General features: G+C 36.3%; 2 protein-coding genes across 2 annotated transcripts; both read left to right on the top strand.

Annotated features, from left to right (window-relative positions):
• Positions 1 to 18,470: 18,470 nt before the first annotated feature.
• LOC149576612 (putative mitochondrial-processing peptidase subunit beta, mitochondrial) lies at positions 18,471 to 66,827 on the top strand. The gene is made up of 9 exons (XM_089818489.1): positions 18,471 to 19,402; positions 50,805 to 50,969; positions 51,555 to 51,692; positions 51,819 to 51,970; positions 52,112 to 52,220; positions 65,110 to 65,208; positions 65,719 to 65,784; positions 65,974 to 66,081; positions 66,407 to 66,827. Exons 1-9 carry the CDS (start codon positions 18,713 to 18,715, stop codon positions 66,494 to 66,496), a joined length of 1,617 nt encoding a protein of 538 aa, XP_089674615.1. The 5' UTR covers positions 18,471 to 18,712; the 3' UTR covers positions 66,497 to 66,827.
• Positions 46,932 to 47,872, top strand: LOC149576613 (uncharacterized). Its single transcript, XM_089817330.1, has 2 exons — positions 46,932 to 47,519; positions 47,657 to 47,872. Exons 1-2 carry the CDS (start codon positions 47,164 to 47,166, stop codon positions 47,826 to 47,828), a joined length of 528 nt encoding a protein of 175 aa, XP_089673456.1. The 5' UTR covers positions 46,932 to 47,163; the 3' UTR covers positions 47,829 to 47,872.
• Positions 66,828 to 72,089: the final 5,262 nt, after the last annotated feature.

Genomic DNA, 72,089 nt, shown 5'->3' with positions numbered 1-72,089 from the left:
ATTGGGTTGTGAACATTAATTAGAATGAATTGGAGTTGAAACCATACTCCCTGTCCAATTATTTTTTGATATTATATTTTTAATATTTATTGTCCTGGTATTCCAAATGATTCCCATTCCACCTAATGCTCCATCTGATTCCTTCATCTCTGCGTTCCATCTACCTAGCCTTTTTCTTAGTTTTTCCCCTTCTTTGTTAAGCTTAGTTTCTTGTATCATAATTATATCTTATTCAAAGAGTGTTAGGTTATGTTTTAACACTCTTTGTTTACTAGGAGCATTTAGGCCCCTAGTGTTCCATGTTACAATACTCATTGCTCTTCGGGAAGACACTTCCCCTTCCTAGAGTTAAGAACCTTTAATATCTTTTTTTGTTCCTTGGCTTGACCATTTACTTCTCTTAATTCCTTAAGTGATTTTCTTCCTCTTTTTAGGTTTGATTTACCACATTTTGGAGTTCTAAATCCTTCCTAGTTGATTGAAATACCCAAATTATCTATACTTATATGGTTATTATTTTCTCTTGTAGTTCCTTTTTTATCTTCTTCCCCATTCTTTAAATCTTCTAATATCTGCTCTATTATTTCATTTTCTTCTATATCAATATCTATATCCTTTTCTAAATTTTCCCTTTCCGATGGTTTTGGGGTCTCGTATAGTACCCCAAATTCCTTCTAGTTCTATGATATTTCAATAAGTTTAATCTCGATGATAGGATCTTCCCGATTTTACATTTTAGACACCTTTAAGAAAGCTTCAACTTCTGGAGGGATACTATATTCCTCTATTTTATCCTTCACCTTTGCAGATTTAATTCCAAAGATATCTTTCCCATCTATTGGTGTTTGCCAAAATTTATAACTTTACTTTTTTAACCTTTTCCTAATTGTTATATGACTCCATTGTTCTAAATTTGATGCTAGAATTATACATTCTTCTTCCTAATCTTTTGTATACTCTATTGGCTTTAAACTTTCTTCTTTTGTGGTTTCCTTTTCCAAGTTTGTTCATTGGTTCATATCCTTATTAATCATCATATCTTCACCATCCCAATGTATTTGACTAGTGTCATCCTCAAAATAGTTTATATGTGATTTTTTTACCATCTTATTGTCCATATTGATTCCAATTTCTGTTTTAATATTATAATTCTCCTTCTCTTTTCTTTGGTCTGTAAGTTGTTGTCTTACCTCATGTTCCTGATGAAATTGTTCTCCTAGCATAGTCCGATCTTCAATGTCCACCTGTAATAGTTTAATCTCATGTATCATTTTATACCATTCTTTAATGCTTCTTTTTGTTTCTTTCAAATTGTCATTCTCCTTGCTATTGTTGTCATTTCCTTTTGTATACCTTCAATTTTCTATTTTGGTACTTATGAACATTCCAATTGACTTTGTTCTTTACTCTTTTTTACTATAGGTGTATTTTCTATTTGTGTGCTTTGCTCAATATTTTTCCTTTCATCTAATTTTTCTATCTTTTTATATTTGTCCTTATTATTTGTCTTAATCTTCTATTCCCTCTTCTTTATTCTAATATTTCTGAAGGATTCCTCTATGGTTGAAATATTACGATCAATTTATGGATTTATTTTAATAATGCCTTTAATTTCTCCTTCATATTTCTATTAATCTTAGATTGGTTTTGACAAGTGAGTGGCACTACACTTAAGCCATTTACTTAGTTTATGTTGAACTAGTAATACATGTTGAGCACAACATGTAAATAATAGACCATGCCAATTTGCAATGAGTGTCGAGTCACTCATGTGCCAAGTAGATAGACCATGCCAAGAAATTCAGAAGGCAAGTAAACAATGGATGTTGTTAATGCAAGTGTCGAGTCACAATATACAGAACAGTGCATGTTGAGCATTAAAGACTTCATATGCTGAGTGACACAGTTTTGACATATTTGTTTGCAATGGCACAAACAACTATGTAAACCATTTTTGAGCTGACTTAAGATTATATTTCAATATTTTGAAGATAAGGACGAATCTCTATTTGGATTCCCTATGCAATTACATGTGGCCAATCAAAAAATGTGAAGGATTAAGCAACAGAATTGATAAATCTTAGCCATAGATTCATACCTAACCCTAAGCCACCTAAGTCTTCTTAAGGAGGATAGAAACCCTAAACTATTAATGGATGAAGGAGAGTTGAAGGAGCGAACAAGAAAGTTTTCATGCAGAGCATTCAAGGTGACTTAGAAGTTATGAAGAAAGAGTGAATTGCAGAATTAGTTAGAGAATAACAAAGGATAAAGAGAAGGATACAACATTGAGACATTTGATCATAAAGGATCAATAAGACATTGTTTAGAGGTGATATGTTATCAGGCAAGCAATTACCAACTGTAGGATCTATGCTGAGACATTTTAATAGGTGATTTTAGTTAAATCTCTTAATAAAGTAGTCCTAATAGGCTATATGAAATTATTTAATAGGGTGCTTACTTAGTTGCAAGTTGAAGTCCTCTAACAAGGCACACTTCTAACAGGGTGTTGAAATCCTCTAACAAGGTGAGACCTAACAGTCTTTGTAAGTCTTTAACAGGGCATACCTCTCACAAGGTAGATCATGTTTCATGGTCCAAACATTGTAACCTTCATTGAATACATTTATTACTATAGTAGTGAAGATTTGTGGGTGTCATCTCCACCCCAGTTTTACCTTCTCACTTGGAGGGTTTCTGGGTAATCATATCTAGTGTTATGTGTGTGAATGCTTATGTGGTTATATGACTTAGATGTACATGTTTTTCAATTTACTTATTGAATGGATGTGATAAATATATGGTGAAAGTTTTATAAATCCAAGTTTAAACTACTAATTCACCCCCCCCCCCCCCCCCCCCCCCCCCGCCAACCAATTGGTATCAGAGCCTTGTTCTCTAAAAGAGAAGCTTTGAAGCATTGAGGAAAGATCTTGAAATGGAAGTCTACAAGTTGGGAAACACTATTGAAAACCAGGAGATTGAAATACATCTCATACTACATCAACTTAATGAGATAAGAGAGGAACTAAAGAAATCCTTGAAGAGAAGGAAAGAAATTGCTATTGCGAAGAATGACACACTATACAGAGAGATACTAAGCTATTTGTAGATGGAGACTCCAATGAATTTGATGCAGTAGTTGTAGATCTAATGGAAAAGAATAGAGTCCAAGCTGAGGAAATCAAAAGTCTCAAGTTAGAACAAGAATCACAAGCTATACTGCTATGTGAGATGACCGAACAAAAGAAGAAAGCTATAGAAGGCAAAGCCATGATTGAAGAAGATAAAATAATTCTGGCCGACAGATTGGAAGAGAAGTTAATAGAGCTAACCAAAATTTTTGACACGCAATTGGATACTCTAAGTCAAATGATGAATGCCAACTATGAATTGAATGTCAAGGACATTGAGATAACTACATTGAAGTTGCAAACTAAACTAAAGAGAGAAAAGGAATTTGCTAAAAGTTTCAACAAACCAAATTAAGCCATCAAATACTCTAAGCAACTATTTAGACCCCTAGATCCAAGAATGATACATCAGGACTGGGCTGCACAAGCACTGAAGAAGGAGAATCATCTAAAGTTGTAGAAGAAAGGAACACCAAAGGTAAGAACTCCAAACCTACTTGTCATAATCGTGGTAAGAAAGGACATACTGCTAATGTATGCAGGAGCAAGATTACAAATTAGAATGTCAAGCCTAAGAACATGATGCATTGTCATAAGTGCAACAAGCAAGGTCATCAGGCACATGATTACAGAACCAGGACTATGCATACACAAAGATTTGAAGTATATTGCTGCAATTTTCAAAAGTATGGACATAGAGCTTTTGAATGTAGATCCAAATCCATATGGTCATCAAACAATCCAACAAAGGTAAGAAACAATGAGAACTCTTACAATTGGGATTATAATACAAGATATAGCTATCATTGTTGTCAAGAATATGGAAATGTTTCTGAGAATTGTATAAGGACACACTTCAGTGGAAATTACAAAATACAGTTAAGGCAAACTACATGTTTCAGCTGTTTGAAGACTGGTCACATCAGCAAATATTGTCCAACTAAGTCAAAGGCACCTAGTCATGAATTTGATAAAGGTAAAGGCAAGGCAAGTGTTGAACACATTAGAGATGAGATGAAGAAGACGCGGAAAAAGAAAGATGTTTGCAGCACATCAAATGGAGAAGGGATCACTTCACCCAATGGGTTAGGTGATCACACCTCATCAAATTAGGCAAACAAGAGGTATGTGGGACTGATACTTAAAGCTTATATCATGCATCATTTCCAAAAGGAGATAGCACTGAAAAGACTACATTAGCATGAATAAAGATACATGATGTTATTAATAATTCAAGACAAATCTTTAAGTTTTTCATGTTGTTGTCGAATATGAAAAGTTTCCTATATATGTCGAGTGGAATGTTAGTTGATGTCGAGCTGTCAGACTAGTTAGTTGATGTCGAGCTATCAAACTAGTTAGTTGATGTTAAGCTGTCAGACTAGTTAGTTGATGTCGAGCTCGTAGTAGCTGCCAAGTGATGGAAATGTCAATAGATGCCCAGTGAACCCAAAATTGGCTATTGCCAAGCTTACAGGTGTGTAAGTACTTAGCATTAAATGCAAGGTTTTCAAAGGGTATATGATTGATTTGAGCTCATTTTTCATCATTTTGAAATCAAGAAAGAGCAAGAAGAGCTAGAAGTGACCAAAAATTCATTAGAGGCAATTGCAGAAGATTTGTGTAGTGATTCATTGCTAGTTTGTCAGATTTTATATGGTATTTAGCAAGAGCTGAGCTATGCAGTTTAAATTTTCATAAACCCTAGCTTGTCACAATGGCATCAAGTTCAAAAAATGCTAAAGGAAAGGAAGTTTTAAATGTTCAACTAATTAGTAATGAAGTTAAGTAGCTTGTATTTAAAGCCATTCCTAACATCGCTTCCAAACAAGACCCTTCTGGCACATTATCTATGATCCTACCAAATGTGATAATGGTGCAAGATGTGAGGAAATGCTACAATTGCAAGATATGAAGCATTGGTGACATGGAAATAGGAGGTGCATACAACAAGTTGTGTGAAAATGGTGTTTTGAAAGAGGAATTCAAAATTGTTGATAAAAAGGGTTTAACATGAGCTCTAAATTTTCCTAATGTATTTAAAATAGAATGGATACAAATTGTGCTAAGTCGAATTCATGATGGTTCCTTGTGGCTAGAGGGAGGACCAATCAAAATAACTAAGAGAATAATTATAAGGTTACTGGCTACCCAACCTTAGATCAGCCCAAGACACTCAGAAGTGATTCCAAGGAAATGATTGAGAAGAATACTGGAGTAGTTTGAAATAAGAGAGGTACGACTATAGATACAATCACAAATACCCTTATCAATTTTGTATAAATTCTATCATTCTAGTAGATTGAATAGTGTACCCTGCATAGCTGTGGATATTGGTTATATGATTGTTAAGAAAGATCATACATATGATCTAGCAGAACTTCAATTGCAACAATTAATGGAGAACCTTGGAGCAATAAGGAAAACCAAGAGTGCACAATGCAAGTTTGGTTCTATACTAGTTTGCATATTCTTTTATGCACATAGCACATTTCCCTCATTTGGAATAGTAGGATGGAAGACTAACATATCAGTTGCAACACAAATTGGGGAGTACATTGAGCAACTAGGAGAAAAATTTGAATCTATAACGACTAGTTACTTTGAAGACTTCAAAAATTCAATGAAGCAGAGACTTAGAATACCTATTTCCTTAGTTGAGAAACATTATAATGATGTATGTTTTTTGTTGATGTTGACTACACATTTGTGCAAGCTGCTACACCAAGGGTAAGATGGTTAAGACCCTTAGGTTATGAGGTTAATGTAGATGAAGCCTCAACATCCATAACAACTCTACTTGTAGAAGAAGTAGATAAGACTGCAAAAGTTTTTGGAAATTATGAGATGGTGAAATCAAAGATTGCCATGGAATTAAAAACTGCCTCTACAATCAAGAAGAAGGACAAGATGGTAAAGAAATTGAAAGCAAAATTTGGAGAGGGTGTCGAGGATGAAGAGGAAGAAGAAGAAGAGGATGAAGAGGAAGAACAAACACAAGCTCAAGAACCTCTAGCTTTAACTCAAGTTATGGGAGAAGACAAAGAAGAGGAGGAGACTAAAGATGTCGAGGGAGAAGAAGTTGAGGAAGCACCTACTCCTGCCAAGTCAAAGAAGAAGAAGGAAATGGCATAGCCAGTAGAAAGGGAAAAGAAAATTGTAAAACCAAGTCAGCTAAAGCCTGCTACACCTACTGCAAGGGCCACCACATGTGCAACTACCCAAAAGGCCAAGGAAAAATCAAAGCAAATAGAGCAAGGAGGATAGGAAGAGGAAAGACAAAGAAGGAAGTATGTGGCTTAACCAGATTCTAATGAAGAGAAGACAAAATTAGATAACAACAACCAATTCAAGGTGGTGAGTCACAATCCTCTCTCAGATCTTGAGAACTTATGCGAAAATATTAAAAACAATGCTGATTTATCAGGTTTTAGTCATATTGATTTTGATAAATTGGGGAAAGAAGAGAAAAACAAGTGGAAGAGGCATTATATGCCATGATGTCAAAGTTCAAGAACACACCACTAGAATTTTCCAATTCAGTATCTAAAAGCCTATATGATCTTGTTGAGCAAAAATGGCATTATTGTCTAAATTTGGAAAGACAAATCAGGGAGACAACACTAGCCCAAGTAATGCCAGAGTTGACAAAGGGGAAAATTGCTGAGGCAATAAAGAAATATGCAGTTAGGTTCACACCTAAATATAGAACCTTTAGGATTCTCCAAAATAATATTGAAGATGTTGTTAAGAAATCAACACAAATATGGAAATTCATTAATGGGTTAACCATTGTCAATAAAGGAGAAGTTAACCCTTCAGAGGGTAAAGATGATGATAAAGATGATGATGAGGAAGATGATAACAACGATAACATAGTTGGAGGAGAAAAATAAAAGCAAGATAATGACAAGGCAATAGCTGAGGAGCACCAAGAAGAACAAAGTGTGCATGACACACAATTTTTGAGTGTCAGTCCCCCTGATGACACAACCAAAACCACTCAAACTATTACTATTGAGGATGTCCTGATCCATCAATTCATAACATCAATCCTCTTACTATAGAAGATTTAAAGAAGATCTTAGATCAATCTACCTTGCAAGTCAATCTATGCAGCAATCTTGTTTTGGTTAGTGTAGAAGAACTACAAGAGGCAGTAATTGATGTCACAAGGGAAAAGGCGAATCACAAGAACCACTTTCCATCATCCGTTTAGTTTCTAATTTACAACCTTTGATCCAAATGATAGTAGATCCATCTACCAAGGTTGATATAATTGAGAAGAAAGTAGAAGAGAAAGACATCACTGTAGGACAACAGGATAGATAGATTCATCTGTACCTACAACATAAGAACAAGGTGCAAGCCAAGTCATAATAATAGACCAAGGCAAGCCTAAAGAGACAGAACCAAAAGTGAAGGAAAAAATGGTCATCCAAGCACTGGTAGCTTTACCAGCAACTGGTACTCCTACACAAACTCTTCGAAAGCTAAGCACAAATGCTACTCCATTGTAGATCTCAGTGCCAAGCCCAAGCTCATGAAAGGTTGAAAAGGTAATACATTATGGAGACATAAGACTTGATGAAGAAATTGTAATTCCAAAGTATGGTTATGATACTATGACATTGGAACAAATAAGCATTTTAAAACAAGCCGTAGAAATGAAAAAGCATCAAGAATTGCTTAGGAGAGAACATAGGCAGAAGTAAGCTCTTCAAGACATCAAGGACATCTTTCTAGATGGATTTAGTCTACCAACTCTTGAAGAGACCAAGCCACTAATAGAACAAGTGACATATATAGTGGAAAAGGTTAGTAAAGAAGACCTTGATACAAATGCAAAACTATTAGAATGGTCTGAAAATAAGTTTCAAAGCAAGGTAAATGAGAAAATATCTAGTGAGATAGCACTACAACAAGTTGCATTGGCAACCAAGGTCGATGATGTGAAGAAGGTACTTGAGAATATATTCTCATTATACACAAAACTATGCAATACTACACTCTTCACCCAAGAGACCAGAAGTCACATTTTGAGCTTGGGAAGCCAAATATCTACATCTGGTGCAAGACTACCTACAAATTCAGCTTAAAGAGAAGCATTTTAGGACATTGCTTCAAACACAAAGTCAGTTAGCTATCTTAACAACATATGAGGCTAATATTAGAGCCAAACTAATAAGCATTCAAGCCTCCCTCACCCTACATATGGAGATAATGCACAAGGAGCTAGGCTATGCTAAAACTCTATTGAAGAAAGACCTCAATCTTTGTACTTTAGATGGTCCAATACACCTTGCTGCCAAGCTTGCAGTCCAAATTAAGTCATTGGATGTTGCATGTGATAACTAGGATGCAACTCTAAGGATAATAATGAATGTCCACAAATCTTTTTTGGACAAACACACCATAGGTGTATAGCCCATTTGACATAAGTGTCAAAAAGGGGGAGAAATATAATATGTGGGAGTATGAACAAAAGGGAGAGAAATAAGAAAAGGGAGCATAGCAATAGGGAGAATACAACAAAATAGAGATATATCATTGTGGTGATATACATTTTTGGAGAAAAAGCAAAAAAAATGGACATATATCAGCTAAGGGAGAGCATAGTAGATGAAAGAGTATCAGTAACATAGTGCATTGAAGTCAAAGTGTATCAATAGAGACAAATTTACTCAAAAAGGAGCATAGATTTTGGATACAATCATAGACATATTAACTCAAGGGGAGTTATCAAATTTTGAGGTATACAAGTTATTGCAAAATTTTGAAATTTTGTATATAAGTCAAGTCATGGATATGTTATGCTCGAGAGATTAAGGATAATATTGTATATTTGAGCATTTTTTAAACTCATTTCAAAGGGGGAGATTTTATTATTATCTTAGATTGGTTTTGACAAGTGAGTGTCAACACACTTAAGCCATTTACTTAGTTCATGCTGAACTAGTAATACATGCTGAGCACAACATGTAAATAATAGACCATGCCAAGTTGCAATGAGTGTCGAGTCACTCATGTGCTGAGTCACTCATGTGTCGAGCAGATAGACCATGTTGAGTGATTCAAGAGCCGAGTAAACAATGTATGCTGAGTAATGTAGGTGCCGAGTCACAGGATACATAACAGTGCATGCCGAGCATCAGAGACTTCATATGCCGAGTGACATAGTTTTGACATATTTGTTTGCAATGGCACAAACAACTATGTAAACCATTTTTGATCTGACTCAAGATTATATTTCGATATTTTGAAGATAAGGATGAATCTCTATTTGGATTCCCTATGCAGTTACATGCAACCAATCAGAAAATGGAAAGGATTAAGTGACATAATGGATGAATCTTGGTCGTAGCTTCATACCTAACCCTAAGCCACCTAAGTCTTCTTAAGGAGGATGAAAACCCCAAACTATCAATGGATGAAGGAGAGTTGAAGGAGCAAACAAGATAGTTTGCATGCAGAGCATTCAATGTGACTTAGAAGTTATGAAGAAAGAGAAAATTGCAGAATTAGTTAGAGAAGAACAAAGGATAAAGAGAAGAATACAACATTGAGACATTTGATCATGAAGGATCAATAAGACATTGTTTAGAGGTGATCTACTATCAGGCAAGCAAGTGCCAACTATAGGATCTATGCTGAGACATTTTAACAGGTGATTTTAGTTAAATCTCTTAATAGAGTAGTCCTAATAGGATGTATGGAATTCTTTAATAGGGTGCTTACTTAGTTGTAAGTTGAAGTCCTCTAAAAAGGCACGCTTATAAAAGGGTTTTGAAATCCTCCAACAAGGTGAGACCTAACAGTTTTTGTAAGTCTTTAATAGGGCAGACCTCTCACAGGGTAGATCATATTTCATGGTCAAAACATTATAACCTTCATTGGATACACTTTATTACTGTAGTAGTGAAGATTTGTGGGTGTCATCCCACCCCAGTTTTACCTTCTCACTTGGAGGGTTTCTCGGTAATCATATCTGGTGTTATGTCTGTGAATGCTTACATGGTTATACATGTTATTTCAGTTTACTTATTGGATGCATGTGATGAATGTACGGTGAAAGTTTTTATGGGTCCAAGTTTAAACTATTGATTCACCCCCCCATCCCCAGAAGTTTACCTTTCCTCTTGTAATTCCAACAATTTCTTAAATTCTATCTCATAAAATGGATCTATTTGTTATAAAAAAAATTCTCCTAATCATTTTTTGATTTGGTTCCTCGTTTATTAGAAATTTAACATTATTGGTTTTGTCATATTCTTAGTCTATACCTATAAGTTTACCAATTGATTTACTTATTCTAAATAATGCATATAAATGTTTAATTTCTATTGGAAGATTACTGCATTCATACCAAGTTGGTAACATATGCTCTTTTTCATCATTCCAATTAGGTATCCAAATTTGAAATCTAACTACATGCCCTTTATAATAGCATTTTGATATAGAAATTATTTTATTTCTAATCTCTTTATTTTTGCAATGAAGATAAATTGATGATTTTGAGGAAGTACTAATACTTACCTATTGTTTGCAAATCTTCTCTAATTTCTTTGTCAATTTTGACAAATGCTTGTCTAGTCCACTCTAGCATACATATACTCCTAGCTCTGAACATTCCTTCCACTTTTCTTCCATATGCCTGTCACTAATGATTAATATATCAAAGCAATTATAGCAATTATTTTCATTTACCTTATATAGTGGCAGAGTTGTCATACTGCCTTTTTGTGTTGGCAACTTTGCATTTTTTGAAATACCCTTCTCCCTTTTATGTGGTGGTATATAGATTTTTTGATTTTTCTCAGAAACCCTAAGTATTTTTTTCGAGTCTACTTGTTGTTGTTTTTGCCCTAGCGAAATATAGTTAGCTTCAGAAATTTTGGCAGGTTTATCTATTTCTAGCTTACTATTTTTGTTCATTTTTGCTAGGAAAGTAATTGATTTTTCCATTTGCTTTTCTTCCTCTACTAGTTTGATAATTTGGGTAGATTGTTTCTGAGGATATTTATTTTCTTCCATCATTGGCCTCTTTTTTTGTGATGTGTTTCTTCTTCGATTCCTATTTGAAATTATAACTTGCCACCTATTGATATTTTCACATCAGTTTTTATTTAGTTTTATCATCTTCCTATCCTTGGCTTCATGCTATTTAACCAAGACACAAAATGTGTTCGACATTGTATGATCATTGTTTAAAGCTTCAAATCTATTGCTGATCGGAATATAGGGGATTGCCTATTTTCCTTTTAGCCTATCTCCTTGTTGCTTATATGTTGACTGGGAAAAATCCAAACACTTATTAGGGAAAAATTTATTTGCCATTGATTGTTGATATTGGTGTTGTCTAGAAAAGGAATGATTTACACATCTAGGAAATATTGATTTATTCACTTGGTTCACTACTTCTATAATTCTCACCATTTTTAAGAGTTTGAGGATATTTTTAAAAAAAATTGGACTTCGTGAATTCTCTTTTATATTAAGATTGCCTTGTTGATATTGATTAGGGTTTTATCACCATGGGACAACAGACCTTTGAGTTGCATGAATAGTGATTGAATTTGCCCCATAATTTGGAAGGAAACTATGTTTTAACATTTGTCATGCACTTTTTTGTTAATGTGAGGTAATTCTCTTGAGAGTAGCTAAAATTTATTCTGTGATGCTGCTCTTCAAATACAAATGACAATCCGCTTAATGTATTCACATTTGCCTTTGAGAGCGTATAGTTTTGTTCAGAGTTTCCTAAACTCAATTATCCTCAGATTTATTCGTACTATGCCCATTATCGGTAGGGTTGCTGGATGTGATAGAATGCAGAAGAAATCTTTGGTCTGCTAAAATGGGAGAATCACAAGTTTAATTTATTCATGTCTGCAACTTATGCCTACATATCCGGCTTGAGCTCATTACATACCATATTTTCCTTAACTTTTTATTGTGTTCAATGTCCTGAGCACTTTCATCTTTGTAGATTTGAGTCTGCTTGTGAATTCGGGTTGCTGAACTTGGAGTTGTCTATCAAATTTAGAAGATTGATGCCCTTGGGGCAGAAATTCTCATTGAAATACTACTTGAACTGAGCGAAGGTGAAAAGCCTGTAATATCATGTGTTGTTGTCGTCCACAAAATCTTATGGAGCTCAAATTTCTTTATCATAAGGGAAGTGAACAAACCAAGAAATAGATAGTCGATCCATCCACTTTAAATTTGTGATTCATCCATACTTTTTTTCATCTTATATATGACGACTAAATTAATTAAAGAAGTCCTTTTATAATATTATTTAAATAATGGGACCACCTAATTATTAATTAATTTACTCTCCATTAATCTTGGGACATTAAAGTCTGCATAGCTTAGAGATTGTTTTTCATCAAGCAACCTTTCATTAGGTCATTTTTCATTTATGAAGCTTCAAAATCCAAAACCAAGTTATGCTAGTAGCCAGATTTGATAAAATATTGATGCTACACCATGATTATGAGCACCACCTCTAAATCCCCAACAAGTTTTCAGGGCTCCACTATGATATAAATATTGCCTTGATTAGAGATGAGGAACAATTCACCAAAATCCAACCTACTTTCTCTGTATAAGTGCCACTTACAAGGAGACATGGCAATCATGCATGACTTATCCCTAAGCAAAGGAAAAACTTCACATTCAACCAACTAAAGAGCTTTCTCTTTTATAGGGTCATTGGTAGAGATCCCATCTTCATGAAATTGATTGGATAATATTGGCTTCGCAAACTTAGTACAAGCATCCTCCTCGCCTTTTTGGATGTCTTGAAGATTTGGGGGATCTCTAATTGCAGGGACAATTGTTGATTCTTTCTTGTCCATATGCTCCTATTAAGTGGATTTACTAGCATGCCTTTTTTTTCTTTAGGATGTAAGGTATCATGTAGCCCATTGTCAATCTCTAGCTTCATATTATTATTATAGATTACAATACACTTAAAGGATACGTACTTCATTCATAAGTCTATGTAGTCCTTGAGAGATATGCTCATCCATCCACCATAAACCCGATATTCCTTCTTAAATTGCTTCAATTACACAATCAAAAGGGGTGTTTGCAATTATTGTTTCTGAATCTTGGAAAGAAAGGTTAGTATTGGTGTAAATAATTATTCACTATTTACAATTACTTAAGTTTACTTAGGTTAATGCATAATTTTATTATTTATTTATTAGCCACCTAGGAGTATGTATACTCTTATGAGTTGTCATGTTGACAACATAGGAGTTCGCACCTCTTTTATGCACATGGTGTCTACAACACAAGAGTTAGCACACTAATTAAGCACATGGTGTCTACAACCTTGTCATTCTTATCCACTCATCTAGAATGATGGATAAGGCATGTGCTTAGTTCTCATGATGCTTATCTTATCTCCTGGTTCTTTCTATAGACATTCTAGGTGCTTCCTAAGAGGCCTTTATATATAGGCACTCCTAGTGTGTTTGCATATCATATACTGAATAGAGCAATGTATTAGGACATATTTTGATTAATTAATCATATCCATTTTTTGGTCTATAGTTGTGCTTGTGTTTGAGTTCTTAGTTCTTGGGTGAATCTTGCCCTTAGGAAAATTCTTACACCGCCCATTACGACATACATCTAGTATATACAAGAGAAAAATGGAGAAGGACAAAACCCCCTAAGAGGAAAAAGTCCCCCCCAAAAAGGAGAAGAAAAAGATGAGGTAGTTCTCCCCCCCCCCCAAAGTAGTGTGCCGATCAATGAGAAACACTCCAATGTAGAAGCTGATCCATGACCTTTGAATGATGTTCCTCCCCTTTGGAAGAAACAAATGCAAGGGTACTTGTGAGATGCGTCCCCTGTATGGAAAAGGAATCTCGATGATGAACAGTGTCTCGAAAACCTGTTCAAGTGTCCTTGTGTCAATGCTAATGATGGCTTCCTCCAAAACTACTGAGAAGAAGTGCAGATCGAACAAGGAGTGATGTAGAACTTGTTTCAAAAAACCAACAGTCTTCTCAAATGACAAATAGACCTCCTACAGATGCTATACATAAGTATCCACAATCACAGCAACCCGAAAAGACTGATCATGTAGAGAATGGACATAAGGGTTAGAGTGGACCCTCACAACAACTGTAGAAGGATTGTCCTTCACAAAGAGAAGCAATAGATCATCAAAGAAGTCCTCTAAATCCACTGTGTGTGATTCTATGAACAAACTTGAAATGTTAGTCAAGAAGTCATCACCTAGAACTAGAAGACCATGTATACCCTGCTGTGTTGAAGTACATGCATTTGTCACTGTAGCAATGAATGAATTATTCACCTCAAAGAGAAGATGAATATCATCAAGAGTGTCTCCCACATCTTCAATTTGAGACTCCATGAATAGGCTTGCAAGGGCATAAAGGAAGTTGTCGCATGAAGGTAGAGTAGGAAGACATAAAGGGTCCTGCTGCACTGAATCTAAAGAATCTATGGCTGGAACAAGATCAATAGGAGCAACAGGAGTTGGAGGTGTGATCTCATTTGAAGAGGAGTCAACTGCAACTGGAGGTAGAAGATCTTCTGGGAATGGAAGAATGGTTGGATCTCCATAGTGCTCCCAAAGATACATCCAAGTAACATATGGATCAGATGACTTAATGTTAGACATTGTATCGAGAATGTCATCTACCATAAAGAGAAAGAGAGTACGCCAAATGATGTGACTCTGGTCAGGATTATACTCAAGATTTGGCGCATAGGGTAATGCATTATGCTGACTGAGAAATTTGATAACAAGTTGACTCCATTACTGATAGTTTTCTGGGGTCAAAGAAATCAAATCTGCCTCTTCCATGATGGACTAAGCAATGAACCTCCAAATAAACAAAGAACCAAAGAACCCCCCCCTATTGTATGATTTAGGCACTTGATAACCACTTGCCAATTTAGGGCCTATTTCTAAAAGTACTATTTCTATCTACAGAACCTATAACATGATTATAGATCTAGAAAGTAGATTAAAAAAATGCACTTTCAAAAAAAAAATGGAACCTAATTTGGAGTCCAGATGAGCCCGTACTAAGCATTTTAAGTGGGAAAAATTGGAATTTGTGAGTTGTAGAAAAATTCAGGAATAGAGATCTCAAACCACCTACACCAATGTGTAGATCACAAAATTCTACCCCAAAACAAAAAAAATTGCTCACAAAAAGGAGTCTGTATGAGGGAGATATCGCTAATTGAAAATCACTATTGCTGTTATTTTTTCTGAATTGCCGCCGCGCCTCCAAAAAAAAAAAGGCTCTAGATTTTGCCTCGAATATCTGATTTGGATGGAACAAAATTTGATTTGGGTGTTTTTGGACCTTCTAAATGTGATGCAAATATCTGATTTGCACTCGCAAGCTCCAATCTTCACTTGCAAAAAATCTCTCCTATGGCTTTATGGCAAAAAAAAATCCAAAAAATAATGTAGTCCGATTTTTTTTTGTAGAGATGCAGATGAAAAAAAATGTAGATCTAAAAATTAAATGTACAGATCTGAAATGATCATACCAATGCTGCAAATCGGGCCTTCGAGTGTCAGTTTACAAAAAAAATTGCCTCACGATCGACTTGGCCTAGGGTAGGCAACTTTATAGTTGATTTTCACTGGATCAACATTCTAGATGCAATGACAAGGTCAGATCTGGTACTATACACTCCCAATAACTGCGATACTCCAGATTTGGGCTAAGGTGCTGAAGCAATAATGGTCTTGAATGGCTATGCGATGAGAAAATCTCCAAGCTTTGATATCATGTAAAAATTTGGTATAGCTTTGATACCATGTCAAAATTTACCTTAGGGCAAAATTCAACCAGGAACTAAGAACTCAAACACAAGCACAACTATAGACCAAAAAATGGATATGATCAATTAATCAAAGTATGTCCTAATACATTGCTCTATTCAGTATATGATATGCAAACACACTAGGATTGCCTGTATATAAAGGCCTCTCAGGAAGCACCTAGAATGTCTCTAGAAAGAACCAGAAGATAAGATAAGCATCATGACAACTAAGCACATGCCTTATCCATCATTCTAGATGAGTGGATAAGAATGACAAGGTTGTAGACACCATGTGCTTAATTAGTGTGCTAACTCCTGTGTTGTAGACATCGTGTGCATAAAAGAGGTGCGAACTTCTGTGTTGTCAACATGACAACTCACAAGAGTACGCATAATCCTAGGTGGCTAATAAATAAATAATAAAATTATGCATTAACCTAAGTAAACTTAAGTAAGTGTAAATAGTGAATAATTATTTACACCAATAGTTGGCATCGTCAGCCTTGTATTAAAGCATTGCGAATCTCCCTTTGCCCTTTCTTTTGTTAGGTGATTGAGTGTCTCCTCGATCTGTTGGTATTGTTGTTGACTTCTTTTCAAATAATGGTCATTCTATCAAGATGTACATTTCCCATTCCATTGACAGGTGCCATGATTCTCCCAATAGGCTAACATGGTTACCAACTTTCATACCACAATAATATACTACATGATATACTTCAACTATACATAACACTTTAATTATACCAAAAAGCATACTTCTATCGTACTAGATAACACACTTCCATTATACCAATAAACACACTCCCACCATTCCAATATGCACATTTCTACCGTATAGTCAACACACTTCCACTGCCCTTAGTTAAGACACTTCCACCATATGAGTCAATACACTTTCACCACCTCAGTCAAGACACTTCCACCATATTAGTTCGTACACTTCCATTATATCAGATGCTAATGTACCCAATACCAATCACCTTTCACCACCTTCAACTCTCAACCAACAACACTCTTAGTATACTTTCAAAATCTAACCTTTAACACTCTTTAACACCCTTTAACTCCCTATGATACCCACCAATTAATATTATACTCTTTCTATTTAGAAATATGAATGATTATTATGGTAATCCAAGGCTACATAGTAGATCATAGATAAAACCACATGTGGACGACATAAATGAATCACCATCAATTGTAAACTTGTATTCTCTAATGACATCTATAAGCACAAATTTTTCTTCTAGATAAGACTTCACAAATCTAGAGAATAAAGAACAAAGTGAAAAATCCAAGGTGATGTTTCCAACGACAGGCTAGGGTGGCTGCTAACCATTGAAACTATAATTACAGACTAGGAAGGGTCTTGCACCTCTAAAACTACAAGCAAGAACTCAATTCTAATTGGAATCACAAATACACAAGAAAATATAATTCCACTCATTACCTACAATGCCAACCAATGCTTCATAAGGGCTTCCAAGAATGGAAAGTTATAATGGGCCAACATAACTTTATTTGTTATTTTATTATTTTGACCCCTGTTTATTTTATGACTAAATGAATTAATTACAAAGATATTTTATAATATTATTTAAATTTTGGGACCACCTAATTAATTAATTAAATAATTCGCTCTCCATTAATCTAGGGGCATGAAAAAAGTCAAGAGAGCTAAGAGGGAATGGTCCTTGGAAGCTTTCATTCTAGTACAGTGGTTGGGGGGAATGATGTTCCTACCTGGTTATGTTTGCTTGAAGACTTTGAAAGCCTTTTCAAAAAACCCACTTTCTATGTAGCCTGTGATGAGATTCTCGCATTTTCATGCAGACTGCATTTGTGTGAGAGTTTCTAAAGCCTTTGCATTTTTTTTCTTCAAATCTTGCAATCATTAAATAAGATGTCGTAACATCTCTTTGAGGCATCCTATCAAACAATACAATGTCAGTGTCTTTAATTCCACATATTGCATGTCTACTACATCATTTCTATCAATAATATTGACAAAAGTCCTATATTAAAGCACTCCCATTTTGGCATAGGCTGACTATAAAATATGAGTTTCTTGAATTGCAATAAATGATCTTATATAAAAACTATTGATCAAGAAAGATTAAGATTTAACTTGATTTTCTAGAGACGATTTAATTTGATTTGATTTGATTTGCAAATATAAAAACATTAGTTGCCAATTAAAATAGAATTTGATCTTCATTTGATTTGATTCTAAAATCAAATTTTATTTGTTATCTTTAATTTACATTTACTATCTTCCAAAATTGTTTAAAACCAGATGGATGGGAGATAGATTTAGCTGAAAACCCTATGTATAGTAGTCTATCAACTAATAAATTATTTAGTTTACCAACTAAATATAATTTTTCCCATGCTAAATTTTAGAAAGCTATCATATAATTCAATTGTCCGAATAATTTGTTGATATTTCTGAAATCCTCGTATGACGATAAAAACATTTTTAAAACCCAAAAAGTAGCTGTAACTTATGCACCATACACTAAAAATCTCAAATAAGAGTTAACAGTAAAACCCAAGCTGGGAAGGTATCTTCACGAGAAGAAACCCCAGTGGAGAATCTTCTATCCAGGAGACTGAATATGCACATTTGACCATAAATATTGATTTGGAATGCAACGGTACTCCGGATAGACCCTGTCTCACGTCTTTATAACTTCACTGCGAGACTTCCTTGCTGGGATTTAGGGTTTTAGCTGAAAATGGCCAGCAGGATGATAACAAAAATTACTGCAAGAGCTTTAATGCGGAGAAACAATATCAGTTCATGGAAGCAAATTCAACCATGGGAAAGAATCAATAGAAATGTAAATCCTCTATGGAAATTTCAGGCCTGGCGCGAACTAAACAGCCCCGCCGCTCCAGCAGTTGCAGAAGAAACCCAAACCGTTGAAGAAACTCAAGCTCAAATCTTAGAAAAAGTTCAAACCCTAGATGCACGCTTTCTTCGCTACAATTCACCGGAACCCAGAGTTGTTGACCACACAGAAGTTCTCTCGTTTCCTGAGACGCGCATAACGACACTGCCAAACGGACTGCGGGTTGCCACGGAGTCGAACTTGAGCGCCAGCACGGCCACCGTTGGGGTCTGGATCGACGCTGGCAGCCGATTCGAAACTGCCGAGACCAATGGCACTGCGCACTTTCTTGAGCACATGATCTTCAAAGGCACTCTAAAGAGGCCTGTTTTGGCTCTCGAACAAGAAATTGAGGACATGGGCGGCCATCTCAATGCCTACACTTCGAGGGAGCAGACTACTTATTTTGCCAAGGTTATGAAGGAGGATGTCAATAATGCGCTGGATATTTTAGCTGACATTTTGCAGAACTCGTGCTTCCATGAGAAGGCTATTCGCCGCGAGCGTGAAGTTATTCTCAGAGAAATGGAAGAGGTTTCCTTTTGTTCCCTCTTAATTGTATTTTTGCTGCATAGTTAAAACACTTGGTTTGTTATTCGCTTTTAAAAATACTTTGTTAATCAGTAATGGTAGAGTTGAACGGTTTCATTTTTTTTATGTGCAAAGCATCCAACAAAGCTGTGTATTTAGTATCTGCATTAACGTTTCCTATGACGCACTTATTCTTCAGCTTTTCCCAGCTTGGTGATGAGCGATGAAGTGCTTATGCAAAAACTAAACACACACTTCTTTTAGAAGCTTTTTACGTAATGATTGTTGTTCATCGTCCGTCACAGTCCGTCACAGAATGTTAATGCAAAAACTAAACACACATTTATTTTGAGAAACGTTATACATAATGATTTCTGAATTGTTTTTAAGATACTTTTGTACTGAATTTGCAATCTTTATCTTGTTGCACTTTGAGAGTATGAAAAAAATCAAGGTTGCACGGGACAGGGATACTTAGGGTACGGGTACCCCTATTTTTAAAAATAGGGGATGGGGTACTAGGGTATGTCAAACTTTTTTTTAATTAATTTAATTTAATATTTACAAAAAATCTGCAAGTATGAGTCATCACATGGTTTTTAGAAATATGAATAGTGATAAAGTTTGCAAATGTAATGTATTGTTTCCAGTTTCAGATTTACAATATGTTTGTAATAATAATGTATGATAAATGTTTAGACACATAACAGAGAAGACAGACTTTTAATATGAACAAGAAAATCATAAATCATATAACAATGATATATTGCAAATGATAAACTTCTGACTTAAACACTGATAAAGTTTACTGTTAATCGGTATTATATCAAAGCTTCAAACTGATTACATATTGAATTAAACTTGATAAACAAGCAGCTGATACGCAAACAAAAACCAAAAGAAAAATCAGAAATCTTAATCCAGGTCCTTAGCTATGATGCTCTTCACTGAGTATCCTGTGCTTGGGGTACATATATCTGGTACTTGGGTACATGTCCCAGGGTTGTGGGTGTGCATACCCATGCAACCTAGGAAAAATTAACACACATTTATTTCCTGAAGCTTTTTACATAATGATATCTTGATTGTTTTGAGATGAGTTTTTGCTGCATTTGAAACCTTTAGCCGGTTGCGCTTTTAGAGTAGGCCTGGTGACTCTTGGGAAGTTGGTGTCTCCCAAATTGAAAGTTCTGAGCTTTCATGTCTTGGTTGACTGTATGTTCAACATGTTGACACCCAATCTTGCATTTGCCATTTTTTCTAGCTTTTTTGGTGCACATTATGACTCTCTAGAAATGATTGATTAGAGAGATTCAATGGGCTCCATTGGATGCCTTTGTTGAGTCTTTATTCTACCCCCACATTTGTGTTCTTGGCCATATGCGTTGTTACATGCTCCTGTGCCTTAGCTAAGCTCCTATGTGTTACGCTCTTAGAGTGGGCCTTGTGACTCTTGGGAAGTTGGTGTCTCCCAAATTGAAAATTCTGAGCTTTCATGTCTTGGTTGACTTTATGTTCAACTTGTTGACAGCCAATCTTGCATTTGGCATTTTTTTATAGCTTTTTAGGTTCACTTTATGACTCTCTGGAAATGATTGATTAGAGAGATTTAATGGGCCCCATTGAACTCCTTTATTGAGCCTTCATTGTGCCTTTGCATTTGACTTCCTGGCCATATGCGTTGTTACATGCTCCCGTGCCTTAGCTAAGCTCCTATGTTACAGTCGTGGCAGCCCACTGAGTATGCCTTATTCCTTTCCTATCTCATGTTTTGTTTCTCTTTCATTCTTAACTTGCTTGGCTAGATATTCATTTATCCATCATTTACGTGAAATCTTTGTGTGTTGACTTAGGTTGCATGTTAGTTCTCTGGTGAGTTGGTCCAGCCAGCTATCTTTCCTTCTTGCAGCTTGCAAATGGTACATGTCATCAGTGTGTCATTTGTCTAAATGAATGCCAAGGTCGTGGAATGCTTCCTACACTAATCTACGAGGAGAGAAATGTGCAGAATAGAATGAATATAGTTACTGGACAAACATTAATACAAAATATTCAACTAATGACATGATATACACGAGGAAAATCTTTTTAGGAGAAAAACCCCACATTTTAAATCTTGAATTAGTTGTTTTATCAACATTAAAGGTTACACTATGATTTGTAGGTATATGCCTGTATAGAAGAATTGGCAATTCTAAGTTCTAGAGTAATTCTGGAAGTATAATATCAATATGCAAATACAGTGTACATACTCCATCCCTGTCACCCAATAAATAGGAAACCATTAAATGTTTTTGGAAAACCATGTAGCAACTTGCAAGAGGTATGGTGAACAGAAGGTCATGACACAAATCCCAATGTCATAGTCCAAGATGTGTTATGCAAATATGTTAAGGAGATTCTCTTACAACTCGTCATAGTTATTATAACTTGTTAGTGTTGACTACCCAACTTAGGTGCCCTGTTTTCATCTGCATTATTCATTCAAGGACACTCTTTGACATGTGTCACAAACTATCCTAATGCTGGTCAAGATTTCAAAAAGACACGGTTAAGTGTTTAATTGTTTTTGAAATGAGTTTGTTGGATTTGGATCTTTGGCTGGCTGTGGGTTTCCAAAGTTTAAGCTTATGTTTTGTTTGCATGTTTAACGTATTTAAGGCAGATTCATTCATATACAAGGGTTCTTTACCTCTTATCAAGTGGTTTCTGTGGGACGCGCTTTCTGCATTACCCATTTAGATGTAATTTTTAAACTGTAAAATTTGTAGACACTTGATTGTTGAGAAAAACTCAGTGACCTGCCAAATGTTTTTACACTTGCACAGTTTTTATAGTAATGTTTCAAGTTTTAACAGTTGAGCAGTCATTCAAAGAATATTATCTGGATCAAATTTGATAAAGATAATAAAAAATGATTGCACACAGACTGGCAGTTGTTAACAAAGTACCTTGAGCAAGGGTTGCAGAGGTTCAGCCCACCACCATGACGTGTTGCTGAACTCCATTATAAGAAGTTTTCTACGTTGAGGATCATAGATCAGATGTGGTGGTATGATAGAGAGGGCTGCTACTCATGATAGTATATGTTTTCCAACTGCAGCCTCCCCTTATATTTATAAGAGAGTGAGAGAATAGGCATGTCCCTTCATGGGACATGTCTGTTCATTATCATATTTAAACTCTTACACACACACACACACACACATATCTTGATGTAGTTTATCCGAGTAAAGCTACAAAACATCAACACTGTCTCTTAGCTAGGGAGGATAAACACATGACCATATATTACCTCAATGTAATATAAGAATATTTTTTATGAGAAGATATTCAACATTTGATATCACATATGGTATCAAGAGTATTGGCCTTCAGAATATCAACATATGATATTCACCAGAACTCTTGAGTAATGGTCTCCAGAATATCAACTTATGGTATTCACCATTTTGATATCACATTTGAGTATTGGTCTCTAGAATAACAATATATGATATTCACCACATACTCTAAGTAATGGTCTTCAAAATGTTGAGATGCAAGATATTCACCAATTACTCAGTGTAATGGCTTCCAAAACGTCAATTTGCATTACATTCACCATGTACTCAAAAATGTTAATAAGGTATGTGCACACACATTCTCATAATGCAAAGTATAATCTATCACGATCTGCATAGACATCAAAAGATATCTATCATAATAGAAAATTAAGTTATTCACTGCTTAGTGACTCTAAAGCAATTATCAAGATGGACAAATTCATCATATATTCTGCTTAGAACATACCTTATTCATTCATGCTTATAGCTGAAGTCAGGTAATCTTGGCACATATCCAGATGTTTGGCTTTGACATTTGCATACTCCTGTCTGTACAGACAGTCATCATCTAGGACTTCATCTCTGAGATCTTCAAACATCATATGGTCAATTTCATTCGGAGGAGAATGAATGTATATCCTATCAATACAGAACATCCGCTGGAATAAAGGAGAATGCTCCATTTTTGCCCATTTCCCTAGCTTTGACAGCATGTTTGTTGAATTTCAACCTTGGTGGAGCTGCGATTGTACTTTCCTCAAAACACAAGGGTTTTCTAAGACAAATTGAAAATTACCTTAGTGTTCTGTTACTAGGGGTTCACTCTTAGCTCAGATCTTCCAAATGCACACAACCTTCAAATGCCTTCTTTACTTCTCAGCTCTGGATGCAATTGCTTGTCTTTGAATGAGATTGACCGATCAAATGAATGCCCTAACTTTTTGTAACAAATGCCCATTGTTCTTGTAAGGCAAGTTGTTGCCAAACAGCTCTATATTATTGTAGAGATCCAAAATCATTTTGCAAACCTCCCCATAATGTGTCTTTGCTCCACAACTTTGAGCAAACAACTTAATTCTTACTCATCAATCATATCCTTCAAAGTTCAAATAACATGTTACATATCAACTTGTGCTGTAAAATTAAGCATTTTATGCTTTCTAGGGAGCTACAAGATTTGCAAATGGTAGTCCCTAAGTCAATTCTCTAACTCAATCTATTATGAGGTTTTGTGCACATTGGACAAACACACTGCCATTCTTCTTTTCATTGTCTTGCCCTTGTTTCTTTTTCCAAACTTTTTAATTTTCTTCCTGTTTATTCAAGGCAATCTCCACTTTCTTTTGTTTAGACTAGGTGTTTTCATAGAATTACCATTGCAGAATATTGCTTTCTGCCCTGAGTGATTTTGCTTATAGCAGATAGTATTATGTTCCTACTTCAAGGCAATTCCCCTCACCTTAGTTCTGCAATTTATAGCATACTAACCAAATTTGTTTCAAGCATAGCAGTAACCATAGAAAGATTGAGATCTCATACATCTTCGGGGCATAAATAATTTCCTACCCATGTTAGTAGTTATTCTCTTCTTGGTTCTACAATTATGACCAAAATTATTGCAAAAGTAACAGTAACCATGAAAGGATTGAGAGAACCCGAAAGTAGAAACATGTCCAAGAGAAGATTTCTTGAAGCCATTTTGATCATTGACCTTTGTATGATTCATTTTCCAATTTCTACTTTTCATCTTTAAAGTTCTAAAATTCCTCAGCGTGAGTTCAATTTGTTTACTTTTCAAACATATCTTTACAGGCATCCATCTATGAGTTCTGATCTCGTTTAAATCTAAGACCACCTGTATCCTTTTGAAAATTTTGACTATTGATTATCTCATCAGAATGTTAGTGCTTTTCTTGAGTTTTAGGGTTTTGTCATTTTGATCCTCTGTTTTTTCCAATTCTTTCCTCAGAGAAACAATCTCTTCTTCAAGCTTTGAACATTCAACTGATTTGTCATTTAGCTTGGTATTTAGGCAATCTGCAATTCTCTTTCCTTCCTCAACTTGTACTTTCAGATTGGTGATTGTTTCTTTTGTCTCTTGAATTTGATCCTAAGCTTCTCATTTTCTTTGCTTGCTACATTTGGATCTTCTACTGCAGATATGATTTCTCCTTCTTAGTCAAACCCTCACAATCTTTTTCATTGAAGTCTATTATTTTATCACCCTCCAAAAGATTAGGCAGTACATTAGACCCCATGTGTCCATTTCAACATATATCTTAGCTGTTAGGCTGTACAAAGGAACCTTGCTCGGATATTGCTGAGCACATCAAAAAACTGAGAGAAGGGGTGAATCGGTATTCACTAAAAATCAACCAATCCAATAGTAACATATATTCAAACTTTTATCTTATGAACAAATCAGATCCGCAATAGAGAAATTCAAAAAGAAAGAAGCATGTAACACCATTGCACACAAAGGGACCAGATTTACGTGAAAACCCAACAGGGAAAAACCATGGTGAGCAAGCTACTAGGAGTTATCATCCAAATCCAACCTCACAAATGAAACCAGATTACATTATATTTTATAGGTTAAAAACCAAAAGAACTGCAACTCCCTTAAGACAACATGACTTACAAAGATTGATAATTGATCTGTTATAAAAGCAATATCTGTTGCATGCAGATGTTACAATCCTTTTTCACACTCTTGACTCATTAAACTTAGTTTTTCTATTTATATCCTCTGTCACAACCTTTTGAAAACATCAACAACTTCAACTCCAAGAATCATATAAGGAAAAACATGCGATGCTTTACAAGTAAAAGCCACAAATACACAAATGCTAAGAAAAATAACATGTTGAGGTTCCAACCAGGTTTAAGCTGATCCAAAGTTGTCTTGTTACTATACCATCCTACAAAGTTAGCATCCATAATTGAATGCTCTATTAGGTCCCATTTTTAGTGATTTTGTGATCTAATGTCCATTATGCTTGATTCTTCTTTTCCCGCATCTTTTCCATCATCTCGGCACTCAATTCAAATTTGGGTTAATTCCCTTGAGTTAAGAAAACTTGACGTTTTGCTCCCAAACCTTTTGGTCGAGAGCCCTATGTTGGGGGTGTTGGTGGGAAATGAGATTTTGTAGTAAACCTGCCTCATTTTTCAATCCCAAAATGATGGATGAAGTATATAAACCATAGTAACGAGAATCGGAATCATATCGGAATCGGCATGGCCGAATCGAATCGTGAATCGCCGGTGAATTGGCGATGAATCGGCAAATTTGAAAAAACCCTTTAAATGTAGAGATTTTAACAATTTAAGACTTATTTCATGCACCCTTTATTGAATATAACTTAAACACACTATAACATCATCAAATAGAAGTTGAAACTTAACATATATAAACATGGAAGTTTGTGTTTACCACATGGGGTAAAGAGTTTTTATAAGACAGCTTCACATCCAACACCTACTCCAAGTGCTTCAAAGCATATCACCCCTCTTGAAAGGCTTGCTCTGTTGTTCTCTCCACCACAGACACTCCATGCCTGCAACAGCTTCAGGTCTCATCAACTAGTCAGACTTCCCACGACTAATAACTGCAGCGATTGAGGCTCTAGGGGGCAACGCCCCCAGCGGGGTCGAGGGCTAGCGCCCTCGTGGGGTCCTGGGGTAGTGCCCCAGGTGCACTCCCTGTTGCGATACAAGGCGGTGCCAAGACCAAATTAGCACTTTGAAACCCACACAAAACTACATGGAACACAGTGTTTTTGTGATTTTCTTTTGATCCCACACTCTTTCTGGGAACCGTTGATGTTTTACTACTTGATTATGTCTTTCCCTTCCCTTGGGCATTGTCCGTTATGCATTCTAAACATTTTTAATTTGTTGTCGTTTTTTATTTTTATTTTTAATAACCTATGGTTCTTCTTTTCTCTTCGCCTCTCGTCTAGTCATGCTAAACAATTAGAAGGCCCTTTAGGGTTATAACAAAGAGGAAAGGTAAAAAAGAAAGCAAAAAACATAAGTGATTTTATTATTATTTCTAACTAAACATGCTTGCTGCTGCCAGCCGATTTTTGGCGATTTTTTATGGCGATTCAGGCGATTTTTTGAGTGAATTGCCGATACATGTGATTCAACTGATGAAATTGCCGATTACGATTTCCGACACCAAAAAAATCGGCGTGCATGAATCTGATTGCTGAATCGGCGATTCACGCAATTTCAGCGCGATTCTCGTTACTGTGATATAAACACTCCATCTCTCCTTATCTTGCATATCATATCATAACTACACTCCAGCTATCAAGTGCAATCAAAAGATAAGGGCATTTAACTTTCAAGCATTCAAGCAATTGAATTCAAGATTAATTTCTCAAATTCGTTCAAGTCCATTCCAAGGCAATATTCTCCATTGAAGCAAGTTTCTGGCAATCTTCTCCATTGAAACAAGTTTCTCTCTCATGATGGCTAAGTAGAGGAATTCTCAATCACGCAAAAAGGTATTTTCCTACCATCCACATTCATCTCTCCTTCATTGCAAGTGGTTATGAAGCATATCTACATTGAAGATCTAGGAGCGGTGTTCATAGATCCATGCATTTGTGAGGGCATCCTTGACTTCTATTCTACATTTCAAAGTCAACTCCTTGAGTTCAAGTACATTCAAACATCTTCATGGGTATGAGTGATTTCTACATCCATCCTTGAGGGTTTATGCAAGGTGAATCAAACCTTCACCTTGCATAAACAAAAGTACAGAAAAGTGTCCAACCGTTTCCCTTTTTTTTGTGTGCAAGAACAAGTTACGGAGTTGTCGGAACTTTTCTGAGCAAATCAAAAGTACCAGGTACAGAATGTCTGAAACATTCTGTGCCCAGCAGCTTCAGCCCAAACTGAAATCACAGATCAGTACAGCTGTCTATACCCCGATTCAACTCATTTTCGGCTTTTAACAGTTGGATCAATCTATCATTTCCAGTTTTGTCTCTATTCATCTGTTTTGTCATCTAGATTGCATCTTTCCTCTTTTCAATTTTCAAATTACATATTTAACGACGGATCACCACCCCATTCAGCGCTTAGGTTCTCACTTGAGCTTATTGGGGCATCTTCCTTCTGAGTGTGCAAATTTGAAAAGGAGAAATCAACCCTTTTGCCTTTGTTCCCATTTTCAATGTGTACTCTTACAATTCTCCAAAGCTGACACAAATACTCAGATTCATGGCACAACAACAAGAACATGCCCTATCAGCCCAAACCACAAACTTACCAAAAAAATCCAATTATGACACCTAACAACAACGAAGAGAGACAGAAATCCTCATACAGATCAAGACATACATTGTTACCCTTGCTAGGTGTCCTTGTATATTCTTTTACAATATCTATTTGTTACATGCTCATGCACACACAAGGACAAAAATGCTGGTAAATACTTCAAGTTCAGAGAGCGGAGAACAGACAATTATCACTAGATTTACTAGTAATGAACTAGTTTACACAAATTTTCATCCGCCAAATAAATGAGTGTAGATCCAGAACCACAAGAGAAAAAGATATGATGTAGAGAAGTGAGGAGATGTACTCTCCTGCATTGGGCAACAGTTTACAGGAACCTAACTTTTTCTTACTTTGTTAAGACCGAAAGTTTTGTAGTAGCCTTTAAGCTCTGTAACTTGGAACACACATACCTCAGAGTGGTGGCAACTTCTTCCTCCAACTGCAAGATCATATCTGCATATGCAGAGATATGCTGGGCTATCTATTCACTTTCTGTGATGCCAAAAATTGTGCCTTTGTCATTCTGAGGACTTGTGCATAACATATATGAAGTCTGCAACACATATGCATAACTGAATTACTTCTAGCTTCTTGCAACATTCAAGAAGCAGACTGCATGGTTGCATAACTCAAGACGCTTCTAGCATATAGATGTTCATCATAAACTTCAGAAGATAAGGTGCAACTGACTCAACCATATCAATATCAGAAGATAAGGTGCAACTGTTGCTTGACTGAATACATTCATAGCATATTGATGAACTTCAGAAGATTAAGGTGCAACTAGTCCAACCACTGCACTTCTGGACTGCTTCATTGTCTTTACATAGTTGACATCAATTACAGCATATGCATCAGATTAGAGATGTTGACTGTAAGATTCCTTTTTTTTAAAACTTCGTTAAGCAGTTAAATCTTTACTTGAGGCAATTTGTCAAACAGTTGGCATACAAACTGAATGCTGAAAATGCTGTTACTTTGGTAGTATCCTTTCTCTGATTAATATCAAAATGAAATGACGACCCAACACATTTACTAATGACTCCAAAGAATGTGTAATATTAGTGGCTCCAGCATGTTAGTTTTATTGAAAATGTAACCTCGATTTCAATCAGGGACAAAAGATTTTCAGCCTGATATACATGAAATATAATGAACGGAATACCTTGCTCATATAGGAAGCTATCACAACACATGGGTAACTTGCTTCTAAAGAACTGACGATATGTATACACACCTGGTTTCACCTACAGGATACTACGTTGCTGGAGGTTTGGTGTACAGATTGCTATTGCATCATATTACTGTCAAACCCACCATTCTCTTTATTGTCTTGGTTCTCAATGCTGCCCAAACAACACTACCAAACCATGCCTGTATAGGCTCTGACCTGTAGACGTCCTGTCTGCCCTTACATCATCTGCTAACTCATCCTTCCTGAAATGGTGTGTTCGAGCCCTCAGCTGATAAATGTTCTCTATCAGCTGTTGCCGAGACCTTTAAATGCACTCTGTGGTCATCTGCCCATCGATATATAACTCGGTTAATCTGCCTACGGGTGATAGAGATTGTGAATACTTCCTGTAGTCACAGTCATGTGCCTATCTCAACAAATCAGTATGCCTGTGTTGGAGGAAGAATGCTGTTGCTGTCGTTGGATATTCTGACCCAAAATTGGCATAGATATACAGACGTGTATGTTCCCAAGGTTCCTCTTACTGCTCCTTGCGTTTACTATTATCATTCTGTACTGCTACAGCAGTGGCTTCAGTCTCCCTTGATGTCTTAGTGACTCAGACAGAAGACCCACTGTTCCTTGGTGTCTAAGTTAAGATGAGAACAGCTAACTTGATTACCATCCCAATATAATTAAGACTTCCAATTGCTTAGAAAAAGTCAGCAAACTTACTTCTGAAAATGAAACCCACTGAGCTCAATTTCTCTTGCCAACTTCTTGCCTGATTCTGAGCACAACTTCCAATGAGATGCTGGGGCTATGTCTAACTTCTCCAACGTCTCGAGGGGTTTTGTCCTCAAGATTAACTAGTCACATTTAAGCAACCTTTCATTTGCATAATATTATATTTTTCATCCTCCCAATCCCAATGTAGCTCCACACTTTTATAACCTCGATATGAGGGAAGACACAAACAACTAGGCAATGTGGGATAAAAAGCCAATTTCATACTTTAGTCACGTAAGTTACTTTTGTCATAAAGTGACTTTAAATCATAAAGTAACTTTATATTTGCATTTTGTAATATTAAAGTGGCTTTATTATCATAGGTTACTTTATAACTTTATAATAACATTAAAATATTTAAATAAATCACTTAAGTCACTTGAACTTTAATATCTCTTGAAATACTTGTCTAATTGCCATGCCGTCTGAAATAGGAATCTCTCCTCATAATTCCCCATGTGACGAAATACACTTTCTAAAAATAGAAAGGGTCCATCTCTATTACTCTTGACTTACTATACATAGTAAGTATGGCAAATGGAGTCCAAATGAAATCGAATGAACGCCAATTCCGTAAATCCCTAAATGTAGGAGATGAATCAATCCTCAGAAGGCCCTCTAAGCATCCCATTAGCCAAAGAGGATCCAATATTAGCCTACTCCCGGAAATTCTGATGCTGGCAACAAATGGGGACATTACATTAACATAGCATGATAGTAAACTATGTCTTACATGGTGCAGTCTAGCAGTCAGATAAGGTTTGTCACTAGATGAACTTTATTCAAAACATGACAACGTTGCCCCCTGTTGCAACAATCCCTGAACCATAGTATTTTCTATTAATAGAAAAAACACAATTTGAATGACTACGCTGCAGTTTGGAGTTTCTTCCAAAATGTAGACTGCAATGATCCCTTTCTAAAGCACAATAAATCAACTACTCTCTAATAATCTTGTAATCAATACTTCACAGCACAATTACACCACCCTGGGGGACAAGTTTTTGTACAGGGGGACAGAGGGGCCTTAATTTGGGGATGACAAGGGGACAGAGTGGGGATGGCAGCAGGAGACCGGGGAGGTTGTGCATATTATACATATGGTACTTAAAATGCTAGTTATGAAAAGATTTATTGCAATATAAGATATGAAGATGCAAAAGAGTAAATACTTGAACATTGCATTGAATTGGAAAAACAAACATTGAACATAAATAGTCAAAGCAGCAAATAGTTAACACCAGGACATCCCCCCATCCTTGGTGGAGGTGGTGGAATCTGGTGGCACTGCTGGGGACGGGGAATGGAGTCCCCAAGTGCCTGGTGCGTGGGGCAAAAATGGGGGGACACGTCCCTGTGTTACTATGCTAAGGATACAATTAGGGCTATTACTGGTCTATATTCCGCCAGACCAGTCGTGGTGATGAAAGCAATTAAGAATAACAAGGTTACAGAATTGACTAGAGCAAAATTTGACAAGAGAACGCTAAGCATAAATGATATTACAGATCTAGGGGTTAATATGTTGCCATGCGGATTGCTTGTAAAGTTTATTGCACAAATAGAGAAGGGTCTGCTATAGTTACCGCAATTTTTACTGTCACTAGATAGTAAAAGAGCGAAAAGATGTTGACCTCTATGAAGTAATGAGGGAACAGTTATTGGAGAATTCGAAAAGAACAAAAGGAAATAGCCTACACCTTTTGGTATGGTACTATCTTTGTTTGCCTTACGTTTTATTTCTTGAATGAGTTGCCTGGTTTTAATGGTAAAATCTGGCAACAACACATTCCTCTTGTGGCACAATTAGAAACCATGAGGGGTTTTGGAGATAGTCAGACATGCAGCACAAGGTACTAGGGTTGCTTCAAATTGTACAGGCTGAAATGAATGATATAGATGGATTCCTTCTAGTGTTGTGCAAAGACACAAAGGAGAAATTACCTGTTTGGTTGATAAAGCATAAATGATATTACAGATCTAGGGATCTGGTATGTTGCCATGGGGATTGCTTGCAAAGTCTATTACACATATAGAGAAACGGTCTGCTATAGGTACTACTCTCATTGTTTGCCTTATGTTTTATTTATTGAATGAGTTGCCTGGTTGTAAGGGTAAAATCTGGCAACAACACATTCCTCTGGCTGCACAAATTAGCAACCATGAAGGGTTTTGGAGATAGTCAGAAATGCAGCACAAAGTACTAGGTTGGTTCAAAACCTACATGCTGAAATGCATGATAGAGATAGATTTCCTTCTATATTGTTTGCCTTATGTTTTATTTATTGGATGAGTTGCCTGGTTGTAAGGGTAAAATCTGGCAACAACACAGTCCTCTGGCTGCACAAATTAGCAACCATGAAGGGTTTTGGAGATAGTCAGAAATGCAGCACAAAATACTAGGTTGGTTCAAAACGTACATGCTGAAATGCATGATAGAGATAGATTTCCTTCTATTGTTGTGCAAAGATACAAAGGAGAAACTACCTTTTTGGTGGATACAGACCATTGCCTCGTGGAAGCTGTAGAGCCCAGGACTGTGTGGATCTGAAAACTGCCTTATGAGGTCTCCGCACAAGAAGTAATTGCTTATGCTGATATTCTACTTATCAAACCCAAGGACACAACTGCAGAAAGTAAAATTTATGATGAGATCACAAATAAGATAAATTGAAAGAATGTGGAGGAATACTTCAACAAGCACAAGGACAAATTATATAAGAAATAGGGATTTGCATCAAAGCCCTCAGCTGATACTCTTGTAGCGAGCCCTCAATCGAATCTAGATGCTCCGAAGAGTGCACAGAGTCTAAGGAGGACTGATAGGTCCTCATCTGCTGCCATTGCTGCTCTGCAATCCTCTGGATTTACTAAACACCTACCAAAAAAATAGCTTCTTTCAAATGTCCGGCTCAGACAAAAACTGTGGAGAAGGAGCATGCAAGACCCAAACAATTTGTGAAAAGGAAAAAGGTTGAACCGGTGAATGTTGATGATGGCGAAGAAGGAGAGGAAGAGACATCAAAACTGAAGAGGAAGGTAAAAATAGATTATAATGTTAAATCAAACCCCTCTAAAGACACCTCAACATGAACCCCTTCAACTAGATGCCATCTTTAATGGAATTCTATACCATAGGATTCTAGGGGAAATTGTAGAACTTCATCCAGAGGTGCCTCCTGTAAGTCAGAAAACAGGGAAGGTCTTTTTGTTTTCAATTCAATTAAAGCTAAATATTTGCAGTCAAACTGATAAGTCTCTGAGATGTGAGTGTTGGCTGAATATTTAAGTTTTTTTTGTTTTAAATATGTTTCTGCTGCAAACCATCTATAGATTTCATTTTCATGAACTGTAAATTATCATTCCAACGATGTAATAGGGAAAACAGGCTTAAAATATATGAATACATCTTATCAAATACAGATTATACAGTGTAATATATTTAATCTAAAGGAAGTTACATGTATTGTATATATATATATGTTTTGATCAGTGAATGCAAGGATTTCTAGCTTGGCCCACACTACGTGAGGCAACAATCAGGGGTCCTCATCTTTGGCATGAATGCACAACAGCCCAAACCTGCAATCAATGAAGGGACAAGCTTGCAATCACAATGGCCCAGTGGGTTGTTTGATTAAAAATATAGAAAAGCGTATGATTCGTTAAATAGCATGTTTAAATATTATGTAACATTAATTTTGCTTGTAGTAATTTATTTATTTGATGGAATTAAATTAGTAAAACTAAATTAAAATATATTATAATTTTAGATATATAGTCTATAGTTGATACATGATATTTATTAGTAATCTAATAATATTTAACATATTGAATCATTCATATTCTATTGAATAAATAATGTACTATATATATATATAATTGTATGGACATGCCTAGAATGCACCCAACACCTTCCCCTAAAATTATTGTACTCTGCAAACTCAATCCGCATACCCTAATCCGAACTTGATCCTGACTGGGCAACTTAGTCTTTATTTTAGTATCAAAGGTTATTTTTGCTCGGTAATTTTCTCCTACATCTGATTTCCTTGTAATATAGATGGATCTTGGACTATGTTCTAACACAGATCACAAACAAACATAAAACACCTAATCTAAAGAGGTTTTCAGCTTCCTAACCGTTTCTTTGTAAAGAGGGCAAAGAGACCGTTCAACATTTGTTTATCCACTACGCTTTTGCCTCCTATATTTGGAATTCTATTTTCAGGAGATTTAATATTCAATGGGTTTTAAATGTGGATATGCAACAATTCACACACAATTGGAAGTGTCCCTCAAAACACCTCCTCATAAGACAACTTTGGACATAAATCCTGCTACATGTTTGTTGGTGTTTGTTCATGAGAAACAAGAAGATGTTTATGGATTCTGAAAGTTCTGTTCATAATGTGGTGTCAATCTTCAAAAAACTTCTCCTTAAAAACATTGCGGTAAATAACTGAAAAATCCTAGCTGAGCCTCCCTCTCCTTCAGATTGTAAGCTGGTTAACAATTGGAAGTTTCCAGTATCCTTTCGTAAGTATGACAGCTCTAAGAAGATCACCAGAAGGAACACTGTTCGGAAACCCCGTCAAGCTGTTGAATTTTGACAATGCTGCTAGGTTGGCTGTTGCAGCTGGAAGTGGGATTAATTAGAAACTATAAGGGTGAACTTGTTGCCGCTTATGCTGGTAAATTGGGCAACTCCACAAGCAGTCAAGCCAAAGGTATGTCCTTATTATGGGGAATGAAAATTGGTCTTTCTATTGGCATAAGGCTCTTGTTAGGTTGGCTGTTGCAGCTGGAAGTGGGATTAATTAGAAATCATAAGGGCAAACTTGTTGCCGCTTATGCTGGTAATTTGGGCAACTCCACAAGCAGTCAAGCCAAAGGTCTGTCCTTATTATGGGGAATGAAAATTGGTCTTTCTATTGGCATTAAGGCTCTTGATATGGAAGGGGATTTCAAATTAATTGTTGAGGCCACTAGGAGAATTATGAAGGTAGGCTGGAGACTTGTGGAAATGCTTAAAGACATAAGAACTCTTCTTATTGGCTTGGGTGTTTCACTATTCAACATATCTATAGGGAGGGTAATGCTGTTGCTGACAACATAGCTTTGTTGGGATTGGAAAGCAAGCATCTTTGTTGTTGGAGGCAGATTCATGTTCGACCAAAGGCTATAAAATCCCTTATAGGAAAGAACAATCGAAGAAAGTTCTGAATGCAGGGCATTAAAATGATTTTTTGGACTCTTTCTTGGGTAGCTGCTGTTTGGGATGGCAATGGGGAGCGTTTTTGCACTTTTCAAATTTAAATTTTGGTATGACTTGTCATTCCCCTTACCTTTGTAGGAAGCCAACTAAGCGGTACTAGGCAGGTTCACATCATATGATGCCTAGTCACAAGGTATTGCGGTGGTGTTTTTTGGGCACGAGCATTCAACATGATAAGATTGTCAAAGTACAAGGGATTTATTCCAAAATTGGCCCATTAGTTTTGTATAGATTACCTTTGCAGGAAGCCAACTAAGCGGTACTAGGCAGGCCCACGTCGTATGATGCCTAGTCACGAGGTGTTTGGGTGGCTTTTGTTGGGAATGATCATGCAACATGATAAGATTGTTGAAGTCTAAGGGATTCATTCCAAATTTGGCCTTTTAGATTTGCACAGATCACAACCATGTTTGTTCATCATAATTTGTCACATCCCATATAGGAGAAAGGACCACGTACACATAACCCTTGACATCCTTGAGCTGGTGTTGAATGAGGGGTAGTAATTGCCATTGTTACTTCCATTTTCTGCCCATTATTTGACATTTGGAGCCTATTTTTGTAAATCAATGAAACAAAAAAAGCTTTGTAATGCTTCCGCGCAGACCTTGTGCTATGACTGCTACCCTTGTGCTATGACTTTGGCACTAGTTGCTTAGCGATTTTGAGTATTGGAGGGGATTGGGCCCATGTTGAAACTACCCTTGTGCTATGACTTTGGCACTAGTTGCTTAGCGATTTTGAGTATTGGAGGGGATTGGGCCCATGTTGAACTAGAGAAGTATGATGACTACAAGAATAACCCTATGGTGTGGCATAGCTCGAAGGGAGGGTGATTACTCCTTTCTTTGAGTAGATGGTTGGTTATGATGAAAGTCTTTTCCACTAGTTTGTTTCACCCTAGGCTGAGCAAAGAGTCACTATGGGTGGCATTACCTTTGAAATTAATGAAGATGTTATTGTTCAAGCTACGAGCTTGTTCACAGAGGGTTGAAAGTGGAAGAAAATGAGTCATGTTGTGGACGTGGCCAGCTTGAACCAATTTTTTTGTACCACTAAGAAGCCTATGAAACTTCGTGGGGATTTTAGCCATAATTCTAGGACTTTGTGAGTCAGGGCAGGACTTGCCGGGTCCGAGCCAGAGTCCACCTTTTTGAGACAAATGGCCATTCGGACCCGACAGAGTCTTGGCAGATTCCATGTAGTGTCTACTCCTAGTTTATCTTTTTTATGTTATATTGCCGAATTCTTTTAGGCCAACTTTTTTGGTTATGCGTTATGATTTAGTGATACTAGGTTACTTGATTTAATTGATGTTATTTCATACTTAGTTTATATATATTTGATGAGATACTTTATACTCGGATATTTAATTGTTCATGTTTATTCTTTTGATGATTATGATTTGTACGTTCGTATAGTGATTTCAGTTGTTTCATGATGATAGTTGGATGATTTATATACAATTTTTATGGCTATCTACTCCATACTTGCATGGGTATGGTGTACATGTATGTATTACTTTATGTTTGACATTTCTGATGTGGTTGAGAGAGGGAGTCGTAGTCACTTGCTAGTCGGGATCTACATGATGTACCGCATCTACCATTGCCTGTTTAGTTTAGATATATATGCATATGTACATGTTTAGCTTTTATGCAGATTGCAGGTACCGGGCATCGACTTCCTTGAATTGCTAGGATGAGCTTATTGTAGTATCTCAATGGTAAAGAGCGGAGATAGTTCTTGAGTCCAAATCCTAACCTTGAGCCAATTGTCCTCGAATATAGGACAAGTATCTGAGATATTTACCCTTCCAAATTCGTCAAGTAACGCCAATTCGAGATTTTGACCCTCGAATTTGAATTTGTACTTTGTTTTTTTAGATGGGTTTTCTTATATAGTTTGTGGGTCTGTTGTGATTTTCAGTTATAATTAAATCAAATAAAGATATTATTAAATGATTTAATTTAACGAAAAAATATTATATAGAAAAATCAAAATTTAATTATATTTAATTAATTGGAAAACTAATTAAATAGAAGAAATAAATTTAAAGATTTAATTAGAAGTCCAAATTTGGTGTAATTATATTTATTTAATTTAATAATAATCAATTTAGAAGTTCATTTAAATAATGAACTTTAAATATTATCATTAGTTAAATTAATAAATATAGTTTCTAATTATGTCTTATCATTAAATAAATGCAAGTGAGAATAATTTAAATAAACTTTCTTATAATTAAAACACAAAAAGTATGCACAAAGAATTAAAAAATTAAAATAATAAAAAGAAAGGCTTTGCATGTTCGTAAAACCAAAACCCCGAGAGGAGAAAATTCTTTATTAGGAGATTAGAGCTCATTTCTCCACACTAGTTTTGGAGGGCAAAATTTGGAATTGAGCAAAAAAATTGTTGAAAGTTTTAGAGGGTTTGGATTTGCATGCATTCATAGGCTGTCTCTGATTTTAGTTGTTGTTTTGAGGTAGGGTTTGAAAACTCATTGTAGAGTTTTATTGAAAGATTTATCTACTTTTTGTCTTCATGGGTGCTTGCATAATGCTTATAAATTTATTGTATTAATTTTTGGATAAAAAATTACGTTGTAGATTTTGAAAAGGATAACTTATTAATCAAAAAAATGTGTCTGAAGAAAGTTGTAGAAAAATATTACAACTGTATTCTTTTAAAACCTTTCTAATTCAATTATAAAAAAATTGAAGAAAACAACTTGAACAGCTAGAGTGTGAACTTTAAATTTGTCATGTGATTATCATGATTTTTCTCAATAAAGATAAATATTGTTCTATCTAAAATAATTTAATTGCAAAATTTATTGGAAAAACACGAGATTAATTGAGAGGAAAGCATGTTGTAGCTAAACTTATACATGCATGTGAAAATAATTATACTAAATATAAAAAACTAAGTATATTATGGTTACATGATTGGAGAGGTCAAAGGCATGCAAAAATACTAATTGTATGTTTATTTTAATTTTATAAAATTATAATTTAATTTTTGGATTTATTTATTAAAAAAAACCAAACTTATTTTAATGATTAATTATTGATTTCGGAAATTAAAACAAAATTATTAAAATAAATAAATTATTAATTAAAAAATTAATGTTTATTTATTTTAAAAATTAAATAAATAAATACTACTTATTTTCTTTTTAGTGGGTTTTTAATAAATTCTTTTAAAAAACTTGAGTGGTTTATAACTTGCTATATATATATATTAATGCAAATGGAGTTAATAAATAAATATATTTGTGATGTAACTATATTTTGAGAAGAGTTATAGTTAACTTTATAATCATCTAGTTATGAATATTTAAATATTATGAGAGAAATTGTAAATAGTTTAATTATAATTATAATTTCAAATTTGAGTTATACCGAGTTACATTATGAATTAAAGGAAAGCAAATATTAATATTAGACTTAAATAGGAGTCAAATGAATATTTTAGAAATGAAATTGATATTAAGATTAAAATCTAATAATATACATTTATGTTATTAGTTAAGTTATTCATGATTTAAGATTACTTAAATTAATAATATGATAATATTGCATGATTAATAACCTTTATCCAACTGTGGTACAATTATGAAATGTAAACCTGAATTTGACACAAATCAATTTTTATGGAATTATATTTAAAAAAAGGACTAAATAACTATGTCAAGTTTTATTTTGTGGCGGGTTTGGGGGAAACCGGGTAGTTTGACTAGATAGGCATGTGTATTAGAGGCTTGGGAAGTGGTTGTTTTTGTTATGTTTTTATGTGTTGTTGTTCAGTCCTGATTATTTCATTCTCAACCAGTGTACCATATCCACGTATTTGTGTGATGAGATCGAGTTCTTTTTTGTAAGCTAATGTATTGTGATTTTCTTGGTGTAACCTTTGAGGTTTTTGAGCAGTTATCTTTTGGTGCTTTCCAGTTGCTTGTATAGGATTGAGGTGAATATTGTGATTTATCTATTGGTGCTTTCCAATTGTTTGTATAGGACTGAAGTGGATATTGTGATTTATCTATTGGTGCTTTCCATTTGCTTGTATAGGATTGAGGTGAATATTGTGATTTTATGAAATATACTTTTTAAGAGCTGAGGGTAGGTTATCTATGTGTATACTGCGAAGTGGCTTGCAATGGAGGCTAGAGCCCTAAAGAGGCTGCCTGGGTAATCCATTGTAAGTTGTATTAATAAGTGATAACATTTCATTAATGAGGTTAAAATAAATTAACAAGAGTTAGTGTATTACCTTTCCCATCCCTCGAGTGCTAGTACAGGCTAGGATGGGAATAGAGAAGATGCTTGGTTGCGACCTTACCTCATTAGTATGCTTTGTCTGTATGAAAGGATATTGATGCCACATAGAGTCACTAGGGGGCCGGAGTCCAAAGAGGCTGCTAGGGTAACCTTAGAGTTGGCTCATGTGATGACACTTGCCCACATGCGTAGTAGGTTTCCTACGTGTCTTTGTTGCCTTTGGGATTAGAAATTACTTGTGTACGTGGTACCTTTGAGATAGATTGCTATCAGGATTCCTTGACCCAGATTCTTGTTTGACTTTTGGATTGTTATCCATTTGGGACTTGAGATAATCTTCTCAACATGGTGGGAGTGGACTGTTTAGGTTCTACGAGGTCGGGTTGTAGTGTTTCTTATACTATTGAGATCCGATAGTTGGATGCCGTTGCTGGATGTACTTGTGCAGTTGTTCTATTCCTTTGATCTTGCGATTATGTTCTATGGTAGTATTCTGATTAATTGTACTTTGATTATTTGAGATTTAATGAGATGTACCTTATCATGTTGTATATTCTTTTAGCATTTCATACCTTGTGACTTGTACAGAGGATGATTATTCATTTTGGTTATGACATGTGGCATCTTATGTACACATATATATAATATTTCATTTGATTCGTACTTATGGTTATCCTATGATGTGGACTTTGTTATGTATTAGATTTAATCTTAAATAAACTTATGTATGTGATACAATGTCATGGAACCCTTGAGAGATGTAGCTCTTATTTTATTGCTTATGTATGTGAGTTATTGCTTCTGCTATGTTATCTCTTGTTATTATAATCTTTCAAAAAAAATGTTTAGCAAACTTAGTGACTTAACAGGTTAATTTCTTTTGGATTCTCTGGTGGGGTGTTACATTCCATTTGGACTTGCTGACTCACCGAATCCCAAGCTTAGGAATCTCGGCGGTGGCTGAAGCCATAAAATGGAAAAATAAAATAAAAAATAAAAGGTTTAGTGAATTTTTTTGTTATTTATAACATCTATTTGACCTTAAAAGGTCATTCCATCCTTCACTAATGCTTGTGATAGAGAGAAAAGAGTTAGAGAAGAGTATTGGGGTTTTGAGAGAGAAATCAGGAAATTGGTTAGCTCTCCTATAAGCATTTAGAGGAGCTAAAGAAAGCATTTGGAGGAGGCTTCTACATTGTTACTCGCTTTTCCATTGTTTGTGCAAATTTGAAGAGGTAAGTAATGTTGGTATACAGATTTGTCCTTTAATAGAAAGAAATAACTAAGAACTACTCCCAAATTTGCAAGACAAATACAAGTTTCCAACAGTTGAGGAATTTTAACTTATTTGATTACTCTCTAAATTTTTGTAAGGTTCAACTTCCTTATTAGATGTTCAATCAAAACTTCCTTCTAAATGGGGTTACTTTTAACCAGAAAGTAATAGGCTTCCCATCTATTCTTGGATAGAGATAATCGGAAAACAACAATTAAACATTCAAGAAAGAATAAAACAGAGAGAACACACAATTTCTCTATCAATCGCTTCTCAGAAAGACACATAGAACAAAAATTTGTTTTAACATATCTACCATATATCATCCAACATCAGAAAGAGATTTCAATAGTTCGATATCAATTCAATACTAAATCAACAACGAACCAATCCAAAGCACACAATCTTTGAATAATTAGATCTTTTTCATTTCAAAAAGAACATTCCTGTTTAAGTATAATGTTGGAAAATTTAGAAAAGCATTTACGTAACTATTAAAACTTAGATTTAAGTTCACAATATGATATCCATCAAAATCAGCCAACCTTTAACACTATTGAGTTTCAGACTTAAATAGAAAGCTATTCGAGAATCTCCCTTAAAACTCGATTCTGGAACAGTGAAAAGTAGTTATGAAAAGCAACTTAAGGGTACGTAGAGCCAGAAATTAACTTTTTAAAATAGAAACCAAATGTCTTAAATGCATTTGAAAGATAAAACTTAATCATTCACTGGTTGGTCAAGCGATTCTTCTTCCTCCTCATCTTTAGCATCAACCTGTCCACATGTTAGATTCCATGTCCTAAACGCGTTCATGAACTCGGTCATGGCAGTTGTATTCGGGCTCTTGATGCTCTGTAGTCAGTTTTTCCAAACGTCTCTATCCAGCCTCATCTTATTCATAGTATCCAAATAACTAGGAAGTCACAGGGTGCACATGCTTGACATTATCTTGCTCTTAGCCACCTTGGAGAAGTCAAATGATGTGAGATCAATTTTATCTTTCATAGAGTTCATGCGTTCTTCATATTGTTTGATCATGATCTCCACATTGAAACCTTCTTCTTTAAGAGGAGTGGAAAAGGCTGAGCCAATTGACTAGAAGTCTCTGTTTACATTTTCAAGCAATGTTTTGAATTTTTTTTCACATGACTGCATCTTAGAAATAACAGAATTGTAATTAGATATCCTCCAGGCTATGTTCTTTCTTAAAACCTAAATTAACCTTGCGTCCATGTGCTACAGTGAGTTTTCCTTCAAAAACTTTTTTGGCCCATAATCTTCTACCTCTACCAATTGAGTTACCATAGCTGAGAATCTTTCAACTTTGCCCTCCCAAACTGTTGACTGAATGCAGGATTCATCAAGTGCGGCCCCGCCCAGAGAAAAAATCTCATGCAGATTTCGCATGAGTTTAGCAACCTAATTTGTCACTAGGCCAATCCAACTAAATATAGCTACCACCATCATCTTTCCCTTTTTCAAGTCACCCAACAATTGTTGGTTTTCAGGGGCACTAGAATCAAAGGTAAGCCGCAGATGATCACTAGGAACTGAACTCTGACCTTTCAGTGAATTTATGTATTCGGCCATTGCATTTATCTCGGCTTTCAGTTTCTTCTTTTCAATCCCATCTTTCTGCGACTGTAGCACAATTTTTTTGGTAGATGCTTCCACCCCATGTTACTTTATTCCATGGTTCACCACCCCCAAATATGTGCATGTGATTTCAAAATTGTTTAGATCCCATTCATCAGCTCCCTCTTTCTGATTGTAGGTAGCCACTTAAGCTATACTCCTCCCTGTTGCACTATCAAAAGTTATTATGGCTATGCTTTTAGTCCTTTTAGGTTTTGGGGCCCGGTTGGTATACATGCTCACAATGTCATCAACAGGAAAGGAAACAGGAACTAAACTCTTCCTATTTATTGAAGCTACGAACCAGTTAGGAGTAGTAGCATCCTTTTGCGATTCAATACCTTTTTTAGGGGTGTTTACAACTTGTATCCTTAGAGGGGATGGACCCACTATCATCTGGACTCTTTGGCTGTTGTCGATAAGTTCACCACCTAGGTCTTTATCTAGTTCGCCATCTATTTGGATCACCTGGTGAAGTTTTATTGGTACTAACATTTTGGTTTTCTTGTTAGAACGAGCTTTCTGTACAAGAGGCGAATTATGGATCTTCCTTTTAGAAATCCTTTGCGACCTTCTGTTACCTGCAATTGTAAGACCAACATTAGAAACAGGGTCAATTTGGTCACTAGTATGTGTGTTCTTTTTCATTCTCAAGAATTCGTCTTTTCAATCACATTTGTTTTTCTTTCAAGAATATTACTCTTGTTTGGAGTTCCAATCTTTGGCAACTATGTTATAAACTATGAGTTCAATTTCTTGGGGGGCTAGGGTATCGGCTTTGTCTTCTTCTATGTTTGTGATATCTATACCTAGTTTCAATTGAAATAGGTGACTTGTGCAACAGTGAACCTTGATGACTCTCTTCTTCTCACTTCCAAGTCATTTGCACAATCCTCCCAAAAATCTTCAACATTAGGGACATGTACAATCTTTGCATGAGTATCAAGTAGACTACGAATAATTCTTTTGCTGTCGAATTCTAGTCTAGCCTGGTAGAAGCCAAAATCAAGCTTAACTAAGTCAAAGCTTATACACGTTGCATCTTCCATGCTTCCGCATGTCAATTTGCAAAATAATATCATAAGCTTCTTCAGCCGAGGATTTGTTTATCACAGCAATTAATTGCTGAGCTACCTCTGCCAGGACAAAGCAATCAAGAGCGAACCTGGGAAGACGTATAGGCTCTTCATCAAAACCCCCTACCTTCAAATAAGTGAATTTAGGGAATTAAATGTACAGGCTACCAAAAGATTGAATGAGTTTTTGAGACCGGGGGGACAATCTATGGTGCAAGGGCTTTTTCAATTCAAAACACAACTTTCCAGAAAAGACATCATGGACCCTCCTGAGGTCTTCCAAAGCTTTATCCTTATGCAACATGTGGCAATAATTATATGTGGTAATGTTCTCAGTCCAAGGTTCATGTGGTAAATGTTGTAAATCCTGAGTGCTAGCTAGCATATACATCAAATAAGATGACATAAAAAAAATTGTTTTTCAAATTTAGAGCACCCTTCAGCGGATTTCTGAGAGAGCCAACTATTAATTCAGCTTAGTCTAGGAATTGTGAGCCTTTTAACACAATTTGAATATAGAAATACATCCATTCTTCAAAGATGGAGACACTGGAAGACCCACAAATTCTATACAGTAGAACCATTATGACTTGAACTTGAGTGGTCATTTGGCTTTTCTTCAAGGTTTAGGGTAACCTAGAACCACCTTTGTAGAAAGACTCAGTCCAACTCTTTGCTGTGGTGTTCCTATAGACATTTGCTTGTTCTGAAAATCTAGCTGCGGACAATCAGGAGTCAGGACAGCTAATTGCTGCTCTTCCAGGTGAAATAATCTGGACACTCAACAACACGCTTCTATCCTTCTTCAATATATCTTCCCAGGCACATTATACATATGAATGCACTCTTGAATTAGCTCTGGACAAGGGTAGGCTGGTGGGAAAGTGGAGGCCATGAGGAGGTTAGTATCCAACACTTTAGTGGAAGAAGGTTTCGCAAGTCTCTTACACAATCTCTCTGCAACACCCCCTAAATCAACCCCTAATAGGTCTGTGTCAGATACTATAGGTGATTTACATTGCAAACTACGAGTATACCCGAATAAGTGCAATGTAGACTTCATGATTTAGGAACTTTACTCGTATTTGAAAACAAAGAAACAACCATAAATATGCTTCGCTTAACAGGCGGGAGAAAACTAACTAGAGAGTAGAAGGGTTACTTGAAGAGCAACGATCGTTACAAATATGGAAGAAGGCTTGCTCTCTCTGATTTTTTTGCGACTGATTATTTCAGACAAGAAAATAAACTTTATGCTTTTTTAAAGGTAAAGCCTTCTTTATATGCATCTTGAAAATAGGGAATGGTCATTAATTACGTGGAGGATAGAATTAATTTCGGCATGCCGCGAGTGTAGGGTGACGAGACAAATCAGTGACTGATATTAAACGTAAAACAAGTACTTTAAATGATTAATGCCCTTTGCATGTGCCAAATCCTTATTTCCGCACTCCCAAATCAAGTTTCTGACGTGATCATTTATGATGACTTTACTTCAACCATTAATTACTTGCACTTACCCTAAATCATGACATCACCTACGATTGTGTTAGACTTGACAAGGCATCCAACTGTTGTATGTCCTTCACACGTGTATCCACGACATGTTGATTGGGCCCACCAAGAAACCTTGTCTTTGAGACATTGGAAGACCCACAAATTCTATGCAGTAGAACCATCATGTCTTGAACTTGACTGGTCATTTGGCTTTTCTTCAAGGTTTTGGGTAACCTAGAACCACCTTTGTAGAAATACTCAGTCCAACTCTTTGCTGTGGTGTTCCTATAGACATTTGCTTGTTCTGAAAATCTAGCCGTAGACAAGGCAGGAGTTAGGTCAGCAAATTGCTGCTCTTCTAGGTGAAATAATCTGGACACCGTTTCTCTATTGACACTCAACAACACGCTTCTATCCTTCTTCAATATATTCCCTCAGACACATTATACATATGAATGCACTCTTGAATTAGCTCTGGACAAGGGTAGGTTGGTGGGAAAGTGGAGGCCATGAGGAGGTTAGTATCCAACACTTTAGTGGAAGAAGGTTTCGCAAGTCTCTTATACAATCTCTCTGCAACACACCCTAAATCAACCCCTAATAGGTTTGTGTCAGATACTATAGGTGATTTACATTGCAAACTACGAGTATACCCGAATAAGTGCAATGTAGACTTCATGATTTAGAAACTTTACTCATATTTGAAAACAAAGAAACAACCATAAATATGCTTTGCTTAACAGGTGGGAGAAAAATAACTAGAGAGCAGAAGGGTTACTTGAAGAGCAACGATCGTTACAAATATGGAAGAAGGCTTGCTCTCTCCGATTTTTTTGCGACTAATTATTTCAGACAAGAAAATAAACTTTATGCTTTTTTACAAGGAAAGCCTTCTTTATATGCATCTTGAAAATAGGGAATGGTCATTAATTATGTGGAGGACAGAATTAATTTTGGCATGCTGTAAGGGTAGGGTGATGGGACAAATTAGTGACTGACATTAAACGGGAAACAAGTACATCAAATGAAAAATGCCCTTTGCATGTGCCAAATTCTTATTTCCGCACTCCCAAATCAAGTTTCTGACGTGATCATTTATGATGACTTTACTTCAACCATTAATTACTTGCACTTACCCTAAATCATGACATCACGCACGATCGTGTCAAACTTGACAAGGCATCCAATTGTTGTATGTCCTTCACACGTGTATCCACGACATGTTGATTGGGCCCACCAAGAAACCTTGTCTTTGAGAATTGGATTAAGTGTTGAACTCGTGAACTAGTTCAATTGGTACAAAGGGTTCAAGGCAGCTTCGTGCTATCTGAACTTGGGACAAGGAGTACAAAAGGTTCAAGGGGTACAAGAAGTTTACATTTTATACCAATAAACTTTCGAACTTTTTGTAAGATGGTTTCGGGGTAATCACTCTTGATCAAGGCTTTCTAAAGGAAAGACTTGGTCAACAATTAGCTTGAGGGAAGGATGAGTTGAAAGAATGAGGTTGCTGAATGATCGATGAAAATGTTATCATACCTCAAAGTACATTTGACTCTTGACAGAACCAATGGTTCAACAAAAACATTTGAAAACAAGAGTGAACCAAAAATAAAGAATAAATATGGCGACTATGAAAAATCACAAACTAACAAGCAACAAGTTGCATTTCTTTGTGTTGTTTTGTAAATTGTCTTACATTCATACTTTTTACTTTCCATTTTGTTTACATTTGTTTTAGCCTATACTTCTACTTCTAGTATCTACTATTTAGATTTATTCTAATTTATCTTGGTGACAAACTTGATAAGTAAGAACTAAGAAGGCCCTAAAGTTTAAAAATTTGATTTGATTCTAATTTTTTTCTATTATAATATATTCATATTGCAGCAGCAGCCACATGACATCAAGCCTCAGGGTGAGCCTTGTGGAAGTGGAACTAGGCCTGCATATAACCCTAATGTAGACCCAGCTGTAGTGGCAAGGGATAAGGGTTGGAAACATGCCATCCTGGGTCACAAAAAAGGAGTTGCTACATGTCGCAATTGCGGTGTAACATATAACAAGGGAGGCATAAATAGATTGAAGTATCACCTGACTCATATACCTAGGCATGATGCTAAAAAATGCAAAGTACCCTAGGATGTTATGTGAGAGATGCAAGCTCTTCTAGAGGGAAAAATGGATTGAAAAAGAAGCAACAAGAAGAAGTGGTAAATCTAGCTCAAGAGGGATCTTCTAGTTTTCGCAATCCATCATCTCTTACTCCACCTACTACTGCTACTTCTTCTACTAGTGTGACCATTGGGCCTCACATTCATAAGGAAAGATTGACACTTGATTCCATCTTTGGTCCACACACAGCTCTAGGTGCACAACCATCGCTTGAGAGCATGGGTTGGAACAAGGAGAAGCATGATAATGCGAAATTGGCTCTTGGAGACATCTTCATCTACAACAACATTTCATTCAATGCAACAAGGTACTTATTTATTTAATTTATGTCTGTCTTATCTTGCTTTCAAGAGAGAATAATATGCTTATTTTTTTTATTTTAATTTGTTTTCAAATTTAATAGTACTATACTAATTTGTTTAAATTTTATTTAATTTGTTTTAGGTCCCCTTATTGGCAAATTGCAATAGATGTTGTTACTGTTTGTGGTCTAGGGTTCAAAGCCCCTAATGTTGATGAGCTAGGAGGCCCTATTTTGACCAAAAGGTGGCTGATGTACAAGGTGCGATTCAGGATCAGTGTAAGGTGTGGAAGACGAAGGGTTGCACCATCATGATTGATGGTTGGACTAATAGAAGGAGTAGAACACTCCTCTTTCTTGTCTCCTCATCAGGTATTATACTTGAAATTTAGAAACTTGATAAAGTGATTAAGTTTTTTAAATTATGAATTTATGAATCATGATTGATCATTGATCATTATACTAAATTGATAAAGTCAAAGTTATTGAATTGATTTAAAATTCTCTTGCTTCAAATGCATGGTGGGAGATGTTTGGCACTAAGATGCCAAATTTACAGAAGATTGTGATTCGCATCTGGAGCCAGCCATTTAGTGCATCAGGATGCAAACACAATTGGAGTCTATGTGAGCATATATGCTCGAAGAAGCACAATAGGTTGACAATGCAAAAATTGAATGACCATCTTTGTTCACTACAACCTTTGCCTTCACCATAGACAGATCTAGGGCACTGATACATCACTGATTGTATTAGAGACAGTTGATCCACATGCAGAGTGGAACACAAAGATTGTTTATTTTGTCTTCAATGATGAAGATGCGGAGTGGGTTGATTAGGTGGATCGGGAGGCTGAGACAGTAGCGATGGTAGTCGAGGAGGCTAGAGTGCGAGGAGATCGAGTGCAGGACCCTGAGGCTTGGAGTGATGGATCTGAGTTTGATGATGAGGATTATGTGGGTGAGGATGAGGATGCCTCTGAGATTCAACCTCATAGGGAGAGAGGATGAGTCTAGAGTCTTTCATGACTTATCTTAGGGGTACTTGTAGGAGGACATAGGCTACTATGAGCCTTAGTTACTCTCAAGATATTATTTTGATATATGTTTCAAACTTTTGATTCCATGGATTTTATAATCCATGAATACTGTAGACATTTGACACTGCACTGACCTTATGTTTATAACTTTATATTATGTTATTCAATGTTTTTCTTTCAGAATTTTACTTTTATACTTATGTGATCTATGCAAAAATTGTGTATGTGTATTAAGTAGCTTCTATTTATCTCAATTATTGTGTATTTGATGTTAATTGACTAAAAGATGCATGAAAAAATCTTTAAATCCTTAAAAATCTTTGAATTTCATGGGTTTTTCGATTTTTCGAGTCCTTGTCGAGTCCGGGTCCGAGTCCAAGTCCGAGCCCAATTTTGACTTTTTGAGTCAGAGGCGAGTTTGCCCAAATTTGACTTTCTAAGTCAAAGGCGAGTTCAAGTCACGTAACTATGATTTTAGCAGAGAAGAGGTACCACCTCCTTATGACAAGGTGTGTACTTTGATCATGAATATTTTCACTTTGTAGGGTAGGTTCTGTGTTTATTACTAGTACCATATGCCTTTCCTCAATTGCCTCTATAACCACAACTTGATTTTCATTCCTTTCTATTTATTGCATTTGTTGGAGTCTACGGTTAAGGATGTCATTGAATCAAAAAAGCAGTGATTGTTTTGACCATCCTTCATCGAGGGCTCATGTTTAGACTTTTATCATTATAATCTCGCTTTGTGCCCTCCCCGTCAAATTATTGTTCAAGACGTCTCTCCTTCCCCATCCCCACCCCCTAGTAGCATAATGGATATCTTTGATTCCAGCAAGAAGAAATGCATCAAAGGGCCTAAAACCCTTTGGGACTACCGAGACAATTCCCCTAATTCTAAGTCCCATGTGAAGCCGAATGAGAAAAAGAGAAGCGACTCACCTATCCAATTGAAAGCCAACAGCACTAAAAAGATTAAGTTTAATATTCAGCACATTGACTTGGACGTGGAAATTACTGAAACAATACCCCCTACTGCTCCACTAGGCTTCCCACCAAACCCCCAGGGAAGGGTAAGAAAATGAATGATTTTTTTGATGAGGAAGAGTCTAGTGAGTCTAAGAGTCATGAAGATAACACCCAGAGCAAGTTGGCTGATAGCATTTCTTCTCATGTCTCTGAGAGCCTCAAGATGGAATCCTTGTACCTCGCATAGAATGCTGAGAAAGGTAGTAAAGCCAGTTCCCCAATTAATGCCATCTCCCCGGTTGACACCAATGGCATACCCATGGATGAGAAGAATGTTGTGAGTGAAAAATGTAGCAACTGTGGGTCTGCTTGGAAGGAAACTGGTAATATCAAGAATGATAATAAGAATTTGGAGAACAGGTTCCTGGAGCTGTCCATGTTCACGCTCAAGGGGATGCATTCTTTGACCACTACTCTTTGTTTATTGCAGGAGGAAAAGGTTGGAGCAGTGGATTTGGAGGATGCTGATTTCAAGGAACTCTTTTAAGTTCCTGATTGAGGACTGGGTGCAGATGATGCTGTCAAAGTCTAGTGTGCTAAAGAAGGCTTAGCTTGAGCCTCTTTGTTCCTCTTGTGTTTCTTCTGGATGGTTCCTTCTATGATGGTCTCTTTTTGGTGTTTTTTCCACTGGGCTTATGGTTCTCGTTAGTTTCAGTTGGTTTAGCCCTGCATGGCAGACAAACAAAACTTTTAATAACTATAGTATGATGCTTAAGGCTTGTATATTGTTGATTAGTATCCATAGTCTTTATATGGTGTGGTTAGATACTGTGGAAGTGTTAGTTATGGTTTATACTTTTGTAGCTAGCAGCTGGTTCTGGTTTTTGATATTAAATAGCTAGATGTTTTGTTTTTGGTTTGCATAGTGCTGTCAATCTGCTGACAGTTGCATTTCTGCTTAGGTTGCCCTTTGGGTGTCATAATTAAGGGACAACATCCTTGTTTTTTGCTGCTATTAATATCAAAAACAACATTTACCACATCGCTATATTGCAGGGTACTTTTTAATTTGAAATACTTTTCTTAATAGAAAACTATCTTGTGTCGACAAAGTTTTAATTCTTGTGTAGATAATGATTGTTCTTAAGGCGGAGTTTGAAAGTACTATGTATGTGGATGTTTACTATTCACTTTTCCAGATTTTTCTGCAAATTGTTTGATGTATTATATGTTCTGTGTTGTCAGAGAAGATGCCTGATATTTTTTGTTCTGCATTTGAACAGGTGGAGGGTCAAAAAGAGGAGGTGATTTTTGATCTTTTGCATTCGGCAGCATTCTTTCAATCTCCACTAGGGAGAACTATTTTGGGACCTGCAGAAAACATTAGAACTATATCGAGAAATGACTTGCACCAGTATATCTCTACTCATTACTCTGGCCCTAGAATGGTATGCATTTTATCCTTGTAGCCCTCATTGCACATAACCACTGCCATTGTATACTGTGCTAGAATGGTATGACTGGTTATCTTTGCAACTGTCTTCTCTTTTTGAAATGTTTTTTTGTCTGATGTTTAAAGGGCGTTTGTCTTCTCTTTCTGAAATATAGATATTTTTTTGACTGGTAAGGCTGGGGTTCCAAACAGAGGACCTCATCCCTGTATTCTGGAAAGCAACATCTGCCAGCAACCAACTTGAAACACACTTGAGTAGCAATGTCCACCAAGGGACTTGGTCTTGTTAACTATAACCAAACAATCAACAGACATACCAATCCACAATGCACCCATGTGCCTCTTTATGAAATATTTTAGCATTCACATTATGAAATATTTGAGTTGAAACTGACATTACCATTGCGATTCTCCAAAATAATCACGTCCTTTACCGTTCTGGAAGTTAATGTTTTTTCGTGAAGGCCTGACAATTTTTTTTTACATGAAGTTCAATCTCATACAGTGCAGCAATTTTTGTACACATTAATGAAGTACCGGCCTCTAATGAAATAGTATTTAACATCAATCAGTGATGCAGGTTGTATCTGCAGCAGGCGCTGTTAAACATGAAGAAATTGTAGATCAAGTAAAAAGATTGTTTACAAATCTTTCTACTGATCCTACAACTGTCAGACAGTTAGTGGAGAGAGAACCCTCAGTCTTCACTGGACATGAGGTTAAGCCTAATGATGTTCAATTCTGGCTGTTGATGACCTGTTCATAAACATGTTTGATGTTTCTAATGAATTTGTTAAAAACTTCAGCCTTGTATGCTGGCTAATAACTGTATTATTTGTTTCAGAATCGCATTGTAGATGATGATATGCCTTTGGCACATGTTGCTGTAGCTTTTAAAGGAGCTTCATGGACCGATCCAGACTCAGTTGCATTGATGGTGATGCAAGCTTTACTGGGGGGCTGGAGAAAGAGTGCTGGTGCTGGTGTAAACATAGGGTATGGAGTTGACACATATAACTCTATGATGACTACTTACAGTAGATATATTCAACTGCATATGTTGTATAACTACACTTTGAATTAATAATTTAGTTAGAATCCGAGCTTATGGATGAAATTTAAATAATTCAACAATAGGTCAGAACTTGCACGGAAGGTTGCTGCAAATGACCTAGCAGATAGTATTACGGCATTCAACACAAATTTTACAGATACAGGTCTTTTTGGTGTCTATGCTGTAGCAGAGGTGAGATTTGTATCTTGTATTTTTTCCTTCTGTTCTTATCAGAGTACTTTATTCAGTGTCCATCTCATGGGAAGCTGAATATTTTAAATTGATTCTGAATACAGGTTTCTACTAATTATTTTCAATTAAGGTGGTTACTATCATTTGAAGGTGTATCTTTGGCTTTGTTTAACTTAATAGGTTCCTAACTATGGGGATCTTCATTACATGTATAACAGCTATCACTTTGTTATGTGGGAAATGACTAACAAAACAAGAGTAAAATTGGTCTGCTGCTAAAACATGGACAGTAGCTCAGATTATAATCCATTTCAATTTTTTTGAATGATTATTCCACAACCAATAAAATACATACGAATTATGGGAACGACATGCCCTAGACAACTCCAATAGATGTTGGAAAGACGGTATGAACAAATTTCCATTTGAGTAGGCTAAATCTTTTTGGTAGGTGTGTAAATATGAGTTCATGGGCCTTACTACTTGCATCCAAGAAGGGTATTTGCATTGGTAGATATCCCCATTTTTGCTCGCAATTGGAGGGTCTCCAGTTTGGTGGTATTACAGGCATACCAGATCTGTCTGGAATGTATGCACATGTTAAGGGCGATAAACATTGGTGTCAACTCTGGGAATTCTCCTCTTGGCTGAGGCCATAACTGAAATAAATTCACAAATTTCAACCAAATTGATTGAAACAACATATATAAATTTCTAAGTTACCAATTCTGGTTTTGGTGCTGATGCGGGTGAGGGTGCTGATCCCTGGATGCACGGATTTTTTTTTTTTGGGGGGATTTTGGATGCCTCCATACATAAGTGTGTGTGTGTGTGTATATATATATATATATAAAGTTGTCAACTATAATTTATGTATGCAAAGAAATACAAGAAATATTAAATATACAAAAATAAACCGTCCATTGAATCATTATAATAATCAAGTTGGAATAACACTATAACACTAATGTCTAATTAGTAAATTACTCAAGTTCGAGATTCAAATGCAATTCAAATTACAAAATCAAAACATAGTTCATGGTTCAATCACAATGTTGATTAATCAAGAGTCAAGGCTTAAGATTCACAAATCACATTCAGTCATTCAGAATCATAAGGATTCTTAAAAAAATCCACATTCTCATCATCTCCTCCTGCAACACTTGCAAGTTCATTTGAACCATGCATGGTTCCAATTGTGCTCGATGTATGTGCTATGATGTTATCAACATCATCATCCATCATCACAATAAGATCCTGAAGTGTTGCATCCAAGTTTGCAGATTCAGGGGCTACATCCCAAAGCTTGGTTGATCCACCCTTGTATCCATCCTCCTTACGTGACAAAAAGACAAAAGTTGGTATGTATATAAACCAAGTCCTCAGCTATCTTTGATCCCAACCAATTGCACTTCACTAAATGGATATAGGAGTATGTACTCCAATTCCGGTCAGCAACAGAAGAACTTGCAACCTGCATAGTGTTCATAAAAATTTAAAATTAAACATACAAATGAAAAACAAATTAGAGAATGTTAAACACTAAAGTGTAGAATACAATTGCTAAATAAATAAATAAATGAAAACTTGTGAGAGGATCTTGATTGCAAGAGGTTGTAGATGCTTGAATGGTTGACCATACACGTACCACCATGTGGTAGCTCCCATGTTATTTTGGTCCTTTATTGCATATGGAGTAAGTTTTGATCTTGAAGCAAATAAGCCAAATTCTTGCCTCACCTTTTTGTGCATTTCATTATCTGGGAAGAGTCTTGCAAATGTAGTGTAGCACCCAGTTGCAACTTCTTCATCTGCATATGGTGCAATTATATTCGACATAGCAAGTATTTCTTGGCTATAGTACCTTGGAGATAAGGCATATGCAAGGAGGTAGTCATCCTCTCCTATGATGATGAATGATATCCTCCACATTTTTGCACAAGGCTTCACATTCTATGGGGTTAGTCTCACGTGCTTGTATGGAGAGCTTCACCTTTTCTACCATGGTGTCCATGCCATCGTACACATCCCCCAAGCAAGGTGCATATGTATTGGCAAAGTGTAGCATAGTCATGAGAGGCACAGTGAAATCCAATACAAATTGCACATGAGCCCACCAATGCTCATCCAAGATCATACCCCTGACCTTCAAGGCTCTCTCTGAATTTGAAGCCTTCCATATAGCCCATTGGTTACAAATAACCATTTGGCCCAATGCTGATTGCACCTTGAGGAGTCGTTTCAGAACAACAATATGAGATGCAAGTCTAGTCTCAACAACCTATAAGCAAGTTGACAATATGACATCAAATATAAAATGAAGTTATAAACAATAAATTTGATATTGAACATGAATATAAAACTTATTCAAAATAAATATGTTAGTGTAAATAAGTATTTACTTATTACACTTACTTAAGTTTACTTAGGTTATTGCATTATTTAATTATTTTGCATTATTTAATTATTATTTTAGGTGAGACACTTAGGAGTTTGTGTACTCTCATTGAGTTACGCAACTTTAATTATGCACATGGTGTCTACAACACAGGAGTATGCATCATTCACTGATTTGTCATGATGACAACACAGTTATCCGCACTCCTCATTTAGCACATGTTGTCTACACCACTGATTTGTGTGCTACACCATTGTAGGCTTATCCTCACATCATCGTACTTAATTCCGTGCTCAATGGAGGATAACCCATATCTGGTGGACATGTGCCTGGTTGTATGACATATCATGATGCTGACTTCTATGCATTCTAGAAGCTCTCCTGAGGTCTTTATATTCAGGCACTCCTAGTGTACTCTCAACTAGTTATTGAACGAATATCGTCATTTTGATCATATTTTGTATATTTTGATCTACTGTGTGCTTGTGTTGAGTTCTTTAGTTCTTGGGTGAATTTTGGCCTAAGCCAAATTCTTACATGGTATCAGAGCTGAGGGAGATTCTCATCACGTAGCCGTTCGAGACCGTTCATGCTTTAGCACTTTGACACGAATCCGGAGGATCCGCAAAAATTGGGAGCATCTAGAGCCAGATTTGACCTCACTGTTGCGTCCGGAGCGTCGATTCGGTGAAGATCGACTATAAATTTGCCTATACTAGGTGAAAGTTGATTGTGAGGCAAATTTTTTTTGCAAATCGAAACCCAAAGGCCCCGATTTGCAGATCGAGTATGATTGTTTATTTGATTTGATTAGTTATTTTTCAGATCTAAATCTCTGCAATTTATTTGTATTTTCGAAATCATTATTTTTGGATTTATCCGACAAAGAAATTTTTTTTGGCCAAATTGGGCAGTGACTGCTCGGCTCGGCTCTATTATTTGTTGGTGGATTATTAATTCGCAGGGTTTAATTCATAATTTGCTAGCCTTTTATTCCACACGGCCCGACAACAATCCGCGTGCATACCCGTACTGTGCCCTCTGCTGAATCCGGCAAGGCCACGAATCCGACGGCCACAATCCAAGTTCCGGTGAGAAACTCAAGCCGACAGCATTGCCTTCCGTTTACAATGTGAGGCAGGGTTATTTTAAAGTCCCCAACACTCACAATTCCCACGAATGTGGGACAAAGTTTAAAAGGAAAGCGACGACAGCAAAAATTAATCCTTGTGCGCGGCATCTTCTGCCACCCACGTGGCGTCTTTTGTAGTCCTCCCGCCTGCCTATTCATTCGGACTACCTCGAATCCCGTCACGACATGTGTAACCGAAACGGCGCTGACCTGCCCACGTGGCATCTATAGATATAAACTTGCACCCTATAAGCACTGTGACAGGCCTAGTTAGGATTCCACGCGGGCGAACAGCAGTAGGACATGTGGCCAGCTACCACGTTAGACTTGGAGCACATTCAGCAGAACAAGCAGACGCCACCTCATCGTCGCATACAATAGCCCAGTTAGCTAATCTGTACGTCGAGCCAACAGGAACTGGAATGTTTGTACAGTTCCGTACATAGTGACATCATCCGAGGGTTGGTAGATGTTGACGTCATCAAACTAGTATCCTAAAATTGACGGCTGTCTGGACGTCATTTTTGGGCAAATTATAACTACTGCGACAGCCGTATGACCGTCAAATTTAACCTCATGATTTGCTGATGCAACCCCTCTCTAAATTCATTTGGGTTATTGCAATCCGACTTCAACAGGCCATAACTCGCACATTCGGACTCCAAATCAGGTGCAATTTTTTTTTGAAATTGGGTAGAATTTTCTAAATTTTTTAGTGGTGTAGCTAGCTTTTGGTTTTGGTGCACAGATTGTTCAAAAATTGCGTTTTTTGGCAACTGTACTTGGATAATCTTGCATTCTGCAACTTCAAATGCTCCGTACAGGCACATCTGGAGTCGAAAATAGGTTCTGTTTTTTTTGAATGTGCGTATTTTTTCGTCTAATTTTCAGATCTAGCATCAGATTGTAGGATTTTGTGGACAAAATTGTCACTTTCAGCAATAGGGCCTTTCTTTGCTTTGTAATGCTTCAGAATTGTAGCACATTGTAAAGTTTCAGATTTGTACTCTATTAAGAGGTTGTAACAAGCAAAATCAGAAGTCCACGAAGGCCAAAATTGGCAAGTGGCCCATTGTAATCGCACCATTGATAAAGTGCCCAAAGCATCTATTTTGGGGGGGTTTCTTGATTTAGTGAAAAGGGGGGGTGTTCTTGGTGTTGTGTTCTCTCTTTTTTTAGCACTTTTCTTTCATTTTCTGCATTATGGGCAACTTTAATTTTCCTAAATGAACTCCTCATAACTATGCTTCGTGGTCCATCAAAATGTTGTATCACTTAATGCATAATGGAGTTTCACAATATGTAGATGGTACTCTTCCTAAACCAACAGGTGATAATGTTTTTGCAAGTGATATTTCAAATTGGGTAGCCATGGATAGGAAAGCCCTAGGTGATATATGTTTGGGGGTAGATGATAAAATCATGTATCAAATTAAGAAATGTACTACATCCAAGGAAGCTTGGGATACCCTCGAAAGCCTTTATGGTAAAGTGTTTGAAGAGGATGTTTTTAAAATTGAAGATGAGCTTGTTTCCTTAGATCCTAAGTCATATGATTCAATCCAGGATTTCATCATCAAGGTGAATGAACTGAGAACAAAGCTTACTAATTGTGGGAGTTCTATAAAAGATGAGAGACTGATCTATCTCATACATAACAAGCTGCTATCAGAGTATTCTACATTTGTATCTTCTTTTAACACCTCAAAGACTACCTGAGGATCTGCCTACAAGAAAGTCACTTTTGATGAATATGCAAAACTGTTGGATGATGAAGAAAAAAAGTTGAAATCAATGGGGATTCTCAAATCACCTCAGTCCAAAGCATTGGTGGCCAACAATGAGGGTTCTCAAAACTCAGCTGGACAATCTTCAAATAAAGGAAAGGGTAAGAAGAAATGGAAAAAAGACAAATCAGAGGATGCAGAAAAGACAACACCACAATCCAATCAACAAGGCAAGTCCTCGAATTCCAACAAGAAAGGGGACAACAATAAGGAGAAGAAGTGTGCTTATTGCAAGAAAACGGGTCATGAAGAGCATGAGTGTTATCTCAAAAAGATTGATGAATTGACCAACATCACGAAGAAATATAATGTTCCATTGCCTAATACTTACAAGGAGAAAGGGTCTTCTTCAGATTCAAAGGGCAAAGGGCAAGCATTCATGGCAAATGCAAACTCTTCAAAGGAATGGATATTTGACTCAGGCGCCTCATATCACATGGGTTCTTCAAAGGAGGATTTTTCTTCATTGAATCACTCAAAGGTACCGCACATCTTCATGGGAAATGATAGCAAAATGGAGGTTGAAGGAAAAGGAAACGTGGAGATGGAAAATGGAGAGTTTCAAGAGGTTCTCTATGTTCCAAACCTAAGTTCGAATCTCCTATCAATCTACCAAATCACTCACCTCGGAGATAGACATAGAGTTGAGTTCCTTCCAGACTCAGTAAAAGTGCACAGTCTTCAAGATGATTCCTTGGCTGTAGTGGGGAAAGTGAATGATAACAAAAGGTTGTACACTTTCTCACATTTTGTACCCAAGTCTCCTTCAAAAGCCTTGTTATCTCAATCCAATTCAAACATGCAATTATGGCATGAGCGGTATGGTCATCTTGACTACCGCTATCTTCAGCAACTTTGCACATACCGAATGGTGAAAGGTCTACCTCAAATCAACTTTTCTAAGGGTGAGTGTTCAACAGATTCAGTGGATATACATTCAGAAGGGAAGTTACAAAGAGGGAAGTCTTCTAGAGCAACATGTGTTCTACAAATGGTTCACATGGTATTAGCAGGTCCTTTTGCATTCAGCCAGGGTCGCTACATACTTACTTTTGTTGATGACTTTTCAAGGTTCACTTGGGTCTATTTTCTTCATTGTAAGAATGAAGTGTTGGTAACATTTCTAGACTTCAAGGCCCATGTAGAACGGAAATCTAGGAAAGCCATCAAAGTACTCCGAATGGACAATGGAAACATGGATGTGAACAGAAGACTTATCGACTTTTGCAGACATGAGGGAATTGATCTTCAGACTCCTTCAGCATTCAGTCCGCATAAGATAGATGTTGCAGCACTGAGGATTAGAACTCTTAAGTCTATGGCAAGTTGAATGATTCATGCCAAGTCTCTAGATCTATCATTAGAAGTCGAAGCAATCTCAAGTGCCACTCACATTCTTAATCGTTCTCCTCATCGAGCCTTAGATGGCAAAAGTCCTTTTGAGGCATGCTGCGGCAGAAAACCTATTGTGACACACTTCAGAGTTTTCGGTTGTCCTGCATGGGCAAACAGATCTTCCAGGGGATGCAAGGCACAGTCATCTCAACCTTGTATTTTCATTGGTTATGAAGATGGTGTGAAGGCATACAGACTTCTAGATCCTGAGACACATCAAATATTTGTGGAGAAGGATGTACATTTTGAGGAAAGTTCATCAAGCTTGTCCTCTACTCCTCTTCGCACATCATACAGTGTGGAAATTGATAGTGACACCAGTGATAGTGCTTCCACAGATTCAGACACGTGGAGTTTTGTCGACAGATACAGTGAGAGGTCACTACATCAATTCAGTCCACATGCATGCATCGCCACAGTGATAGGTCCAGCACAACAGGGTACACTCAGTCTTCCAGATACAGGTTCAATGACAGATTTGGGGGACAGTATTGATGATCTACCTCTTCTTCTTGATGCAAAATTACCTTCTTCAGTTGTCACGAGGGTTCCATCTGACTCTCTTGTTCATTCTCTACATGATCGATCCTCACAGGTTGAAGTGATTGTGGATACTTATGATCAGCAGTTGCAGCAGGGTTCTTCATCAGTTGCAGAGATAGATAGTTCTTTGGGACAGGTTCTTCAGCTAGTTGAGCAAGTTTTAGAGATCACTTATCCATGGGATTCTTTCCACGCGCAATGGAAGCGTCTCATTTGTACCCTTGGCATTGTTTCTTCCTAAGGGGAGGAACACCATTCTGCAGTCTTGGATCAGCTTCTTCATTGGAGTGGTCACTGTTCGGCATTTTTCTTTGGGGGGGGGGGAGCCCATCCTGTCTCTCTTCCTCTTCTCATCATTCTCTTATGTATATACTGGATGTATGTCGTAATGGGGGGGTCTTGATTATTCCATCCATCTATGCATCCCTATTTATCTCTCTTTTTGGGGGAGGGTTTTTCCCATGAGGTTTGCCCTCTTTCCCCGCTTTATAGGAGATTGCATATCATTATGTACATGGGTACCTAACATGGCCTAGTAGCCAGGACCCATATTGCATTGCATCCTAGATTTCGTAAGCTTAAGGGCATTCCCCTAAGTTGCACTTAAGGGGGGTTGTTGGTGTAAATAAGTATTTACTTATTACACTTAAATTTACTTAGGTTAATGCATTATTTAATTATTTTGCATTATTTAATTATTATTTTAGGTGAGACACTGAGGAGTTTGTGTACTCTCATTGAGTTACGCAACTCTAATTATGCACATGGTGTCTACAACACAGGAGTATGCATCATTTACTGAGTTGTCATGATGACAACACAGTTATCCGCACTCCTCATTTAGCACATGTTGTCTACACCACTAATTTGCGTGCTACACTATTGTAGGCTTATCCTCACATCATCACACTTAATCCCGTGCTCAATGGAGGATAACCCATATCTGGTGGACATGTGCTTGGTTGTATGACATATCATGATGCTGACTTCTATGCATTCTAGAAGCTCTCCTGAGGCCTTTATATTAAGCACTCCTAGTGTACTCTCAACCAGTAATTGAACGAATATCGTCATTCTGATCATACTCTGTCTATTTTGGTCTACTGTGTGCTTGTGTTGAGTTCTTTAGTTCTGGGGTGAATTTTGGCCTAAGCCAAATTCTTACAAAATAAATAAATGAAACTAAGTAATTATAATTTTAAATCTACCTTCAACAACTCCAACTCGGAGAATGATTTGAATATAGACTGTGACATTTGGTGGTTTGTTACAAACATTTGCATCTCCCCGCCCTCTTGGTATATTTGCTTCACCCAATCTATTTGGGTGCCAATTTGTTGCATGACCAAGTTGAGAGAGTGTATGGTGCATGGTGTCCAAAAAATATGATTGTATTGAAACTCAACCAATGCACCTACTCCCATACAATTCGTGGCATTATCTCTGACCACCTGGTCTACATTCTCACTAACCACCATCTCTATTGACTCAATGAGAATTCTAGAAATGAATTGTGAGTCCATAACTTGTCATTCACAATCAATAGCCCTCAAAAACATTGCCCCTTTGGGGTACATTGCAATCACATTTATCAATGGGTAGTTTCTTGTGTCTTTCTATCCATCGGACACAATAGTTATGCCTAAAGTTTTCTAAGATGTCCTGATTGGTTGAAGAGCTTTGTCTATAGATATCTTTTCTTTTTGCAAAAGAGTAGTACTCACCTTTTCATACCCAGGGCTAATGTAATCAGCTGGTGCTCTAAGGATGGCTGTAGCCATTTCTTTCCAATATGGCGATCTTACCAAATTGAAAGGAAGACCATTGGCATAAAGTCAACGTGCAATTGCTTCATCAACAATCTTTCTTGCCTCCATTTTGAATGCTTGATCTTGGACCTCTTTTGCGGGTAATAACTTCTACTTCATCATCCTCTCCCACTTCCAAGAATGGATGTTTGGAGGATGCAACATCATCGGTGGGCACATTTACTTTGCTCTTTCTAGAGGAAGGTTTGCAAAAACTTGTTTTTGAATTGCTCACTAAAACGATCAGCAGCCTCTTGTTCTTTTATGAATCTGGCTAACTGTGCATCGCACAACCTTTTTCCATCTTTACTTCCCTTGTACAATGCTATTCCTTTACTAGTAGGGCCCATAAAATGAGCTTTGACCTGAGAATATGACCTGTTGAATGGTTTACTATGACATACATTGTGTCTCCAAATGTATGACTCACCTCTAGAAACCTGTGATGATCTTGTGGTGTGACTCCATAATAGAGATGCCGCATCAATATTGAAGTTATCACTTCGTTCTTGCCCTGCTGCTGAACTTTGACTATCAGTAGTGGCCATTCTTGAACAATAGAAACTACAAATCTAATAAGAAAATAGAAAAAATTAACTTAGAGATGTTTAAAAAAACTTACTCCATTTCTTTACAAAAACAAAAAAACCAAAATATCTTGAAAAATTTCTTCTAAAACTTGAAAAATTCATGAACTAAAAAAAATCACTACAAAAGCTCATGAAATGATCGAATGCTTACTTTATATGCTTAATCGTCCTTTGTGGAAGCTCAATAGACACCCTACGAATGATCTTCTTCAAAACTAATGACCTTGCTTTCAGCATGCCACAATGGAGACCAAATGTGAAGAGAGCCCAGCTGCAAACAAAATTGGAAGAATGGGCAATGAATGGCCTCTTTTAGGGTCGTTTTAGGGTTGTGAGGCAAATAGGAGGGAAAAAAATAATAATAAAAATTTAAATCACATGTTCTATTAAGTCACTCAAGTGACTGGACGCTTTTGATGCAGGAGCATCTTGCATGGAAAAAAAAAAATTGAAAAAAAAAAAAAATTTGTGGAGGAGAGAGAAAGTGACGAAAATTAGAGGAGAAATAATAAAAAAATAAAAAAAGGGAAAAAGGAGAAAAGAAAGGAAAAGAGGATTTTTATTTTCGAGGTGCATAGGTGGCATAAATAGAAAAATAAGAAAAATAGTTGTCATTACATTAATCGAGGTGTGTAGGTAGAAATTCTAGAAGGTTTTGGATAAATCATGTATTTAATATTTGTTGGGTGCTTAGTTGTATTTGGGTGAGAATTTAATATTTATTTAAAGGTAGTTGTATTTACCTTTTATCCCACATTGGTTGTGTTTGTAATGTCTTGGGTTAGAAGTTCCTATTTAAGCAAGGCTTATTATCATTTGTAATCAAGTTCGGAAAATAGAAGCTCTTCAAGTGTAAGCTCTTGTAGTGAATTTTCAAGTATTAATGGATGCTTTATGAAGCATTTTTGTCATCTCTATCTTCATATTGTTTCATTCTTGATTGTGAGTGGGTAGAGTGGTGTGGCCCTCTATCAGCTTTACACAACTGGATGCTCACAAGATGCGCCTGGATGCTCTTCGGAGCATTGCACGCGCATCCACAGGAGAAGATGGTGCTTTCTGACAGCACCCACCACACATCCTCCCACATCCACGCACCAGTCTGCATCCGCATTCACAACCCCCTCCAGGCCAAATGCATCGGTAACTTAGATAAATTTCAAAGAAATTTCTTGGTATGAATTTTATTAACTAAAAATTGAAAAAAAACTCAGCTCCGATACCTTGAAATAGTATTAAAATGAATTGAATGAGAAGAAAACTCCTTGGAAAGACACTACGAAACATGTTTCTGAAGCTGAAACAATTGACAATTGAAACAAATAAGGTTACTAAAACTAACTACATGACTAATATGGACATTAAATATTTATATTATAATTTTAATAGTAACTGAAACAAATGTGAGGAGCATGATTCTCAGGGTCCAATGATTGCAAAAGTGAAGGTATGGAAAATGAAGCCTAGGGTTTTTTGAAGTTTCTTATATTTTCAAGTAGAAAATGTTTAAAATTTGCTCCTACTCCTCTTTGTTGTTTTTGTTGGTTAGAAAGAAAAAAAATGCCTTGCCTTGAAAAATTTGCTTGACATTGGATTACTGTGGAAATTGCCAACTCATCACTAAAATTGGTTGGCTATGTTTGTGTGGAAATTGCCAATTTAACTCCAGAAATTTTGTTTACGCGCTTGTTGTTTCCACACAATTCTATCCAAGAACAACCAAACCCTGCATAAATTCCACGGCAATTGAAGTGTGTCCCCATTTCTGGTATGACTTGTACCCAAGAATGCTGCTATTTCTAGCCAATAAAGCACAGGTTATTCTTACTCTTAATTTGTTTACAACAATAAATCCTTTCCTGGTTTCTACAGATTTTGAGCCATGGTGCAAAAAATTGTGATGAAGATGTTTCCTTTATTTTTATCATAGGTCAGGTTCCCAGTAGATTTCCTCAAATACCAAAAGGAAGACTAAACATGAAAAATTCAAATTAAGTATTTTAATCATGTTAAAATTAAAAATTAGTAAAAATTTAAACATATTAAGTTATATTTAAAAATTTAAATAGATTAAATAATGTAAAATCTAATCTAATTATAATTGATATTTCAATCCATAAACTGCAGGATTGTGCTAATGTATATTAATAATAAAATTTGCCGTGTTTATAATTTGCAGCATACCATGGCTGTCAAATGAAATTAGTCTGTCATCATCTCAGACTGTCATATACAAAATGGGGAGCAGCCACAAAGGCAAAAATGGAAAGCCCTAACTGGTGAGTGCAACGACTGCCAAAAATGCTTGATTAGAATGATGAGAGACTGGCTAAATCCAAACAAAACCTGACCAAACTATAGCCATACATCATGAAATAAAGGCCGGGGAAGAGTGAAAAAAAGCTTTTCAAATCCAGGACCTGAAATCCTTCACTCTGCTTCCCAGTAAAACTCATCAAAAGCCACCACCTATGCGAATCTCGCAAACTACAGAAGATTATCTCTGTTGTCAATCCCCACCAGGTAACAAAGAAAATCCCTGCAGCCCAATTTGGTGAAGAACAAGAGCTTACACGTCCAAGTTGAGCAGGAAGGGTTGCTTTTGCAGCACTGCCCCTGGCTGGAACAGCTTAGGGATAAGGACTCTCAGCACCTCCAGCGAGAAGCACAATATTAATGTTGTCCACTAGGAAGTTGGCATTGATTCCCTCAAAGCAACAACAGATTCTACACTTTCAGATCTCCAATGTTGAGCAAAGACGCTAGAATCTCAAGGAAATACCCACATTCACTCTGTAGCCCACGGACTTGATTCCAACAACAAGAAGAGTTGTTGGTTGTGTTATTGCTAGATTTACAATGACGTGCTTTCCAATATTTATCAATATCATAATCACTTTCCAATATTTATCAATATCATACTCATCTCTGCTACAAACCCCAAAAGTTTCAAGCTCTATGCATGTTTATAAAATTAGTCACACTGATTTGTAGTTTTAAAAGCACAAAGGTGCAAGGCTCTACAATAGCAAGGACAGTTGGATTTGTAAAATTTCTCCAGTTATGCAATTTTGTCCTCATATAGCGGATTTTTGTCTATGTAAGTAATATGCCATCCTAGTTGTAGATATAGTTAATAATTATTAATTTATTATTCATTCTTATTTGATCTTTCAAATAACAAATGAAAATGGTATTAAACCACTTGCATCTTACATTCTTTTTCTCATTTCCAGCCAGATCGCTTGGAGGATTTAGCTTACACAATAATGAATGAGATGAGTAGGTTGACACAAGATGTTTCTGATGTTGATGTGATTCGAGCTCAGAATCAGGTAACTGCTAATTGAACATCAGTGATCATATAAATGAGTGTAAGACCATTACAAGTAGGTTTTATGGGGAAACAATTTCTTGTTTGTCCTGTAATATGGAGCTTTATAAATCATATTCAATATGAATTGTTCTCTATGCTACTTTGTAGTTTGAAATTTTGAAGTTTTGGCAATTGATGGCATATAGAATTCATATAATGCTATTAGAAATTTTCAGCCTTGATTTTTTTTTGCATGCAAGTAACAAAAACTGTTGATCTGTCCATAATATCATGATTTTTGACTAAAGAGTGGAGGGCACAACTTGGAACTTAGTTTGTTTTCATCTGTGGTTTTGTTATGCTTACCTGTACTAAACCAAGGCGAAACTTTGCTACTATGGTTGTTTTATTTTCTTTATCATTTGTGAAGGACTGCCTGTCTTGAGAATGCTAGGCATGCTATTTAATAGTTAGCAGCAAGCTTGTATTGTGACGCCAAAATTGAATATATTGCATCTGTTCTATGCAGTTAAAATCGTGTTTGGTACTTCACATGGATGGCACTAGTTCTGCTGCTGAAGATATTGGCCGTCAGGTAATCTGAAATCTCTTAATTGAATGTGTTTTATTTTGTCCCTGACAAAAATTGAACCATTTTTAGTTATATCTGTGAACGCGCTATGATTGATATTTTACCACCAAGTATTAATTTTGTTTTAAGCAGTCTATATATTCATCATATGTTAGCTTCTCATATCGATAATGTTTCTTCTTTCTTTGGCAGCTGCTTACATATGGTCGAAGGATCCCTCTTGCCGAGTTTTTTGCTCGAATAGATGCTGTTGATGTTGATACTGTCAAGAGGGTCGCAAATCATTTCATGTCTGATAGGGTGGGATTTCTCTCGAATTCTAGTACATTATTGGATTATTTGTAGCCCTTCAAACAAAGTTTGACCCTAACTTGGGGAGAATAGTCTAGAAAGCACTGAGTTTTTAAGTATGTAAATATCATCAGTGATTTGAATTATTTGGTTTATTTGATTATTTCTATGGTTTTATGGTACTTTTAGATATGTTCTGCATTGATCTATACCAGATGCGCATGTGCTTTTCCAGTTGAAATTTGTTTTGATTAGATTCTGTGCAACTCTGGATTAAATGTTACATTAAGGTAGTTTTGGTCTGATTGTTAGCATTGTTCTGTGCATTGTGCAGGATGTTGCCATTTCAGGGATTGGCCCCATTCGGCGGCTTCCTGATCATGCTTGGTTCCAGAGTCGCACATCACTTGGTTACCAGAATTAAACCTTTATTTAACATGGAAAATATTTGCTATTGTATTATAAAATTCATCAGTCCAGATTTTTCCATTCTGGGCAAACAGCATCCAAGAAGTCCATAGAAATCCCAATTTTTTTCTATCTTTGCCCAAGTTTCTGGGACGAGAACAGGGGACAGGAGGAGGCTTTTGCAGGAGGCCATTTTTACGAAACAGCAATTAAAAAAAAATGGTATTTAATAAAAGTATAGTAGATTTCAAGTATTCATAGGATAAGATATTCATCATATACGTTTTAGAACCTTAACATTAGAGCTGACGAGAGTTGACAGAAATTAACATATTTCATTGCTTTCATCAATTGTTCATACTATACATATATTACTTGTTTCGATAGCTATGTAAACGCCAGATCCACTCGATTAACAGAGTTATTAAAACAATTTGTATATACTAAAGGATAATAAATAATAATATAATGAAATTCAACACACAATAGCTGATACACACGTGCTTCTAACAATAGCATATACACACGTGCTTCTAGCATTTTGCAGATGACATATTGAGTCTGTATTTATTGATCTTGAATAGTTGGACAATGTCGCAGCCACAACTTATAAAACAACAATGCGGCAATCTCAAGTGTAAATAACAGTAAATAAGAATCACTTGACATTGTGTCGAAAACTGCAAACTGCTGTACAACTGTGCTTACAGCAGGATCGAGGAATATATGGATAACATTGACAAAGATTGAAGCTTATTTTCAATCATAATTAGCTTTCTAATAATTGGACAAAAGATGTACCATTTTCTACCGTGCGCGCTAGGGGTTGCCCCCTACATGTGCTGTTTGTTAGTAATTCAGAGTTTCAAGCTCCCAAAGTCATCTGCTTCTGAAGCTTCTTTTTATACGAGGCACATATTTGTCATATTGGATAAAACATGATCATATCGATACTTTTCATACATAATGCACATATGGATCTTTCGTTATAAAGGCAAGGTTGAGAGCGAGTATTACACAAGATCATGTCAAGCGTCTTATCCTACAATATGAGAATAATTAATAAAATCAGATGACAACTAGTATGTTGTACAAATATTTTTAGTTTCTTAAGTGATTATGCAAATAATTATGAGTAGGACCTAACTAATAACTAGTTAGATAACATGCTTATTTACATTGCATAGGGAAAATTAGATAAATAATACCATTGTTTGCACTGACATTCCCTTTAAGTGTAATTTATGAAGCAAATAAATGTAAACTATGCTATGATTCAAAGATGTGTTTTTTGTTGAAAGATGTCTCACAAATAGGGCAAAGTAGAAAAGCCTTGCAGTAAAAAACCCTTTCTAAAGAGAGAATACATGAAAACAATCATGTGCAAATGATAGAATAATGATGAATTGAGGATCTAATATGACCTCTCAAAGTATTCATCCATCATAAATATGCAAATGAGACCCCCCATTGGGGCAAGAGACAATATACACTACCATAATGAAATTTCTTCTATGATAATGGTAAATGTTTGAACACAGAGAAGAATCTAATGCTTCTAAATGACAAGTCTTACCTTGTGAAGGAACAAGTCTCGTGGTCGATGTAAAAGAACTCCAACTCCAAGAAGAGAGATGAGGGGAGAAGTCTCATGATGAGTGTTTTAGAAAATTGATCTAGTGTCTCCATGCTAGAGATTGCCACAACAAAATCATGTGTTGCCCTAGTTAAAAAAGTTGAAACATTAAGATTGCATGGAAGCTCATGAACTATCTCTTTGAAGTTAATGGATATTTGACAATTTGTCAATGTTCCTTATTGGCCTTTCAATTATCAAGGTTCCTCCTCCTTCCATATTGCTTTTTGATCCCCTTATCAAGCATCCTTGATGTTCAAAATCCACCTTGTAACAACTTCTAAGTAATTGTCACCTTTACGAGGCTTCAAGCTATTGACATTCTGTATACTTGTCCATTTTGAATCACGTCCCCTTTTGTCCTCTACACACTCAAAACTCTCCTAGCCTAAAAACCTTAGTGTTTAATTCATTGAGCTTCTCCTTCACCTTGGTCAATCATTAACACTAAAATCCATGTAATGCCTCGTTAAGGAACCCTTGAGAAATGTAAATTGTAGTATATTGCTTAAGGTGTATGTATGTGCTTTCAATTATATTGTTTCCACATTGTTATTTTGATGTTGCATAAACTTAAAAAAAATAAAAATTGTTTAGTAAATATAATGACATATTAAGTTAATTTCTCTTGGGTTCCCTACTGGGACATTACAATCCAAATTTGAGTTCTCTATCTATAATGTCCAAATGAGTTACCATAGCTTTGTTAGCATGAATGCTAATGATACTATTTTGTGGAGTATCTCGAGCATTGGAGAGTATTGATATGTTGCATTCATGTCTGTGTTTGTTATTGATGTCAACACAACATGGTTTCTGTAAAGACTGACTGAGTAGAAGAGAAAGATCTTGATGGTACAGACAATGGTTTGATTGTCCGGTCATGCGTAGTTATGGACATGTTCAACACAATGTCTTGATGACGTGATCAAGTGCATAGAGTCTAAGTCGAAAACGTACGAAATTTGTACTTCATTTACAGAGAGTAGTTCATAGACAATATTGGGAAAGAAGTTCTCGATGTTTGTTTGCTATCTTGCATCTGAGATGTAATGAGAAGATGCGTAGTGAGGCAGTAACAGAGGACAGTCCACTGATGATGTCAATGAGTGTGCAACCCTTAGTATCTCATGTGTGAAGTTTTGTATATATTGTGAGCCAACAGTGCTATTATAATTGTAATTAATTAATTATTTTATTTTGATTAAGTGGGAAAGCCTCAAGGCCGACTCAAGGAATTATTATGAAGATATGGTATAAAGGAAAGATGTTTTCCTTGATTGAAAAGTGTATGATGTGTATTGAGATTGTTGTTGAAGTGCGAAGTATGAAAATAAGCAGAGTGCTTACTGAATGCATGTAAGCGATCCAAGGGATTATTGGATGTGAGATTCAAGATCTGGTTACAAGATCTGAAGAAGTAGAAGTCCGGTTGATAGGACAAAGATAGATGAAGAAAATACATTTCAGTTCTATTATTCTGTAAGGAATAATACATAGAGCATTTGGACAGTGGGTTCATTGGTCTTGCCCTTGAAGTTGTTTGGGTAGTGGGTCTAGCTGTCTTCCACAACTCCTAACAGGGTTGAAATCTCCTAACAAGGATTTAAAGTCTCTTGACAGGGACTCATATGTACTAAATGTTGTAATAGACTCCTAACAGGGTCTATCCTCTAACAAGGAATATTTATATTAGTACATCATCTTGTGGGTACCATCCCCACTGGGGTTTTTCTTCTAATCAAGGGTTTCCCTAGTTAACATATTCGGTGTTATTGTGTATGAGTATTTTGTTGTGGTTTCAATTTATATTACTCATGGTTAAGATTGTTTAAGGTTGTTAATTGTGATATTAGCTGGATAATTGATTCACCACCCCCCTTCTTAGTTATATCAGTGGATTGTATATTCTAACAATTGGTATTAGAGCCTCAGGTCCTTGAAGGATAAGCTTGACAACTTGGGAGATTAGTGGCTAGTTATTTCAGAAAAAATAGTCCAAAGTCCGATGGAGGAAATTTTGACACCCAGAAGATGGAGCTTCTTGGTGAGATATCATAATTGTGTATAGAACCGAGCATTGAGTTTCCAGAGCCAGAATCCTTTTGTTGCATACAAAGTAATATAAGTACAAGTAAAGATAGATCTAGATCTAAAGAAGACACGAACATCAAGGAAGGTATTGATCTGCTTATGAAAAGAGAGCTAGAAGATATGAATTTTTTTTTGTTGTTGGACATGTAAAGAGTTTGGTATTTTTTGTCTAGATGTCCTAATAGAGTAAGAAAATCTAGAAAGAGTTTTCTTTTTGATGAAGATAAAGAATTTAAATCAAGTATGAAAAGGTTCTTGAATGGTTGTGATGATAAAGATAACGAGCTTGAATTGGTTAAGAAAGAGAAAGTAGTAGAAGATATAGCTTTGGTAACTATTGTTGATCTAGAGACTAATTGTGAAAATGCTAAACTTATCATTGAGACTAACAATGACTTGTAGAATATGTGCTAACTTTTGAGCATAAAGAAGAACAAAGTTTTGAACCTAGGGAGAAGATAAGAGTTTAGATGTCAACTCCTACCCCTAACAGGAATTTGATAAAGAATCACCCTCCTGAACAGATAATTGGAAGTAAAGATAAAGGTGTGATGACAAGGAACAAAGTAAACGAGGAGATATGTTTGATATCTCAAGTTGAGCCTAAAAGCATAGATGAAGTAGCTAAAGATAATCACTGGATTCAAGTAATGAAGGATGAATTGGATCAGACAGTGAGGAATGATACATGGGAGTTAGTTCCTATACCAAAAGACAAGAATGTGATAGAAACAAAGTGGGTATTCAAAAATAAGTTGAAGGAGCAAGGTGAGGTTGTGAGGGATAAAGCTAGACTTGTATGCAAGGGTTATTTACAACAAGAAGGCATAGATTATGAGGAAACATATGCACCTGTAGCTAGAATGGAAGCAGTAAGGATGTTCCTAGCTTATGCAACGAACAAGAAGTTCAAGACTTATCAGATAGATGTTAAATTAGCCTTTCTGAATGGAGAACTTGAAGAAGAGGTGTATATTGAGTAGCTTGAAGGTTTTCCTTTATTAGCAAGATGACATGGTATGTAGATTAAAGAAAACTTTATATGGTCTAAAGCAAGCACCGAGAACTTGGTATGTGAGGTTAGTTAGCTACTTGACAAAGCTTGGATTTGCTAAGGTATGACTGACAATAACTTGTATATGAAAAAAGTTGAAAATGGTTTATTGATTATTTCAATATTTGTCGATGACATCATTTTTCCTAGGATTTTAGATTGTGTAGAATAATGATGGCATATTCATTTGACAAGCTAAGTACTTGATAGATTTGTTGAAAAGGTTTGGTTTGGAAAGTTGTAAACCTGTTGGTACACCTATGATAACTGGTCACAAGTTATCCAACAAAGATGAGACACCTGCAGTTGAGTAGAAGAAGTATAGATCCATGATTGTAGGTTTGCAGTATCTGACTCACATCTGACCAGATATAGCAAATGCAGTTGGTATTGTAGCTAAATTTCAAGCTGATCCTAAGGAATATCATTTTGTAGCATTTAAGAGAATATTCAAATATCTGACTATGGAATTTGGTATGATAGATCGAGTGATTTCACTCTATGTGCATATATTGATGTGGATTGGGCAAGCAGTATAGATGATAGAAAGAGCACCGGTGCTGGAGCATTCTTTCTTGGAAGAAGATTGGTTTCTTGGTTAAGCAAGAAGCAAGATTGTATTTTGCAGAGTACTGCTGAGGCAGAATATGTTGTAGCAACAAATAACTGTAATCAAGTTATGTGGATTAAGCGGATGCTAAAGGATATTAGAATTGAGATTGAAGAACCTATTATCATTTACTGTGATAACACAAGCACAATGAGTATGTCTAAGAATCTTGTATGCATTCTAAGACTAAGCATATATCTATTAAGTATCATGTG

The sequence above is a fragment of the Cupressus sempervirens genome, chromosome 1, assembly GCF_028749045.1.
Source record: "Cupressus sempervirens isolate cs-2001-9-10 chromosome 1, ASM2874904v1, whole genome shotgun sequence".
Taxonomy (NCBI): Eukaryota; Viridiplantae; Streptophyta; class Pinopsida; order Cupressales; family Cupressaceae; genus Cupressus; species Cupressus sempervirens.
Note: the sequence above shows the minus strand (reverse complement) of the source record. Positions and strands in the feature narration are given on the sequence as shown.

What these genes read in the sequence shown, in the direction of transcription:
- LOC149576612 (XM_089818489.1), top strand. Translation starts at nt 18,713, where the DNA reads ATGGCCAGCAGGATGATAACAAAAATTACTGCAAGAGCTTTAATGCGG. An exon ending in TTCTCAGAGAAATGGAAGAG is followed by an intron (nt 19,403 to 50,804) that starts GTTTCCTTTTGT and finishes GCATTTGAACAG; the next exon opens with GTGGAGGGTCAAAAAGAGGA. An exon ending in CTGAAGATATTGGCCGTCAG is followed by an intron (nt 65,785 to 65,973) that starts GTAATCTGAAAT and finishes TTTCTTTGGCAG; the next exon opens with CTGCTTACATATGGTCGAAG.
- LOC149576613 (XM_089817330.1), top strand. Translation starts at nt 47,164, where the DNA reads ATGCAAAGTACCCTAGGATGTTATGTGAGAGATGCAAGCTCTTCTAGA. An exon ending in ATTTCATTCAATGCAACAAG is followed by an intron (nt 47,520 to 47,656) that starts GTACTTATTTAT and finishes AATTTGTTTTAG; the next exon opens with GTCCCCTTATTGGCAAATTG.